This window comes from Phyllobates terribilis, unplaced genomic scaffold (assembly GCF_046119375.1).
Source record: "Phyllobates terribilis strain yellow unplaced genomic scaffold, ASM4611937v1 Scaffold_5__5_contigs__length_657084704, whole genome shotgun sequence".
Classification (NCBI taxonomy): Eukaryota; Metazoa; Chordata; class Amphibia; order Anura; family Dendrobatidae; genus Phyllobates; species Phyllobates terribilis.
In genome coordinates, this window is record NW_027362765.1 from 58,237,046 (window position 1) to 58,309,134 (window position 72,089).

A 72,089-nucleotide genomic window follows, 5' to 3' on the forward strand; every position below is an offset into this window, starting at 1 on the left:
GATAACTCCAAAATGGTGACAAATTCCCTTTAAGAACTTTGTCTAGACCTTCCTGCAAGAAATCCAGTATCTGGGCTTATGAGGGTCTGGATGAGAAGGTGCACACCATGACATAAATGTCTTCCACATCTTGTGATATATGGAGTTTGTCACTGGATTCCTGCTTTTTTGGAGGGTCCTAATGACTCTGTCTGAAAGACACCTGGCTTTTAGTATCGATAATTCAGTAGCCAGGCTGCTAGGTGTAGTCTCTCTGGGTCTGGATAAAAGACTGGTCCTTGGAGAAGAAAATCTCTCATGGGAGGAAGGATTAGGGGACAGTCTATAATTAGGTTGGTCAGACTGCTGAACCAACTTCTTTTTGGCTAGAGGGGAGCCACTAGGATCACTCTGGTACCTTCGGCTCTTATTTTCTGCAGGGTCCTCGGTAGGATAGGTAGAGGAGGGAAGGCATATGCCAACTTGAATTTCCACAGGTGGGCGAATGCATCTACTCCCAGGCACGGATCGCTTGAATCCAGGAAGAAGAACTGAGGTACCTTTGCATTCTGGTGTCCTGCAAAGAGGTCTACCTCCGGATAGCCCCATCTTTTGGTTAGAACCCGGAAGACTTCCGGATTTAGGCTCCACTCTCCAGGATGAATCTTTGTCCTGCTGAGGAAATCGGCCTGGATGTTGATCGAGCCCTTGATGTGAAGAGCTGAGAGGGACCTAGGTGCTCTTCAGCCCAGGAAAATATTCTCTTTGAGATTGATTTTAAGTCCTTGTTTTTTGTACTTCCTTGGTGACAAAAAAAGGGCTACTGTGGTCATGTTGTCTGAGAGAATTTTTACATGGGAATTTTGTATCAGAAATTCTGCAGATTCGAGGACTTCTTCTACAGCCTTCAATTCTCTGAAGTTGGATGATTGACTTATTTCTCTGGACCAGACACCTTGGAACAACTCCTAGGAGACCATTGCTCCCCACCTTTATGGTAATCAATGGGTTCTGGATCCTAGGATCTCTGCTGAGATTTCTTGTGCTTAGCCACCAGGATAGGGAAGACTTGACTCGTGACGGTATAGGAATTCTTCCGTTTAGAGACTGTGGAGACCCGTCCCAATTTGCCAGAATATGAGTCTGGAGTGTTCTGGTGTGTGCTTGAGCCCAAACCACCATCTGAATGCATGACGTCATGGATCCGAGAACTGACACGGCACTTCTTAGCGATACTACCTTCTTGTTTCATAGAACGCTGACCTTTGACTTCAACATGATTTGTTTCTGTTTGGAAAAAAAAGATGTTTGGCTCTGTGAGTCCAACAATACCCCCAGGAATGTTTTCGTCTTGGAGGGAATCATATCTGACTTTTTGTGGTTTATCAACCAGCCTAGTGATGATAGAATCTGGGTGGTCAAGCGTACGTGTTCCTGGAGTAATGGAACTGAGGAGGCAATTATCAGAAGGTCGTCGAGATAAGGTATTATGTAAATATCTTGATTTCTGATATATGCCATGACCTCTGCCATGATTTTTGTTAAGATCTGTGGGGCTGATGATATTCTGAATGGAAGAACATTGAATTGAATCTTAGGAATTTCCGATAAGATGGATGAATCGGGACATGGTAATATGCATCTTGGAGCTCGATCGTAAACATGACAAAGGACAAGATTATCAGAGGAACAGTTGATTTGATCGACTCCATCTTGAACTTTCTGTAAAGTATGTGTTGATTCAGAGGTTTCAGATTGATTATGATCCGATGGGAACCTCCCGTTTTTTTTTATCAGGAAGAGTTTGGAGTAGTGTCCAGGAAGAGTTTGGAGTAGTGTCCTCTGCATCTCTCCTCTGTTGGAACTAGAGAGATCACCTCTGAAGATAGTAGGTCTCTCAGACAGGATATCAGGGTGGTTCGTAGCTCCGGAGAGGAGAGCCGTGTTGTTTTCACTCTCCGTGGGGGGGTAGGAAGAGAGTTCTATTTGTACCCCAGACTCGACCAATCTTAAGATCCATGGGTCTGAGCAGATCTTTCGCCACTGGGGAAGAAAGGTCGAGATACGGCCCCCGACTGTCTCGGCATCATGGTTTGTTTTGACGCAGGTTCTGGGAAAGAAAAAGATTCCTGCCCCTTCCCCCTTTCGGGTAGCTGCACCGACCTGACTTCCCTTTACCTCTATATTGTGGAGTTTGGTCCTGAGAAGGTCGAAAGGGTCTCTTTTTCGAGCTTCTAGGCTCGGGGAGGGATTTATTTTTATCCAAAGCTTTTTCAAGTAGGTCGTCTAGGGCTGGTCCAAACATACACTTTCCCTTAAAGGGAATGGAGCATAGCTTCATCTTTGACGTGACGTCCCCACTCCAAGACTTCAACCACAGGGCGCGTCTTACCGAATTGGATAGCCATGATGATCTTGCTGCCACTCTTACTGACTCTGAAGAAGCATCTGCCAGGAATCCTGTAGCTTTCTGGGGGAGTAGTAATGATGCCAGAATATCTTCTCTGGGAGTGCCTGAGGCCAAGTGTTCGTCCAGCTGACCTAGCCAACGAGACATTGACCGGGCAACACATGTGGAGACGGCATTCATGTTTAATCGAGTTGCAGAGGTTTTCCATGATTTTCTCAATAGCCCTTACATTTTGCGTTCCAATGGGTCTTTTAGTTAGGAGGAATCTTCGAATGGCAAGGTGGTTTTCTTTGGCACCCGCGCAACCTGGATGTCAACCTTTGGGATCTCTGACCAGCATTTTGTTGTTTCGTTATCAATCGGAAATCTAGCCTTTAGATCTGCGGGGATATTCAGCCTCTTTTTCGGGGAATGCCATTCCTCTAACACCAGATCCCGAATGTTTTGGTGAATAGGAAAAACTAATTTTTGCCTAGAGCGTAGACCTCCAAACATTTCCTCCTGCACTGTCTGGGAAACCTTTTCTTCCTCGACTTCCATAGTCTTCCTTACTGCAATAAGTAGTTCTTCCATACTATCTGCTGAAAAATAATATTTCTTCCGATGAGATTCCTCAGGTCCCGGGCTCAGCTCGCCCTCTTCTGGAGTTTCTTCTGGAATAGAAATCTCATCCAGAGGATCCTTGTCCTCTTCTTCTACCAGGCTGATCTTCGTTTTCTTTGCAGCCGGGGAAGTGGGAATTGTGTCTTGGCTGGGTGATGGTGTTGGGTGGGAAAATGAGACTAAGGAGGATTTGATCTCCTGTAGCAATATTCCTTTTCTCCGTGCATTCCTTGCATAATGGTTTCTTATGGGAATCTTTTGGAACAAATTGGACATCTACGAGATGTTTTGGATCTGTCTCCAGAAGCAGGTTTGCAGCCAATGAAGAGAATGCCAAGAGTGTGCAAAGCAGTCATCAAAGCAAAAGGTGGCTACTTTGAAGAACCTAGAATATAATACATATTTTCAGTTGTTTCACACTTTTTTGTTAAGTATATAATTCCATATGTGTTAATTCATAGTTTTGATGCCTTCAGTGTGAATGTACAATTTTCATAGTCATGAAAATTCAGAAAAATCTTTAAATGAGAAGGTGTGTCCAAACTTTTGGTCTGTACTGTACCTATCCATGTACTTTATATTTGAGTTACTGCAAATTATGTACTCCTCCCTCGCTAAAAATTCTCCTCAAAATGTGTAAAAGGAGCAATTTTACCCCTCTGTAAAATATGTAATGTGACCTCTGCCAAAACCTGTCGTATGGAACAGCGGCAGCACCAGCAGTCAGAGTCTCAGCAAAAAGCAACTTATTTCCCTTTACAAAAAAATAAAAAATCTCTAAAAAAAACAACATTTTGCCCCATATATGACCTGGACAACTAATCAGGCTGCATGGACCACATGGAAAGCCAAGTCGCATAAGCGAGTATCGGGAGTATCACTTTTTTTATTTTTCTAAAGATTGCTGCTGAAGGCAAAAGAAATTGTCAGCGACACCTCAACGATTTAGTGCGGGTCTATATATGAGGACTTTGCCGCAGATTGTTTCCCCAACAAATCGCAATGTGTGAACACACCCTGATTTAGATTCAACGTGCAGTTACTCTACACTAATGTCACACCAAGATTTATAATTATAAAAATGAAAATTCAGCCCATAGAATTATTTATGTGTTTTAATAAAATTCTTGAGAACTAACAAAAAGGAGAAAGATATAAACATATTTATACATACAAATGTAGAACAATGAACTTTACAAGTCAATCCATAGAATTAAGCCACGCTGAATATTAGAGCCAATGAAAGCAAAAACCTTTTGTACCCGAGTCCCCAGTGCTTTAGTTGTAAAAATGGTGAAAAATTGGATTTCTGTATTTACCATAAAATTCCTTTCTCGTTGAATACATTTGAGGATACAATAGCGTGAGTGTATACCCTGCCACTAGAGGGCATTTCATCTTATAACCCCGAGATATATCAGGGTCATTGAGGTGGTGTCCACATGAGCCATCCAGATCTCCCTGAAGGAGAGATGTGCCCCCCAAGCTGAAAAGGTGAAAGGACTACAGGAGGCTGGCAACGGGGCTCCCAGCAAGATGACAAGGTGCCTGGATGAAAATAGGCCCAAGAGGCACCTATTGCAAACCAGCAAGGGTGCAGGAGCTGTGAAATCACGCTGTGTCCCCAAATGGCAATGGTGACAGAAGAAACCTGGGTCTTCTATCTGGATGCTTGCTTAGGAAAGGAACAGTGCCAGGACAGGAGAAAAGAGGCAGCAAGGGGGCCTGCAGCACTGCAAACACTGGCTGGAGCCCAGGAAAATAAACACTGTGAAAACTGCTTGCGGGAAGAAAAATCCCACTCACCAACCAGTGTCACGCACCTGCCCAGAGCCTACAGACCAGAGCCTAAAAAAAAAAAAAAAAAGGAGGACACCGGTCAAAAGGAAGGGGACCTGTGTGGGCCCTATACCACAGATAATGCTTCCTAGGATGGCACAGAAAAGCGCCATAGAGAAGCATCAAGTAAGCACAGAAAGGGGCTGTAAAGCAGAAAATGGGATAGGGAGGAAAAAGACTAGCCCAAAGGAAATAAAAGGGTGGGAGACCCCCAGGGAACAGAACCTAGCAAGCCAATAGAAATGGAGAGAGAGAGGGGTGCAGGGGGAGGTTTTGGAGAAATTATACTCATCTATCTGACATCATCGAACGCCTGCAGTGTCATCTCTTTGGTGTTCTCACGTGGACTTTGGGGACACTAGCACTCCACTTGGTGAAGAGGTGACCAGTGATGGAATGGCATCTGCAGGGAGGTGCACTACTGTGGAGGCATGGCATGGTGAGTAGATGATGAGGGAAATCCACAATACCTAGCATAAAACAGAAAAAAAATCATGCAGAAGACTCAATACAAGTTGTGCCTGATTCCTATGGACACTAGGCTAAACTTGAGCAGCATAATGTCTGAGTAGAGAATATAGCCCGTTATGTGGAGACAACATATATATATATATATATATATATATATATATATATATATATATATATATATATATATATATAATATATATTTTTTTATACACAGTTTGGAGCCTCCTGGTGGACGGGCTTAAACCTGAATTCCTGTGTTGCCCAATACTATTAATGGGCGACACAAACAGGCAAATCCCTGCATGTGTCACAGCTATCTGACAGCCGTAACACAAACATAGATACCGAGCATACCGCAAATACTCGGCGAGCACCCGAGCGTGCTTGATTAAAGGGTTAAACGAGCACGCTTGCTCATTACTATATCCCACCCTTCAGATCCCCCAATATCACCCCCTTCCCTGTTCAGCTCCACCCACCACACGCAGACTCACACAAGTAACACTACACTTCCCTGGGCACCCCCCTCATGCAGCCAAACGCAAGTGACATCACACATCATCCTGCGCTGTGCCATGTAACATCACCCTCTTCCCCACATCAGCTTCCAGTCCCACGTGAGTAAAATCACCCCTGTCCCCACGCAGCCCCCCACACAAGACATCACCCCGTTCCCCACATCAGTCCACAAGCAAGCAGACCAACTCCACTAAGGAGAAACTTTTTTTTTTTTTGCAAAGCCGGGGCAGGATGGAGAGACATTAGGGGCAGGAAGGGGAGACATTAGGGGCAGGATGGAGAGACATTAGGGCCAGGATGGAGAGACATTAGGGCCAGAATGGAGAGACATTAGGGCCAGGATGGAGAGACATTAGGGGCAGTATGGAGAGACATTATTACTGTAGGGGCTAATTATGGATATTATTACTGCTGTGATGTATTTTATTTTTGAGGATACGAGGGGGGTCCTGTTACTGTGCAGGGCAGCACGATGTCGCTTTTTTTTCTTCCTCTAGTGTAGTGTAGAAGTTGGGGAAAAAGAGGGGAATGTCCCCTAGAAGCGGTGCTTTAGATAATTGTGTTATTTTATGCAGAGACGAGTTCTGGCTGGAAGAAGTGATGGTGGTCTGCGCTGGATGAAGAAAAGCGAAGATGAAGGACTTCAGCTAGAGACGTCACTGGTGAGTCAGTGTTACCTGTGCACTGACACTACACACTATATGCTATATACAGAGCTCCTATGTATAATGTCACTGGTGATCACTGTATTAACTGTACACTGACACTATATACAGAGCTCCGGTATATAATGTCACTGGTGATCACTGTATTACATGTATACTGAATCTATACACTGTATACTATGTACAGAACTCCTGTGTATAATGGCACTTATGGCAATATTATGTTTTTATTTTAATGATCAGTATTTTAGTATTCGGTCACTATGTGGTGGTAATATGTGACCTGGTCATGGTGTGACTGTATTTGTTCCTTGTATGTGGTATTATTCGGTCACTATGTGGTGGTAATATGTGGTCTGGTCATGGTGTGACGGTATTTGTCCTTTGTATGTGATATTATTGGTCATTTTAAAATATGTATGTGTCACATTCCCTTAAAGAAAAAATATATATATACCTAAAAAGAGTATAGGATATTTTAAGAAATGTTTAATAGGTTAGAGTAGAGTAGAGTGGGGCCCGGCCAGAAGAGTCTACCTTGTCGTGGTGGCAGCTTAAAAAATCTTTTAGCCAAAATAAAAGCTGATGGCCATGTATGTGATCTGGTGTTCAATGGTAACTGCTAATGTGTGATTGGTGAGGATGTGGTACAGAAGTGGAGTTTTTTTTCAAGAGTGGGTGGTGGGACTGTGGAAGGTTCAAGTGGTGGAAGCGGAGCTAGGGTAGAGCCTGGGCGGAGTCTCAAGGGGGCCCGAAAACTTTGCCAGTATGGGGCCCCGAACTTCCTGGTGGCAGCTTTGCTCCCACCTTCCCCACTCAGACCTCCAGCGCGCAGCCCCATGCAAGTAACGGCCCCCCCTCCTTCCTCACGCACACCCACACTCAAGTAACAGGACCTCCTTCCCCACGCAGACCCCCAGCATGCAGCCATACGCAAGTAACAGAAGCACTCATACCCCATGCAGACCCCCAGCATGCAGACCCACGCAAGTAACACCCCCCTCATTCTCCAAGCAAACCCATGCGATTTTTCAGCACCCCTCCTTCCTCATGCTGACCCCCAGAACGCGACCCCACACAAGTAACAGCACCACCTACATTCCCACACAGACCACAGAACGCAGCCCCACGCAAGTAAAAGCACCCCCTCCTTCCCCACGCAGACCCCCAGCCCCACGCAAGTAACAGCACCCCCTCCTTCCCCACGCAGACCGCAAGCCCCACGCAAGTAACAGCACCCCCTCCTTCCCCACGCAGACCCCAAGCCCCACGCAAGTAACAGCACCCCCTCCTTCCCCACGCAGGCCCCAAGCCCCACGCAAGTAACAGCACCCCCTACTTCCCCAAGCAGACCCCCAGCCCCATGCAAGTAACAGCACCCCCTCCTTCCCCACGCAGACCCCCAGCCCCACGCAAGTAACAGCACCCCATTCTTCCCAACGCAGACCGCCAGCATGCAGCATTGCGCAAGTAACAACATCCCCTCCTTCCCCACACAAACCCCCAGTAAGCAGCCCCACACAATAGAACCCTCTCCTTTCCCACATAGACCCCCAGCATGCAGCCCCATGTGAATAACAGCACTCCCTCCTTCCGCACGCACACCTCAAGCCCCACGCAAGTAGCAGCACTTGTTCCTTCCCCACCCAGACCCCCTGCACGCAGCCCCAAGCATGTAACAGCACCCCCTCCTTTCCCAAGCAGACCCCAGCACTCAGCCATACGCAAGTAACAGCACCCCTTCCTTCCTCACGCAGACCTTCAGCATGCAGCCACATGCAAGTAACAGCACCCCCTCGTTCACCACGCAGATCCCCAGCACGCTGCCCCACGCAAGTAACAGGACCCCCTCCTTGCCTATGCAATTCTCCAGAAGGCAGCCCATTGCAAATAATACCACCCCTTCCTTCCCTACACAGGCCCACAGCCCCACACAATTAACACCACCCCCTCTTTCCTCACACAGACCCTCAGCCCTACGCAAATAACAGCACCCCCTTCTTCCCCACGCGGACCCTCAGCACGAAGCCCCATGCAAGTAACAGGACCCCCTCCTTACCCACGCAGACCCCCAGCACAAAGCCCCACACAAGTAACAGCAACCACTCCATCCCCATGCAGACCCCCAGCCCCATGCAAGTAACAGGATGCCCTCCTTCCCCACGCAGCCCCACCCATACAAAATCACCCTGTTCCCTGTGCAGCCCTCTAACATGCAGCCCCCCTGCAGGAACCAGAGCTGTGGAGTCGGTAAGCCAAACTCCGACTCCTCAATTTCCATGACACCGACTCCACGACTCCCTCATACATGGCTCATGTTTAAGTGATAAATTTAATGTAGCACAGATTCATCTCAGCTAAAAGTCTAGACCTGTAGATCAGGAATAGGACAGACATTTATAGGACATTTCATAACTTTCCCAAATTCTTATGAAAAAATATTCCCCACACATATATTTTCGGAGTCAGAGTTGGTCCATTTTATACCGACTACAACTCCGACTCCACAGCCCTGGCAGGAACATCCAATTATCTGCGCCCCCAAAACACCTCAGATCCTCAGTGTCATCTCTCCGCAGCCTCATCAGCAGCCGCAGCACAACACAGCATACAAAAGTAAAAGTCAGCGTCCATATCAGGGTGTTCAGTTGCAAAAGCGGTGTTAATTCCGCCATCTCAAAACACACAACATTTCGACCCTGTGTGGGTCTTTGTCAAGTATAGGTGAACAAACACGGGGCCGTCCTTATGTAGTATGTTTCATATTAGATCACCAATTACTGCAAAGGTACAACCCCCACATCAATAATAATTAGATAATTAGAATGTAATACAAAAAAAAAAAAGATCCATACATTAACACAGAGGTTATTTTAAATACAATATCCATAAAATACAATCTTACTCAAAGCGAATATATTAGACCATTATTTACATATGTACTGTACCTCAGATAGCCTATCAGGCTTGGCATCTTGATATCTAAGCAGCCACCCACCAATCACTTCATATGGGGTCATAAGTATAGAGGTTCTCCAGACCAATGACCATATGTGTGTGGTTAGGCACCATAGGCCTATGTCCACAAGCAAAAGGATCTACCACATTACAGGACAGCGATCGCGTAACCGCACCCATGTGACCTGCGATCCCATCACGTTTGCACAAGCAGAGTACATTATTGGTCAAAATGCACATTTTATTGCTAGAATAACCCCCACATTATGTATATATACCTCTCCTAACCCCACATTATATATATATAGACCTCTCCTAACCCCCACATTATGTATATATAGACCTCTTCTAACCCCACATTATGTATATAGACCTCTCCTAACCCCACATTATGTATATACCTATCCTAACCCCACAATATGTATATAGACCTCTCCTATCCCCCACATTATGTATATAGACCTCTCCTAACCCCACATTATGTGTATATAGACCTCTCCTAACCCCACATTATGTATATAGACCTCTCCTAACCCCCATATTATGTATATACACCTCTCCTAACCCCCATATTATGTATATAGACCTCTCCTAACCCCCACATTATGTATATAGACCGCTCCTAACCCCCACATTATGTATATAGACCTCTCCTAACCCCACATTATGTATATAGACCTCTCCTAACCCCCACATTATGTATATAGACCGCTCCCAACCCCCACGTTATGTATATAGACCTCTCCTAACCCCACATTATGTATATAGACCTCTCCTAACCCCCACATTATATATATAGACCTCTCCTAACCCCCACATTATGTATATATAGACCTCTCCTAACCCCACATTATGTATATAGACCTTTCCTATCCCCCACATTATGTATATAGACCTCTCCTAAACCCACATTATGTATATATAGACCTCTCCTAACCCCCACATTATGTATATATAGACCTCAAAAGTATTGGCACCCTTGCAATTCTGTCAGATAATACTCAGTTTCTTCCTGAAAATGATTGCAATCACAAATTCTTTGGTATTATTATCTTCATTTAATTTGCTTGCAAGGAAAAAACACAAAAGAGAATGAAGCAAAAATCAAATCATTGATCATTTCACACAAAACTCCAAAAATGGGCCAGACAAAAGTATTGGCACCCTCAATCTAATACTTGGTTGCACAACCTTTAGCCAAAATAACTGCGAACAACCGCTTCCGGTAACCATCAATGAGTTTCTTACAATGCTCTGCTTGAATTGTAGACCATTCTTCTTTGGCAAACTGCTCCAGGTCCCTGATATTTGAAGGGTGCCTTCTCCAAACTGCCATTTTGAGATCTCTCCACAGGTGTTCTATGGGATTCAGGTCTGGACTAATTGCTGGCCACCTTAGAAGTCTCCAGTGCTTTCTCTCAAACCATTTTATAGTGCTTTTGGAAGTGTGTTTAGGGTCATTGTCCTGCTGGAAGACCCATGACCTCTGAGGGAGACCGAGCTTTCTCACACTGGGCCCTACATTATGCTGCAAAATTTGTTGGTAGTCTTCAGACTTCATAATGTCATGTACACGGTCAAGCAGTCCAGTGCCAGAGGCTGCAAAGCAACCCCAAAACATCAGGGAACCTCCGCCATGTTTGACTGTAGGGACCGTGTTCTTTTCTTTGAATGCCTCTTTTTTTGTCCTGTACACTCTATGTTGATGCTTTTTCCCAAAAAAGATCTACTTTTGTCTCATCTGACCAGAGAACATTCTTCCAAAACGTTTTAGGCTTTCTCAGGTAAGTTTTGGCAAACTCCAGCCTGGCTTTTTTATGTCTCGGGGTAAGAAGTGGGGTCTTCCTGGGTATCCTACCATACAGTCCCTTTTCATTCAGACGCCGACGGATAGTACGGGTTGACACTGTTGTACCCTCTGACTGCACGGCAGCTTGAACTTGTTTGGATGTTAGTCGAGGTTCTTTATCCACCATCCGCACAATCTTGCGTTGAAATCTCTCGTCAATTTTTCTTTTCCGTCCACATGTAGGGAGGTTAGCCACAGTGCCATGGGCTTTAACCCCTTTACAGCCCATGCCATATTAGTACGCACATTTGCGTACCCCCCGTTCAGTGAGGGCTGCTGCGCTGAGCCCACACTGAACCGGGCACATGTCAGCTGATTCTTACAGCTGACATGTGCCCGCAACAGCCGCGGGTGGAATCGCGATCCACCCGCGGCTGTTAACATGTTAAATGCCGCTGTCAATCTCCGACAGCGGCATTTAACGCACGCTTCCGGGTTGCGCGTCATAAGCCCTGCCCATCGGCGACCTCGTCACGTGATCGCGGGTCACCGATGGGTGGGCATGACAACCCAGGGTCTGCAGCAGACGCCTGTGGTTGTCATGATCTGGTCGCTATGAGCGCCACCTAGTGGTCGGCGCTCATAGCACAGGACCATTTCTGCCGCATGCAGGGGATCTGCTGGTCCCCTGTATGTAGCAGAGCCGATCAGACAACTGCTGCTTCTAGTCTCCCATGGAGACTATTGAAGCATGCAGTAAGTGGGAAAAAAAAAAAGTTTTTAAAAATATATAAAAAATATAAACGTTTAAATCACCCTCCTTTCGCCCCATTCAAAATAAAATATATATAAAAAAAACCTACATAGACATATTTGGTATCGCCGCGTTCAGAATCGCCCCATCTATCAATATAAAAAAAGAATTAATCCGATCGGTAAACGGTGTAACGAGAAAAAAATTGTAAACGCCAGAATTACGTTTTTTGGTCGCCGCAAAATTTCAATAAAATGCAGTAACGGGCGATCAAAACATCGGATCTACCCCAAAATGTTATCAATAAAAACGTCAGCCCGGCGCGCAAAAAATAAGCCCTCACCCAGCCCCAGATCACGAAAAATGGAGACGCTACAGGTCTCGGAAAATGGCGCTATTTTTTTTTTTACCAAATTTTGGAATTTTTTTTCACAACTTAAATATAAAAGAACCTATACATGTTTGGTGTCTACGAACTCGTAATGACCTGGAGAATAATAATGGCTGGTCAGTTTTAGCATTCAGTGAACGTGGTAAAAAAATAAATAAAAAACAACTGTGGTATTGCACTTTTTTTGCAATTTTACCGCACTTGGAATTTTTTTCCCGTTTTCCCGTACACGATATGGTAAAACTAGTAATGGCGTTGAAAAGTACAACTTGTCCCGCAAAAAATAAGCTCTCACATGGCCATATTGTCCAAAAAATAAAATCGCTATGGCTCTGGGAACAAGGGGAGCAAAAAACGAAAAAGCAAAAACGACAAAACCCAAGGTTGTGAAAGGGTTAAACTTCTTGATGACACTGCGCACGGAAGACACAGGAACATTCAGGTCTTTGGAGATGGACTTGTAGGTTTGAGATTGCTCATGCTTCCTCACAATTTGGTTTCTCAAGTCCTCAGACAGTTTTTTGGTCTTCTTTCTTTTCTCCATGCTCAATGTGGTACACACAAGGACACAGGACAGAGGATGAGTCAACTTTAATCCATGTTAACTGGCTGCAAGTGTGATTTAGTTATTGCCAACACCTGTTAGGTGCCACAGGTAAGTTACAGGTGCTGTTAATTACACGAATTAGAGAAGCATCACATGATGCATCAAACAGTGCCAATACTTTTGTCCACCCCCTTTTTTAGGTTTGGTGTGGAATTATATCCAATTTGGCTTTAGGACAATTCTTTTTGTGTTTTTTCATTGAAGACAAATTAAATGAAGATAATAATACCAAAGAATTTGTGATTGCAATCATTTTCAGGAAGAAACTGAGTATTATCTGACAGAATTGCAGGGGTGCCAATACTTTTGGCCACCACTGTATATAGACCTTTCCTAACCCCCACATTATGTATATAGACCTCCCCTAACCCCACATTATGTATATAGACCTCTCCTAACCCCCACATTATGTATATAAACCTCTCCTAACCCCCACATTATGTGTATATACCTCTCCTATCCCCCACATTATGTATATATACCTCTCCTATCCCCCACATTATGTGTATATAGACCTCTCCTAACCACACATTATATATATATAGACCTCTCCTAACCCCCACATTATGTACATAGACCTCTCCTAACCCCCACATTATGTATATATACCTCTCCTATCCCCCACATTATGTATACAGACCTCCCCTATCACCCACATTATGTGTATATAGACCTCTCCTAACCCCCACATTATGTGTATATACCTCTCCTATCCCCCACATTATGTACATATAGATCTCTCCTAACCCCACATTATGTGTATATAGTCCTCTCCTAACCCCACATTATATATATATACCATTCCTAACCCCCACATTATGTATATATACCTCTCCTAACTTCCACATTATGTATATAGACCTCTCCTAACCCCCACATTATGTATATACACCTCTCCTAACCCCCACATTATGTATATAGACCTCCCCTAACCCCACATTATGTATATAGACCTCCCCTAACCCCCATATTATGTATATAGACCTCTCCTAACTCCCACATTATGTATATATACCTCTCCTATCCCCCACATTATGTATACAGACCTCCCCTATCCCCCACATTATGTGTATATATACCTCTCCTAATCCCCACATTATGTGTATATACCTCTCCTATCCCCCACATTATGTATATATAGATCTCTCCTAACCCCACATTGTGTATATAGACCTCTCCTAACCCCACATTATGTATATATACCTCTCCTATCCCCCACATTATGTATATAGACCTCTCCTATCCCCCACATTATGTATATAGACCTCTCCTATCCCCCACATTATGTATATAGACCTCTCCTATCCCCCACATTATGTATATAGACCTCTTCTATCCCCCACATTATGTATATAGACCTCTCCTATCCCCCACATTATGTATATAGACCTCTCCTAACCCCACATTATGTATATAGATCTCTCCTATCCCCCACATTATGTATATATACCATTCCTAACCCCCACATTATGTATATAGACCTCTCCTAACCCCCACATTATGTATATACACCTCTCCTAACCCCTATATTATGTATATAGACCTCCTGTAACCCCACATTATGTATATAGACCTCTCATAACCCCCATATTATGTATATAGACCTCTCCTAACCCCACATTATGCATATACACCTCTCCTAACCCCATTTAACCCCTTTAAACCCCAAGACGTACTAATACGCGTCTGTGCCCTGGGCTTTAAGAGCCTGACCCGTATTAGTACGTCATGGCGATCGCGCGCGCACACAGGCTGTGAGGGTGCTATCACCGCCGGGTGTCAGCTGATTGTTACAGCTGACACCCGGTACTATGTGCAGGGAGCGGTCCCGCACCGCTCCCGGCACATTAACCCCCGCAATGCTGCGATTGAAGTCGATCGCAGCATTGCGGTGGCTAAGGGGAGGTGATCGCAATACTCACCTCCTCTTCCGGCCTCCAGCGCTGTCTGCCGCGGCTTCCCGGATGTTGCCATGACAACCCGATGTCGTCATGACAACATCTGGGTCACCAGACAGCAGGAAATTGTAAAAATATTAAAAAAAAAATAATCCACCAAAAATAAAAATATAATGTATCCATCAATAAATATTATTATGAAAAAACAAAAAACAAAAAATAAAAGTACACATATTTCGTATCGCCGCGTCCGGAACAACCTGACCTATAAAATTGTCAAACTAGTTAACCCCTTCAGTGAACACGGTAAAAAATAAAAATAAAAAACGAAGCAAAAAACAATGCTTTATCATCATACCGCCAAACAAAAAATGGAATAACACGCGATCAAAAAGACGAATATAAATAAAAATGGTACTGCTGAAAACGTCATCTCGTCCCGCAAAAAATAAGCCGCCATACAGCTCCATCAGCCGAAAATGAAAAAGTTATAGCTCTCAGAATAAAGCGATGCAAAAAAATTATTTTTTCTATAAAATAGCTTTTATTGTGTAGAAGCGCCAAAACATAGAAAAACGATATAAATGTGGTACCACTGTAAACGTACTGACCCGAAGAATAAAGCTACCATATAAATTTTACCACACGCGGAGCAGAATAAAAAAATAAAAAAAAAACAATTCCTGAATTGTTGGTTTTTGTTTATTCTGCCTCCCAAAAACCGGAATAGAAAGCGATCAAAAAATGTCAAGTGCTTAAAAATGGCACCAATAAAAACGTCAAGTCATCCCGCAAAAAATAAGCCGTCACATGACTCTGTCGGCCAAAATATGGAAAAATTATAGCTCTCAAAATATGGCGATGCAAAAACTAGATTTTACAAAATATGTGTCTTTTAGTGTGTGACAGCTGTCAATCATAAAAACCCGATATCATTCTGGTATCTCTGTAGTCGCAGAATAAAGTTGTCTAATCACTTATACCACACTAGGAACGGCGTAAAAAATAAACGCTAGGGCTGGGGTTGGTGTTAGGGTTGGGGTTAGGGTTGTTGTTTTTTTTCAAAAGTAAAAAAAAAAAAAAGATGACGATATGGCAACTAGTGTTGAGCGCAAGTGCTCGCTACTTGAGTTTGCATCGGGTTCTCGGGCATGCATTGAGTATCGCGGGTGCTCAAGTGACATGCTCGTGTCTCCGCCCCATATGCTTTGCGGCCAAAAAAAACTCGCGGGGATTGCCAGCCATGCACGAGCGATCCCCGCATGTTTTTTTTGGGGTGTCTAATAACCGTGAAACATGCGGGCGGGGACTCGAGCACCCGCGATACATGGTGCATACCTGAGTACCCGATGCAAACTCAAGTAGTGAGCACTTGCGCTCAAGACTAATGACAACTTATTCAATGTGATAACCTAATGTTATCAAATTCTGTGTCGTACCTCAGGGTTCAAAATGTTCACTATACCCCTTGATAAAATCCTTGAGGGGTGTAGTTTCCAAAATGGGGTCACTTGTGGGGGGTTTCCACTATTTAGGCACATCAGGGGCTCTCCAAACGCGACATGGCGTCCGCTCTCTATTCCAGACGATTTTGCGTTCAAAAAGTCACACAGTGCTCCTTCCCTTCTGAACTCTGCCGTGCACCCAAACACTGTATTTTTCCCACATATGGGGTATTGGCGTACTCAGGAGAAATTGCACAAAAGTTTTTGGGGTCCATTTTCTCCTCTTACCCTTGTGAAAATCAAAAAATTGGGGCTAAAACATCATTTTTGTGGAAAAAGTTAGATTTTTTTATTTTCACGGCTCCATGTTATAAACTTCTGTAAAGGACTTGGGGGTTCAAGGTGCTCACCACACATCTAGATAAGTTCCCTGAGGGGTCTAGTTTCAAAAATGGTGTCACTTGTGGGGGGTTTCCACTGTTTAGGCACATCAGGGGCACATCCGCTAATTATTCAAGCAAATTTTACATTCAAAAAGTCAAATGGCGCTCCTTCCCTTCTGAACCCTGCCGTGCGCCCAAACAGTGGTTTTCCCCCACATATGGGGTATCTGCTTACTCAGGAGAAATTGCACAACAAACTGCATGGTGCAATTTCTCCTGTTACCCTTATGAAAATGCAAAAGTGGGAGATGAAAAACATTTTTGTGGGAAAAATGTGAAAATTTTATTTTTACGGCTCAATGTTATAAACTTCTGTGAAGCACTTGGGGATTCAAGGTGCTCACCACACATCTAGATAAGTTCCCTGAGGGGTCTAGTTTCCAAAGTGGTGTCACTTGTGGGGGGTTTCCACTGTTTAGGCACATCAGGGGCTCTCCAAATGCAACATGGCGTCCGCTAATTATTCAAGCAAATTTTACAAGTCAAATGACGCTCCTTCCCTTCCGAACCCTGCCGTGCGCCCAAACAGTGGTTTTTCCCCACATATGGGGTATCTGCGTGCCCAGGGGAAATTGCACAACAAATTTTGGGGTCCATTTTTTCCTGTTACCCCTGCAGAAATAAAAAAAAACTTGGGTCTAAAGTAACATTTTTGTGAAAAAAGTTAAATGTAAATTTTTTTCTTCCACATTCCAAAAATTCCTGTGAAGCACCTGAAGGGTTAATAAACTTCTTGACTGTGGTTTTGAGCACCTTGATGGGTGCAGTTTTTAGAATGGTGTCACTTTTGGGTATTTTCTGTCATAAAGGCCCCTCAAAATCACTTCAAATGTGATGTGGTCCCTAAAAAAATGGTTTTGTAAATTTTGGTGGAAAAATGAGAAATCGCTGGTCAACTTTTAACCCTTATAGCTCCCTAATAAAAAAACATTTGGTTCCAAAATTGTGCTGATATAAAGTAGACATGTGGGAAATGTTGTTTATTAACTCTTTTGTGTGACATATCTCTCTGATTTAAGGGGATAAAAATTCAAATTTTGAAAATTGCAAAATTTTCTAAATTTTCGCCAAATTTTCATTTTTTTTCACAAATAAACGCAAGTGATATCGAAGAAATTTTACCACAATCATGAAGTACAATATGTCATGAAAAAATAGTCTCAGAATCAGGGGGATCCATTGAAGTGTTCCAGAGTAATTACCTCATAAAGTGACAGTGGTCAGAATTGTAAAAATTGGCCTGGTCATTAACGTGCAAACGACCCTAAGGGGTTAATATAAACATTGTAATGGCATAAATTGCAAGTGCACACTACCTGTCAGTTGCATTTGCAGGACCTGCCACATCACTAGAGGGCGGTCACATGACAGCACAACACATCTTCCTGGTATCAGGTTTGCACTAATGCACTGGAGGAGGGGGCCCCGCCCCTTCCAGTGACATCATATCCTCACTTGATCACATGGGCATGACATAGGCAGAGGTCCTTTAGCCCATTTGGATTCAGTCTCTACCCTATCCTATCTAGCGTGCGGCTCTGCAGGTGGAGGTATGTGAAGATTCTCCATTACTGGGCACAGGGGACATTAACCCCTTCAGTGCTGAGACTATTTTGGCATTTTTGTGTTGTCACATTCAATGACACATAAAAAAATTTACATTATTTCTTTCTCTACTTTTGGTGCTGGATTGGAGATATTCTGTGATAAATCTCTGTATGTGACTATAATGTGATTGTGTGTGGACGGGGCCATGACTGGATGTAGTGATCATGTGAAGCCGGTAACAGCTCCGGAGATTTCTTACCTGGGATCTTTATGATGTTACATCATCATCTTCTCCCCATTCAGATCCCTACAATATCGGATCCGCTCAGTGGAGATCTTCTATATAAGAGAATTCTCCTGATTGACCCGTCATAGATGGATAGGGACAGGGACAAGATGGTGGAGAGGATATTACACCTCACCCTAGAGATCCTCTTCCGGCTTACTGGAGAGGTGAGAGATTCTGATGACGTCACATTACATCATTCTTATCTATGGGAATAACAGATGGATAGAACTGGAGAGGTGAGGACTCTGGAAATGTCTGTAGTGAGATTTATTAATGTGTCTCTACATAACCAGGATTACACAGTAGTGAAGAAGACCTCTAGTGAACGCTGTCAGGACCCTGTGTCTGAGGGATGGGGAAGACCCCTGAGCCCAATCACAGGGCCTCCACCTCACCCCCTGATACATGAGGACATCAATGACCAGAAGATCCTAGAACTCACCTACAAGATGATTGAGCTGCTGACTGGAGAGGTGACACTGCTGGGACATTATACAGTAACGCTATGAAGGGATCGGGGGATGACGGTATCATTGTATGTGTCAGGTTCCTATAAGGTGTCAGGATGTCACCGTCCATTTCTCCATGGAGGAGTGGGAGTATTTAGAAGGACACAAAGATCTGTACAAGGACGTCATGATGGAGGTTCCCCAGCCCCTCACATCACCAGGTAATAGACAGGACTAAATACACACGGCCTATAATTATCTGTATGTAAAAAATGAATTCAGTCCTGTATATGTTTTCTCCAGTTCTATCCAGTAAGAGGACAACACCAGAGAGATGTCCCCGTCCTCTTCTTCCACAGGACTGTAAACAAGAAGATCCCGATGTTTTTCAGGATCATCAGGTAGATGAAGAGGTGTCATGGAATCTACCCTGTTTGAAATTCTGAAGGCCAAAGGAGGTCGAAATTGCTAAAAGATAGGTGTCTCTATTAAATTGGTCATTCAGTGTATGTATTATACTTAGTGGAGATGACAGGACTAACGCTAACCATAGGTGTTAGAATGCTGTCTGGATCTTTTCACATTTTCTGGTTATGGAGACTGTTGGTTAGAATTAGGAGTAGATAGGTTGGATTTACACAGGAGACCTGAAGCTATGTGATAACTACTACTGTAGTTCTTCTATATCATTTCTTACGACTTCTCCATCTGTCCATGACTTTCACAGTCTTTGTTTCAGGGTAAAGATCTGACCCATATTAATACTACAGAGACATATTTGGGGGGTGATGTGCAGTGTAAAGAGGAGATTGCTACAGATAACCGCATAGGTGAGTAAAAACCACTAAATTCAACTCAGTCACTGGCTGGTGTTATTATGTGTTATAGGTTTTATGTTTTCTTTTTTTGTCACAAATTTTACGGAACAAAAATATGATTTATAAACTGTGAAGGATGACACCGGAGAGATCACACATATTTCACCACTGTCACAAATATGTAAAGGACCTGCACCTCGCAACCCCACCTAACGTCACTAATATGTTGAGGGGTCAGCGGTATGGTCTTCCAACTTTCACCAACGTAATGTTCCGCTCCTCCTGGGGATAAGTAAGGTCAGCTTGGCACAGTTTTACACAGACACCCCCTGTCCAAAAGGGGACAGCGAGGTACGGGGAGCGGGAGAAGGTGGCCCACGCAGCCGCTGGCATGGCACGGCACAACACTCGCTCACAACCCTGAAAGGCTTATAGACTCCTTTCACTAGCACCAGTGAAACAGCCTTGCCAGTCCAGTAGGACTGCCACTAGTTCCTTGTTCGATACAAGACCGGTCGGTTAACGGGATTATATGGGGCCAGAAAACAGCCCCGGTAGCATGTGACATTAAACCAAGAACACGGACGTGTGGATTCATGGATCGAGATAAAAGAGCAGCCCAAGGTTAAATTAGATATTTAATCGCCTTAAGGGCACACTAGACAAAACACTATATGCACAATGGATATACATATACAATGGTCAGATATGCAAATATAGGTGGTAATACAATAAGCATAAGCAGACAATATATGTCAGTTACCGGTTTGAAATTCGGCATTGGTGCTGGTAGCCACATGGGAGGTGTGGGGGTGCCAGCTGTTTCCGGTTTCTTCCAACACTATACACAGCGTTACCTCTGTCAGAAGTGAACCAGGGCTTCACATGAGTATTAAACCCCTTGGTTGGTCACTCCCTTTCCTGCCACCGAGTTGGTCCTAGTCCCCCTCACCTGGGCTCTTGGTAGCTGAAATTCCAAAACCTATGATCCATCATAACTTCTCTACAGAAGGTCATAGGATGACGGTTTGGGCACCATCAGACACAGCCGGACCTCTGTTATGCTTGGAGACCAAACACGGCTTTGATACCTGGCTTCTACTAGCTGTTCTACGTATCTCCCCTCCCCACCCCCCCAACCCCACCGACCCAGGGGTGCTAAAACAGATCGAGAGCCCAGTAGGCATTCGGCCCGTTCCCGACATCTCGAAAATGTAACCAGTATACATCTAGAAAGTACAGTAGCTTCATAATCTCCTTATGAAATTACTGCTCCTATCTGATTGGGGAATTTGATGGAAGCAGTTGCAGTGTGGACTCCCGGCAGGGAAGGTCTTGGTACCAGCTAGGCTGCTGAAAGTGTGAGCTTTTTCATTTGGAGCTGTTGAAGCTGGCCAAATTTCCTGTCTCAGCTTCACACGGATATGATATAGTCGATTGGCATGAGATTAAAACCCCCACCCATATTCTTCACATAAACTATGTAAGAAAAACAAATGTAATCTACGTTTTGACGTAAATTGACATAATACTGTTTTTCACACCGACAAACAATTAAAGGGCCGATCTACATACAATTTCTTCTGGCAATATGGACATTTGATCACTGCAGCAATTCTAGCTACTTCAGAAACGTGCCTGTCACAAACTTGGTGGTTAGTGACTAGTGGTCATATGCTTGTCTGGCCAGAAAACTAAGTACGGAGACCAGCATGATATTGATGCAGCATTGGAAAAAGAGTGCAGGGAATTAGGAAGGTACATATGATTTTATAAGGATGCGTACCCAGGACGTCCTTTCAATGGCGGAAGAGCCGCCAAGTTTTACTAAGCGAAGCCGCTTCAGGAAAACACTGGGGCTGTCCATAAAAATAATTGTTATGGACAACCCCTTCAACGTTCTCCACAGGTTCCCAAAACCTGAACCGTGGTATATTGAATCCCAATATAAAATAGCTTTCTAGATCTAATAACATGTAAAAGAAATTTGACCTCTAATTCAGTATCATGACCAGAAAAAGACTATGTGGTAACTGAGGGACTTCTAGAGAAAGGATTTAGAATTAGGCGCTTAGAGACTTTTTCAGCACAGAATGATTGTTCAAACTAAGTCTCGCCATTTGGTGCTTCACGGAGGACCCAGTCATTTATATATACCTTCCCACCTGCTTGGTTTCCCTCAATATTCACCACCCTCTTCTGTGATTGACAGCTCTGGCTTCATAGAGCCAGGGATTGGCGGAGATAGATGGAAACCAAGCAGGTGGGAAAGTATATTTAAATGTGATTGACAGCTCTGGCTTCATAGAGCCAGGGATTGGCGGAGATAGATGGAAACCAAGCAGGTGGGAAAGTATATTTAAATGATTGGCCCTGCCGTGAAACATCGAGTGCCTGTATTTGGTTTCAACAGTCATTCTGTGCTGACAGATTCCCTTTTAAGAAGAGAAACATGAAAAGAATTGGTAATCTGAAAAGATGCTGGTATGTGCAGCTTGTAGCTCACCAGATTGACCTGCCATATAGAGACCAAAAATCATGGAGTCAGTTGAGACCAGCGAACCCAATTCATCATTTGCGATTTATTGAAGTCACTTTTTTATTTTTTGTGTCTTGTATTCTCTGACGTTTTTTGCACCAAAGTTGCAAAAGTGCGCCAGATTGAAAATTCCACTAGAAACTTTACTCCAGGCAGGAATTGGAGTGAAATGCTAATTTTACCAAACGTGTGTTCTTGTTTTTTTTTTTGTAGCATTTCATGAATTTGTCTCAAATATCTGGATAAGCAAAGTTGTGGAGGAAAAAAAAAATTCAAGTTAAAAATAGGAGCAAAATGTATAGAGAATAAAGCGTAAATGTAAACTCCAAACTACTTCATAATGGCTGTTTGAGAAATGTTCTGCCACACTGAATGCACCAAAGTGTTTCAGGAACCAGTTTTCAAAACGAGACCACCGGGCCGCATCATGCTGGTGCATTTGTGAGCAGGCTGCATGGCCTAAACATGCTACCATGGCCTGAAGTATCTCCAGACTTGTCTCTCATCAAGCACATCTAGCACGTCTTCAGTCAGCAATTGCAAAGGCAGTTACCAACACTGGATCTTGATGATTTGTTTGGTCAAGTGCACTCAACATGACACAATTTTCCTCAGATATCTTCACTGATATCATGCCAAACTGTGTAAGTCTCTATATTTCTGAAGGTGGCGCTCATACTCCATACTGAATAATTCAAGATCTGCAAATTTTTCTTTCCATTTTTTCATCATTTGCATACCCATCCTGGTATTTCCAAAATTCCTCGAATTTTCCTTCTTGTTGCTGCAACTTCAATGCTGAGAAATGTAATATGATAATTAATTATATAATTTCAATGTAGTCTTATGGAAAAATAACAAATTAAGTTTTATTCTTGGCAGACGACTGTACCAGGAGCTCAGAGGGATATCTGATATCTTCCAATTTTGAAAAAGATGATCATGGTTTCAGACCGTATACATATGGAGAGCATGCCATTATACCAGATCTACCTCCAGTCCTTGACAGAAACATGTTATCATCTGATCCTTTTCAGCAGATTATATCGTCTGATTCGTCAAAGATTGATGTTCAACATTCAGTCTGTTATTTAATTTTTTCTCAAGAAGGCGCTCAGAGAGTCGAGAATCCATATTCATGTTCAGAATGTGGGAAAAGTTTTACACATAAATTAAATCTTGATATGCATCTTAGAAGTCACACAGCGGCGAAGCCATATAAGTGTTCAGAATGTGGTAAATGTTTTATACAGAAATTACATCTTGTTAGTCATCATAGAACTCACACAGGGGAGAAGCCATATAAATGTTCAGTATGTGGGAAATCTTTTACTAAGAAATCAAATATCGATGCACATCTGAGAATTCATACAGGGGAGAAGCCATTTTCATGTTCAGAATGTGGCAAATGTTTTAATCGGAAAACAAATCTTGTTAGACATCACAAAAGTCACATAGGGGAAAACACATAGTAATCTTCAGAATCTTAAAAATTATTTACAGAGAAATTACACCTTGTTGCATGTCAGTAAAATTAAGTAGACATAATATTTTTATTTTAATCCCTTCTCGTTGTAGGACTTAAAGGGGTAGTAGAGAGAGATAAAAATGTATTTCAATCTCCTAGAGATGAGCAGATCACTTTACGCAACCTTGGTCCACGGTCCAGGTCAATGCACTCTGTGAACAGGAGCAGCGCACTGGTGACTTCTCTCCAGCCTGGCAAATCAAACACCGCCCCAGGGAACGCGGAAGCTCAGGAAATTCACACAGCTCCTGTCCTCAGACAGCACTGACCTAGACCATGGACTGGGGTTGAGCAAAGCGATCCACTCATCTCTACAATCCACTTTCTGTCTAAAACTCTGCCCTTTCTTACATGTAACTTCATGTGATTTTCTTACTTCTCTCTGTGACTTCACATAATACCACTGGTGCTGCTACTAAGTGCTCCTTCTCCTTTCTGGGACTCTATGTTAGATGACTGTACATGGTTGGCATCTTGCTGCACATTACACATGCACCTTCACCAATGCTTACTTGAGTCTGTTTGCAAGATTGATGTCCACCCCTCACTCTCATTGTGCGCTGCCTGCATCTCTTTAGCTTGTATATGACCTATCATTTCCCTTCTCCCTGCTTCTCCAGCTCTCACTCCAGGCTTCTTGACAGGTCATATACAAGCTGTGATGATGCAGACAGGCAGGAAGTGTTGTAAAAGAGTGAAGGGGATGGTGAGCATCACATCAGCACAGATAGTGATAAGCCTTGGTGATAGGGGCATGGCAGTAGGATGCTAGCTATACCCCCTGAGCTCTGACATAACATCCAAAAAGGGAGAGGAAGCACTTAGAAGCAACACCAGTGCTATCATGTGAGGCCATAGTGAGAAGTAGTAAAGTCACATGAAGCTACATCTAAAATCAGGCCTTCATAAGTTTACACAGAATGGAGATTGAAATACATTTGTATCTTCCTAGATTACCACTTTAATAGTACACCCTATGTCAGGTCTTTATGTATAAATCTGGCTCAGGAGTTGAGTCTGCACTATACCGGGCCGATGCCGGTTGTATCAAACAGCTGGCAGATGCCTGTAATAACAATGATTAGCGCTACTCCGATTGCTCCTGTTTAACCATTTATTTGCTGCATTCACTATCAGAAGCTTTTAAATGGCACAATTTCTGGTGCTTTTGATGCAGTCTCCAAGTGCCAATGGGTTGTCATGGTAGCCAAGGGCCTGTTGAAAGCCGCACTGCAGCCATCTTGGTGTAGCTATACAGCCCAGCCCTTAGGATCATGTCAACTATTTTATATACTGCAAGAATACCACAAGCTAGGTGCTAGTAGCACCGCTACCCGCCATTGCCAGCCAGATGCTGGACAAATACCGACTTCCACTTGCTTATCCAAACCAGCACAATTTGGATTAAGAGTTTACCTTCAAAGGGGTCTGACCTTCTTGAGCATACAGCCTAAATCCCACACATACATACCATCCAGTAGAAATAGCGACTGAATTGAATAAGGCCGGTTCGGGCCGAAACGTCTCGCTATTCGCTATACTCGCTATATTGTCGCCACCCATCTCTGGTTTGGTTAAAGTATCTTAATTTTTTTCTGTTCTAATTAAATCACATCTTTCAAAACTATGAGAGTGCGATGAATTAACTCTATTGTACTAGCTTGGGCCTACAAGCCCATTGCATCAGCACCTCGACTCGTGACAGAGTGCACGCCAACCTAACCCCCTTTGTCCTCTGTGAGGCAGTGACCGGGATCGTATACGAGGGACGTTATATATCCCCCAGAATGTGTACAGAGACCTATTAAATCCATTGGAGTGCATTGCAGTCACAGACATAGCTGCGGCTGCAATGCAGGAATGAAGGTGAGCAATAACCTGGTCAGACTACCTGGCTAAGGCAGATTAAGTAAAACCTGGCAGGGCCTTCATTTCTTGGAGGAGGTCACAGGAGGCAGTGGGGCGGCCTCCTCCCTCCAACTCGGGTTTTACAGTGGCTCTTGCCACAGGTCCTTTAAAATCCCTGCAGTAAGGATTAGTGGTGTTCTATGTTGGAACCTGCTAGGAGCATAGCAGGAAAGCTCAGCAGGATTGAGCGTGGCTGAACCCACGCCTGGGAAGGCTCTGAGCGGCCCGGCGCGGCCGTTGCCCACGGCAACCGTTGTTTAAAGACTTGTGTTAACCCGGCTGCGAACCGGAGGACGGTCCTGTTTACCCATGAGTTGCTGAATAAAGCTGTTTATGTTGGACTTGCTTGGGTCACTGCCTCAGTTACTGCACGGTGTGAACACCGCCGCCTTACAGCTTGGTGGAGAATGCGGGCATTGTGACTGAGGCATACCCCACCGGCAGCTGCATGACCACAATCTGGCCTGCCACCTTTCAGTTCCACCCCATGGACAAAATGGACGAACTATTAAAGCAGCTGACACTCGCCCAGCAGCAGCTGCTGCACTCTCAGCGGCAACAGCAAGAGGAGCAACAGCAGGGTAATCAGCAGCAACAACTATTGTACCAGCAGCAGCAAAAAACAAACAAACTGCTGCTGCAACAGATTGCTGCCCTGCGGGAGACCAACGGCATCAGCCCCGGAATGTCTAGAGGCCCGGGACAAGGTTCGCTCAGTGTTGAGGAAGATGGGACCGGAGGACGACGTGGAAGCCTTCCTGACCATTTACCGACCGGCCAGTGGGCAGAAATGGTGGCTCCGTTTCTGGTCGGCGATGCCCAAAAGGCCTACTTCGACCTAAGTCGAGAGAACGCCCAGGACTACCAGAGGCTCAAAGGTGAGATCCTTGCCCGGCTGGGGGTCAATACATACGTGAGGGCTCAGCGTGTGTTTTCGTGGGCCTATGTGGAGACCCTACCCACCCGGTCTCAGGCTTATGACCTCCTGCAGCTGGTAAAGAGGTGGCTCCAGCCTGAGACTTTGTCTCCAGCCCAGATGGTGGAGAGGGTGGTGGTTGACCGGCTGGTGAGGACTCTGCCAGCCACTATCCAACGTTGGGTGGGGCAAGGGGACCCCGGCACACTCGACCAGGTGGTCAGCCTGATCGAGCGCTACTCGGCCACTCAGGACTTTATCCGGGACTCTGCCCCCTCGCAGCTGTCACGCCGATCCCTGCCAACCCAGGAGTCGGGAAAGGGGTCGCGTCCCTCTGCTGGGGACAGTCAGAACCGTACCCGTGCTGAAGGGGAACCTCGGAGTGAGAGTGGCAGGAGACCGATTCCCTCCCAAACTGTCATAAGACCTAACAGTACTCCACCCTTAGGTGCTGGCTGTGTCAGGGGCCGGGACATGTGGTTGCTAATTGTCCCCTGACTATGGAACCCATGGACTGCGGATATATCCGCCGGGTCTCAATGTATGCCCAGACCGTCTGCACAGCGAACGCCGACCCCCGGGACAGTGAACTCCAACTATGCCAAGTACTGGTTAATGGGTACCCCACAGAGGCCCTCCTGGACTCAGGGAGCCTCGTGACTCTGGTACATGGGTCGCTGGTGGCAGGAGATAACCGCAGTGGATGGCCCGTTGGGGTTGTGTGTATCCATGGGGACCTCCGAGAGTACCCAACTGCGGAGGTAGCTTTGTCCACGCCATGTGGAGACATAAAACATGTGGTGGAAGTGGTAAAAACTCTTCCCTACGGGAGTGTGTTGGGAAGAGACTTGCCCCTGTTCTGGACTCTGTGGAAAAACAAAATCCACTCTTCCCCGGTAAAATGTATTTCAGAGGCTGTACCCGACGAACCTGCCATAGAGGTGTCCAACCTAGGGACAGAGTGTGACCCCGATAGGTTTCCCTTAGAGGTGCTGGCAGGAGAGGTCGAGGAGACCCCATCGATCCCCGAGCTGGAAGTGTCCCGGGACACGTTTGGGACGGCTCAGCTACAGGATCCCACCCTGAATCAGGCGCGGCAAAGGGTGGTAGAGGTAAACGGCATAGCCCAACAGCCCAATGCAGATACTGTATTTCCATGCATGGTAGGCAACGGTGAGGTGCTCTATAGGATAGATAAGATCAGGGACGAGGTTGTGGAATAGTTGGTAGTACCTCAGTCGTACCGTCGGGTGGTTCTAGACTTGGCACACACACACTTGCTGGGTGGACACTTAGGGGGAAAAAAAACGCAAGAACGAATCTTGCAGCTGTTCTTTTGGCCTGGGGTTTATGTGGAGGTCAAAAGGTACTGCGAATCTTGTCCCGAATGTCAGTTGACCTCACCCACCGCAAGTTTCCGTAGCCCATTGGTACCCCTGCCAGTGATAGAGGTACCTTTTGAACGGATTGCAATGAATTTGGTAGGGCCCATTGTAAAATCCGTCCGTGGCCACCAACATATACTGGTGGTCGTCGACTATGCCACCCGGTACCTGGAAGCTATACCACTACGCCACACCTCGGCAAAACTGATTGCACGGGAGCTGTTTGCCATGTTCTGTCACCTTGGACTACCTAAGGAGATCCTGACGGATCAGGGGACCCCTTTTATGTCCAAAGTGACAAGAGAACTGTGCAAATTGCTAAAAATTAAACAATTGCGCACCTCGGTGTACCACTCTCAAACCGACGGGCTAGTAGAACGGTTCAATAAAACCCTCAAGTCCATGTTAAAAAAGGTGGTTTCTAAGGACGGAAGAGATTGGGACATGTTGCTACCCTATTTGATGTTCGCCGTCCGGGAGGTACCCCAGGCTTCTACAGGCTTCTCTCCCTTTGAGTTATTGTACGGCAGACACCCTAGGGGTCTGTTGGACTTAGCCAAAGAGACATGGGAACAAGAGCCGACTCCACATAGGAGTATAATTCAACACGTGGCTAGTATGCAGGACCTCATCGCGGCGGTCATGCCCATCGTGAAAAAACATCTGTTAGATGCCCAGGCAGCCCAGAGGCGCACATATAATAAAATAGCCAGAGTCAGGTCTTTTAACAAGGGCGATCGGGTGTTAGTACTGGTACCCACAGCCGAGAGTAAGCTCATGGCCAAGTGGCAAGGGCCATATGAGATTCGAGAAAAAGTGGGGGAGGTAAATTACCAGGTGTATCAGCCCGGAAGGAGGAAACCTGAGCAGCTTTACCATGTAAACCTGCTAAAGCCTTGGAAAGATCGAGAGTGTTTAGTTACAGACGTCACCCCGGGCATATCACCAGAGAGTTCTCTACCTTCAGCCAGGGAAGCATCCGAGGGGGAGGTCAGGATAAGTGATGCCCTCACTAAACAGCAGCGATGGGAAGCTCGCTCGCTGGTGCAGCACAATACCGACGTGTTCTCAGAGCTACCAGGTAGGACTACGGTTATCCAACATGACATTGTCACTGAACCTGGGGTAAGGGTGCGAATAAGACCGTACTGGGTGCACGGAGGCAAGCGATCACGGCTGAGGTAAAACAAATGCTTCAGTTAGGCGTCATAGAGGAATCACGGAGTAAGTGGGCTAGCCCCATCGTTCTGATTCCAAAATCAGACGGGTCGTTACGCTTCTGTAACGATTTCCGGAAATTGAATGAAGTGTCAAAGTTTGACCTTTATCCAATGCCCAGGGTGGACGAGCTGATTGAGAGACTGGGGCAGGCCCAGTACTTTACCATGCTCAATCTCACCAAGGGTTACTGGAAGGTACCTCTCACAGATTCGGCGAAGGAAAAGACCGCCCTTGTAACTCCGGAGGGTCTATACCAATATGTGGTCTTACCTTTTGGGTTACATGGGGCCCCGGCTACATTCCATAGGTTGATGGACATAGTGCTTGTCGTCACTGCATTCTTGGTCTTCTATCCTTTGGATTACGATATCGGAGAGTCAGTTCCACTTGGTGACGGACCACTCACCCTTAGTATGGATGAGGAATGCCAAGGAGAGGAATGCGCGAGTCACCAGGTGGTTCCTGTCACTGCAAAATTTCAGTTTCTCTGTAGAACATCGCCCTGGGAAGTTGCAAGCAAACGCGGATGCCCTGTCCCGGGCACCCTGTATGGTGGCAAATGTTCAACCCCACAAGTTTGAACAGAGGGGGGGGGATATGTGAGGCAGTGACCGGGATCGTATACGAGGGACGTTATATATCCCCCAGAATGTGTACAGAGACCTATTAAATCCATTGGAGTGCATTGCAGTCACAGACACAGCTGCGGCTGCAATGCAGGAATGAAGGTGAGCAATGACCTGGTCAGACTACCTGGCTAAGGTAGATTAAGTAAAACCTGGCAGGGCCTTCATTTCTTGGAGGAGGTCACAGGAGGCAGTGGGGCGGCCTCCTCCCTCCAACCCGGGTCTTCCAGTGGCTCTTGCCACAGGTCCTCTAAAATCCCTGCACTAAGGATTAGTGGTGTTCTATGTTGGAACCTGCTAGGAGCATAGCAGGAAAGCTCAGCAGGATTGAGTGTGGCTGAACCCACGCCTGGGAATCCTCTGCACCTGTCAGGCTCTGAGCGGCCCGGCGCGGCCATTGCCCACGGCAACCGTTGTTTAAAGACTTGTGTTAACCCGGCTGCGAACCGGAGGACGGTCCTGTTTACCCGTGAGTTGCTGAATAAAGCTGTTTATGTTGGACTTGCTTGGGTCACTGCTTCAGTTACTGCATGGTGTGAACACCGCCACCTTACACCTCTTTCCAGTTTTGCCCACCCGTTGCTGTCCTTTGCGCCTTGTTTGCTGCGTCGATTGTTTTGACATCGGCTTATTATAGAGATGAGATTGAAAGCTTACTTTTTATGGTGCCTCCTGATGTCCCTGGTGTGGGGTAGAGACGGCCAGTCTGCATTAGGCCCCCTTCACACGTCCTGATTTTACCGGTACTGGAAAAATCAGTACCAGTGTTGCATGTCCATGTGACATACTTGTGTACGTGTGTGTCATCCATGTGTACATGTGCCATCTGTGTGACATTTACCGGAATAGAATGCAGAATAGAAATTACAGATTTTTAGGTGTTAAACATGTGCAGATATAGATAGATACATAGATAGATATGGAGTAAATAGATGATAGATCAAAATGGCTATTTGGAAAACAAATACAGTACTCAAATGTCATAGCTATAGGTTTTTTAAGTGTTCCAAAATGACGTATTATGCAAATAACTAAAATGCATATTCCACAAGTTAGTGGCGTTCTTCTAATATGGTAGAAGCTACAAGGATTGCAGCAAGTTACCATATCAGGCAACGAAACAGGAAAAATAGTATCCACTGTAAGTCTATGAGTCGAAATAATACTTAAGCTGACCTAGGAAGAAGTGGAGCTCAGATCTCTCATTCTCCGGGAATCTCCAATACAGACCACATCAAGCCTCAAGACCATATGTCAGAACCAATGAATGCTTTGTTTTCTCTTTTATAACCTAATACTTGTTTTTGCGTGCTATGAACTTATATTTTTTTATTTTTCTTCATTTATGTAATCACTTTTAAATTAACATTAAACAAGATTTGTTTTATCCATACAATTCATTATTGATTTCCTTTCTATCCTCACCGTGCTCGACTTAAAAAAGTAAGAAAGTGTTTGAAAAAAATAACACTTACGTGTGTAGCGTACTATACTTGTATTGACCTTATTTATTATATCAACGCATGAATACCCAAAAATAAATAAATGAAAATAAACAACGTGAGGTCCCCCCCCATTTTTGGTAAACAGCAAAGGTAAAGCAGACAGCTGTGAGTTGATTTTATCAGACTGTGAAGGTCCATGGTTATCGGGCCCTTCCCATCCTTCAAATACCAGCCTGCAGCTGCTGTAGCAATGGCACATCACATTAGATGCACCAGTTCTGGCGCTTTGCCTTCGCTCTTCTCAATTGCCCAGGTGCGGTGGCAATCGTGGTAATGGTAGTTGGGGTTGATGTCAGCTCTGAATTGTCCTAAAACACAACTGAAATCAAGCCCTGGTGCTAATAAGGGAAAGGCGTTATTTTTTTTCATTTATTTATTAGGTTAATCCATGTACAGTAAGTTACACACTTGCTGCGCTAATTATATATCTCTATCTTTGCACATCTTTAACACATAAAAATCTTTCATTTCTATTCTGCATTCTATTCCAGTATATGTCAAATGGATGTCATTCGTGTACACGTGTGCGGTATGTATTGTCATCCGTGCTGCCGGAGAAAAACGGATATATCTACGTGTAGGCGCATGGTTTGTGTGAAAACATGGACTTGTGCGCAGCTCCATAGATTATAATGACTGTGCATGAGTACGTGTCTTCGGTACTTGTGAAAAATAAGCCACATGTACCAGGAATACAAACGTATGAAGGAGGCCTTAGTGGCATTTATCTTCATCTGCTATTAGTAATTAATGAGGAAGCCAACCGTGAAGACATTTGGTCTTCCTGAGATTATAGGATCCTAGTTCCTCTAATTACCTTGATGGTGAAATTTACGGCGGTGCAGTGATATCAGATTTATATACACCTAATCCATAACCGAATGAATAGGAGAAGTTGTGCAATTTTTTTTGGGGCATACAAGAAAATCACTGATGAAACATTAATAGTAAAAACTGACCAAACACTGATGAAAAGTGGTCTATTGTTTCACAAATGAAAATCAAAACGAACATCTGAATGAGCCCCTACATGGGTTAAAAGAAAAGAAAAAAAGGCATTTAGGTATTTTTCAATTGAGGGATGACACACGGCTCCACCCCATACACACACAGCTCTGCTCCGTATGCGTCGTAAACACACGGCTCTACTGTGTTGTACATAAGGCTTTGTTCAGCACACATCAGACACAGCTCTGCTCCATACAACTCGTACACACGCGGCTCCGCTCCGTACAACTCGTACACACACGACTCCGCTCCGTACACCTCATACACGCGCGGCTCTGCTCCGTCCACCTCGTAGACACGCGGCTCTGCTCCGTCCACCTCGTAGACACGCGGCTCTGCTCCGTCCACCTCGTACACACGCGGCTCTGCTCCGTCCACCTCGTACACACGCAGCTCTGCTCCGTCCACCTCGTACACACGCGGCTCTGCTCCATACACCTCGTACACACACGGCTCTGCTCCATACACCTCGTACACACACGGCTCTGCTCCATACACCTCGTTCTACTGTGTTGTACACTTCGTACATAGGGCTCCGTTCAGCACACATCAGACACAGCTCTGCTCCGTACAACTCGTACACACACGACTCCGCTCCATACACACGCAGCTCCGCTCTGTACGCCTCGTACACACGTGGCTCCGCTCCGTACACCCACACGTGGCTCCGCTCCGTACACCTCGAACACACACAAGCGCCTCCGCTCCGTACACCTCGTACACACACGCGGCTCCGCTCTGTACACACGCGGCTCCGCTCCGTACACCTCGTACACACACGCGCGTGCTCCGTTCCATACACCTCGTACACATGTGCGTGCTCCGCTCCATACACCTCGTACACATGCGCGGCTCCGCTCCATACACCTCGTACACATGCGCGGCTCCGCTCGGTACACCTCGTACACATGCGCGGCTCCGCTCGGGACACCTCGTACACATGCGCGGCTCCGCTCGGGACACCTCGTACACATGCGCGGCTCCGCTCGGGACACCTCGTACACGCGCGGCTCCGCTCCGTACACCTCGTACACACGCGGCTCCGCTCCGTACACCTCGTACATACGCGGCTCCGCTCCGTACACCTCGTACACACGCGGCTCCGCTCCGTACACCTCGTACACACGCGGCTCCGCTCCGTACACCTCGTACACACGCGGCTCCGCTCCGTACACCTCGTACACACGCGGCTCCGCTCCGTACACCTCGTACACACGCGGCTCCGCTCCGTACACCTCGTACACACGCGGCTCCGCTCCGTACACCTCGTACACACGCGGCTCCGCTCCGTACACCTCGTACACACGCGGCTCCGCTCCGTACACCTCGTACACACGCGGCTCCGCTCCGTACACCTCGTACACACGCGGCTCCGCTCCGTACACCTCGTACACACGCGGCTCCGCTCCGTACACCTCGTACACACGCGGCTCCGCTCCGTACACCTCGTACACACGCGGCTCCGCTCCGTACACCTCGTACACACGCGGCTCCGCTCCGTACACCTCGTACACACGTGGCTCCGCTCCGTACACCTCGTACACACGCGGCTCTGCTACATCCCCCCTGTAAACCCCTCCTGACCCCACACATAACCTTCCCCTCATCCAGCACCATGACAACCAGCACAGCAGAGTCCTGCATCCACTGAGGCCCCTGATCATGTGACCCCCTGACTCCTCCCCTTCTTGTGACCTCATCACAGGTCCTGTAAGCACAGAGCAGCCATATATCTCGACTTGTGACTATTTCCTAGTGGGCAGAGGGACAAGGTCCTTCCCTTATATAAGATGCTAAATCCTAGTGGCTGCATGACACTTAGGCCACATTCACACATTCAGTATTTGGTCAGTATTTTACCTCAGTATTTGTAAGACAAAACCAGCAGTGGGTGATAAATACAGAAGTGATGACGTGTTTCTGTTCTACTTTTCCTCTGATTGTTCCACTTCTCATTTTGGCTTATCAATACTGATGTAAAATACTGACCAAATACTGAACGTGTGAACATGGCCTTATTGTGTAGAAATATATATGAACTAGCTATTGAACCCGTTCTACGCCCAGGTGGCGAGCATTTCTTTTTTGCACACCGTGCTGTCCGGCGCCATATTTTCAAAGACACTGTGTCTGCGAATTTGCATTTACAGTGTTTTCAATAAAATGGTGCCGGAGATCACGGTATGCGCGTCCCACAATATCTGGCGCCATTTTGTTGCAGACACTGTATGCATGAATTCGCATACACATTATCTTCAATAAAACGGTGCGCTGACTCGGGCACCACTTCGCAGGCATGGAGGATTTGGACAGAAGGACGCATCCAGCATTATATTCTAGAATTACATTATAGATACACAGATCTCCACATTTGTGCAGTGATGGTGCCTGGTCCCGGAGAGCAGACATAGCGGCCACCTCTCCCCTGTCTCCTCATGAAGTGAGCCATTTCGGCCTAGCCCCAGACTGCCATCTCATCCCCGCGCTAGTTACTGTTCGGCCGCCGCCATCTTCTCCCTCTCACACACAGCCATGTTTTTTTGGGCTCAGCCATACTGTCTAGCAAACATGGCGACGCCCAGCAGGCGTCGGCAACCGCAGTTGTCCCATTCTCTCTCCCGCTTCCCGACCCGGCACTTCCGTCGGTCAATCACCCAAGGCCCACATGGTGAAAGAGAACTTGCCCTCCAGCGTCTTGATCTGCCCGTGCTTCTGCTCCTATTTGCAGCCCGCGGCCTCGGCGCTGCTCAGGAACCCGCCGCTACTCTTCTGCTGCTGCCCTTCTTCAGCCCCTGGCCGCCATCCCCGGAGCTCTTCCCAGCACCGTCACCAGCGGTTTGGTCGTTGACTTAGCCGCCGTCCGCCTGCAGTTCGAAGTCATCGCCACCCACCAGCTCCTCCCGGGTCTTCATCAGGATCACCTCCTGGTGGTGTTGCACGTCCGGACATACCACGCTATCTGACGACATTTTGTTGAAGACCCTGTGCGAATTCGCATACAGAGTGTCTTCAATAAAATGGCGCCGTAGTGTGCCATGCGCATGCTCTAAAATGACAGCGGAGTGTAGATATGCGTTAAATATTTAAATGCCACCGGAGTCAGCACGTTCGCATACCTTGCTATCCGGCACCATTTTGTTGAAGACACTGTGTGTAAATTTGTCCTTAATAAAATGGCGCCGAAGATCGTGGTATGCGCAGGCGTTGACTTCGACGCCACACTCCTCCTCCAACCTCGTCCGCCGGAGATCAGCTTCGTCCTCAGGGCGCAGGTAATCGCAATATGTGTAGCATCTGACTCTGGGCCACACTTCTCTTCCAGACTCGTCCTCCCTGTCAACTTGAGGCACTGGACCGCTGGTCTATTAATGCTGAATGCGTCCTTCTGACTCGAGCCACACTGCGCAGGAGGAGCCTATACCGGCTTCGGACAGAAGGACGCATCCAGTGTTATATTAACAAAATGGCGCCGGAGATGGCAGTATGCGCAGCAGGGCTGTGGAGTCGGTAAGCAAAACCACCAACTGGGACTCCTCAATTTCCCTGACTTCCGACTCTGACTCCTCGATTCTGACTCCACAGCACTGCCTCACTACTGAGCATGTACATAAAGTGAAGCACAAATTTATCTCAACTAAGAGCCTTGATCCTTAGAGACATCTATAGGACATTTCAGAACGTTCCCAAATTCTTAAGAAAACATTTACAGCACAGACTACATTGTACTAATTCTATATTTTAGGAGTCGGTCCATTTTATGCCGACTCCACAAAAATGGATACCGACTCCGAAGCCCTGATGCGCAGGCACTGACTCCGGTGCCACACTCCTCCTTCAAACTCGTCCTCATGGCACCGGCAATTGCAGCATGCATAAACTCTGACTCCGGTGCCACACTCCTCCTCCAGCCTCTTCCTGCTTCCTGTCACCTCGAGGCACTGGACCGCCGGTCTATTAATGCTGGATGCAGCCTTCTGACTCCTTCCACACTGCGCAAGTGCAGCCTATACCGGCTTCGGACAGAAGGACGCATTCAATGTTATATTATAAATCCTGTCATGTTATTTTTAGCTGTAATAGTGAGCCACGGACTAGATATGAAATCTGATTACCAATATTTATTTTTATCCAACATTTATACACCAGAATTTTCCCCCTGATTTACATCTGTACAATATCCTGCGCCGATCACATCCACGTCCCATTTCATTTACTGGTAATCATTTTTGTGGATCATACGACTGCAGAATTTTTACATGCAGGTCACTAGGAGTGATTTAACCCTTTAACCCTCTGGCGATTTTTTGATTTTGCTTTTTCCTCCCCTTCTTTCAAGAGCCAGAACTTTTTTATTTTTCCGTTAACATCGCCGTATAAGGCTGGGTGCCCACGTAGCGTTTTTCAAGCGTTTATGCTGCGGAATTTCCGCAGCGTAAACGCTTGTTAAACGCTAGGTAATCCGCACCCCATGGTCCCCAATGGGATTCCGCATGTTCTATGCACATGCTGCGGATTTTTCCGCAGCGTTTATGCTGCGTACAAAAATCCGCAGCATGTCATTTAATTTTGCGGAAGCGCAGCAGAACTCCCGCCATTGACTTGCATTGAAACGCATAGAAACCGCGACTGTACATTTCTACAAGCGGCTTCTATGCGTCTCTATGTGCAGATGGTACCCAGTTCTGGAGGAGAGGAGACTCTCATCCAGACCTGGGTACCATTGTACCTGTAAAAAAAAGAATAAAATAACAAATAAAGTTATATTCACCTGTCCGGCGGCTTCTCTCTGAATGCCGGCATCGCTTGAGGACCTGCGGTGACGTCACAGTTATGTGACCGCAGGCCCTTCACCGCTCTGTCTCGCGATATGCCGGCAGCCGGGAACCAGACAGGAAGGAGCGCTGCAGCACATGCCGGGGCATCAGGGGTGAGTATAGCTTTATTTGTTTTAATTTTTACGGTCACACTATATAAATCCATGCCGTTCGCATGGATTTATACAGTGTGACCTAGTTGTCAAGCACTTTCCAAGTGATGCTATCGCCTGGAAAGCGCTTGTCAATCTGCATGTGGAAACGCATGTGGATCCGCATGTATTCTGCAGGAAAAACGCATGCACAATCTGCATGCATTTTTTCTGCCAGGGAGATGCAGAAATGCAGCAGAAATTTTCTGCTTCATTTCTGCATCGTGGGCACATAGCCTAAGTGCTTGTTTGTGGGAGAAGTTGTACTTTTGAATGATACCTTTCGTTCAACCCAATAGAGTACTGGAAAACAGGAAAAATAATTCCAAGTGCAGGGATTTTTCCATGTATACTATATGGTAAAACTGACCTGGGAATATGATTCCAAGTGATTACAAGTAGGCTGATACCAAAGATGTATAATTTTTTCAGGAATTTATGAACACAGTGAGAAGAAATGGCAGCAGAGAGACCCCTTGGAATCCTACCGCTGCCACCAATGTGAAGAATTGGCAGCAGAGAGATGCTGCAGAATCCCACCGCTGCCACCACTTATGACAAATCCACACCCTGCCACCCACCTGACGTCACTATGACATCAGACGGATCACATGATACGGATCTGCCCTTTGCACCAACGTAACGTTCCGCACCCCCTCGAGGACGCGTAAGGTCCAAATGGCACAGTTCTACACAGACACCCCCTGTCCACACAAATATAGGAAGGCACCAGGGAGTGAGAAGAGGTGGCCCACTCAGTCACTGACGTGGCACCACACTCGCTCACACCCCTGACAGGCTGAGAGGCTCCTTCACTAGCTCCTGTGAAGCAGAACCTTGTCGGCCTGGGAGAGCTGCCACCAGTTTCTATTAGATATAATGGAATTATATCGGGCTTGAAACCAGCTCGGTAGCCCGAACAACAAACGTGAGAGTTTGTGGATCGAGATAAAAGAGCAGCCCAAAGTTAAATGATATATTTAATCGCCTTAGGGGCACACTAGACTATACACTATATACATAAAGGTTATACATACACAATGGTTAGAGTTGCAAACACAATAGTAGGGGTACAAAAGATATAAAGCAATTATTAGGAGTCGGTTACCAGTCAGATGGAAGGCCTGGCTTTCGGGGGAAGGGCTGCCACATGGGAGGTTTGTGGGCCCCTCTTTCTTTGTTGCAGGACTTCACCCTCATGATGTATTCTCGTGACCTCCCAGGGACAAAGACAATGGAGCCAGGGCAGCTGGGCTCTTAACCCCTCTGGGTCACTCCCACTCTCTCCCAGCTAAAAACTCCCAAAACCTAAAATGGGCTATACCTCCATAATGGACGGTCCTAGGGAGCCGGTTCTGGTGTCATCGGATCTACCCGGGCCCCTGCTACGCGTGTAGACCAAGCACTGGGGCCCTAGGGGCTCCCGCAAGGCTGTGCTGTGTATCACCCTTTCCCTACGCGCTGGACTGTGCTGAAAGCCAGGGTGACATTCCTCATTCTCTTGGGTTTACAAAAATCTGCTAGGTGTATCACTGGGATGTATCGTATTCCCATAACTCGGTGTTGAATTATAATATATGACACAAAGGATACGCCGCATGGCTGGGGTCAACAGGGGGCCTTCCTGTAGCAGCTCACAGCTAGCTGGTGGGGTATGTCACTTCCTGCCTCTCGGCCCCCTCCCTTGCACTGTACATTGAAGGTTTCTATATTCCCCCGCCAAACAGGGCACAATGATTGACATGGGATTATCTTGAATATTCTTCACACACGGCAATACCAAATATATGTGTAATTTTTTTATTGCTATTTTTAATGGGGCAAAAGGGGGATTTTGTATTATTTTCATATTTTTAGAAAATATTACGTAACTGCATCGTATGTTGGAAAGGGGTTAATACTATAATTAATGGACCAGGTCGTTCTGTCCACTAGGATTTGGCCTGTTTTATATAAGAAAACTAAATCCTAATGAGCTAAAGGACCAGGTCCCTGTGAATGTTTTAATACCAGAACTAGTGGGCTAAACAACCAGGTCATCCCATTAGGATTTAGCCTGCTTTATATAAGAAAGCTAAACTCCAGTGAGCTAAAGGACCAGGTCCTTCTGCCCACTTGGATTTAGCCTGATCTGTATGAGAAAGCTAAATCCCAGTGGGTTAAAGAGCCAGGTCCCTGTGAGTGTTTTAATACTAGACCTTGTAGGCTAACGGACCAGGTCCTTTTGCCCACTAGGATTTAGCCTGCTCTCTATGAGAAAACTAAATCCCAGTGGGCTAAAGCACCAGGTCCTTCTGTCTACTAGGATTTAGGCTGCTCTTAAGGGCTGGGTCCTTCTGCCCACTAGGATTTAGCCTGGTTTTATATAAGAAAGCTAAATCCTAGTAGTGAGCTAAAGGACTTGGTTCCTATTAGTGTTTTAATAATAGATCTGGTGGTCATAAAACCACCATGACTCACGGCAGTGCTGCCACCAGGAATTTCAGGGCCCCATACTGAAAAAAATTTCAGGCCTCCTTGAGACTCCGCCCAGGTTCCACCACAGTTCCGCCTCCACCCCAGCTCCACCTCCACCCCTCAAACCTTCCACAATCCCACTGCCCACTCTTGGAAAAACTCAATTTCTGCACCACGTCTTCATCAATCACACATTAACAGTTCCCATTGAACACTATATCCCACACATAGCCATCACCTTTTGTTTTGGCCAAAGATTTTTTTAAGCCACCACCACGAGAAGGTATACTCTTTTGGCCAGGATCTACTCTATTTTAACCTATTAAACATTTGTTAAAATACCCAATACTCTTTTTAGGTACATTTTTATTTATTTTTATTTATGGGAATATGTCACATACATTTTTTTAAATGACCAATAATACCACATACAACGGACAAATACCGTCACACCATGACCGGATCACATATTACCACCACATAGTGACCGAATAACGCCACATACAAGGAACAAATACCATCACACCATGACCAGACAACATATTACCACCACATAGTGACAGAATAATACCACATACAAGGAACAAATACCGCCATACCATGGCCGAAGTACATATTACCACCACATAGTGACCGAGTAATACCACGTACAAGGAACAAATACCGCCACACCATGACCAGACCACATATCACCTCCACGTAGTGACCGAATAATACCACATACAGGGGATCAGTACCGCCACACCAGGACCAGATCACATATTACCATCACACAGTAACCGAATACTACATTACTGATCATTAATAAAAAAAACAACAACAACATAATACTAATATTACCATAAGTGCCATTGTAAACAGGAGCTCTGTACATAGTATAAAGTGTATAGTGTCAGTGTACAGGTAATACAGTGATCACCAGTGACATTATACACAGGAGCTCTGTATATAGTGTTAGTGTACAGGTAATACAGTGATCACCGATGACATTATGCACAGGAGCACTGTATAGAGTATATAGTGCATAGGTAATGCAGTGATCACCAGTGACATTATACACAGGAGCTCTGTATATAATGTCAGTGTACAGGTAATGCAGTGATCACCAGTGACATTATACACATGAGCTCTGTATATAGTGCCAGTGTACAGGTTATACAGTCATCACCAGTGATATTATACACAGGAGCTCTGTATATAGTGTACAGGTAATACAGAGGTCACCAGTGGCATTATACACAGGATCTTTGTATATAGTGTCAGTGTACAGGTTATACAGTTATCACCAGTGACCTTATACAAAGTAGCTCTGTATATAGTGTACAGGTAATACAGTGATCACCAGTGACCTTATACACAGTAGCTCTGTATATAGTGTACAGGTAATACAGTGGTCACCAGTGACATTATACACAGGATCTCTGTATATGCTATATAGTGTATAGTGTAAGTGAACATGTAATACACTTACTGACCGGTGACGTCTCTAGGTGAAGTCCTTCATCTTCGCTTTTCTTCTTCATCCAGCACAGACCGCCATCACTTTTTCAAGCCAGGACTTGTCCAGAGCACATTCCCCAGTTTTTTCACAACTTCTACACTACACCAGATGTATAAAAAAAGCAATATAGTGTCGCCCTGCACAGTAATAGGACCCCCTCATTAAAAATAGTATCCTCAAAAATAAAATACATAACAGTAGTAATAATATCTCTAAATTAACCCCTACAGTAATAATATCCCCCATCCTGGCCCCCTTGTATCTCATGCCTGGCCCCAGCCATATGTTCTCCCATCTGGGCCCCATATGTTCTCCTATCCTGCCCCCATGTGTCTCCATTCTGCCCCATATGTTCTCCCATCCTGCCCCTATGTGTCTCCAACCTGCTCCCATCCGTCTCTCATAATCCTGCCCCATCTGTGTCCCAGGATCCTGCCTCATCTGTATCCCATGATCCTGCTCCATCTGTGTCCCATGATCCTGCCCCATCTGTGTCCCATGATCCTGCCCCATCTGTGTCCCATGATCCTGCCCAGGGGCGGGCTGGGCCAGGGTGCAGAGGGGCAAATGCCCCCCGGGCCTGTTCCCAAGCAGCTGCTCAGGACCGCCAGGGGACCACACTGTACCTTTAAATATGTTCAACTGCCAGCCCGGCCACATCGCAGAGATGCAGACGCGCCCCCCGCATGCTGTGTGGCTGCGTCTGCTGAAGTGACGTCACACAATGCGCCTGGAACTGATTCAGTCTGCCGGTAGGAGAGGAGCCTGTGGATCGGAGACCTCAGTGGTTTCAGTCAGTATGCGGTCTGGAGGTCTGGAGTGAGGGGGCAGCAGGACTCTGCTCAACTTCTCATAAATTCACCCAGAATTCTATATTGTCTGGTTTGTGGCCGTTGCTGGGGCTCAGTGCGAGTTATTGCAGGAGTCTGAACTTTGATGAAGATTAGGCTCCTCCTGTCAGTGTGGAAAGTTCAGTCTGGTGCAATAAATCACACTGACCCCAGCAGAGGCCACAGACATCACAATAAAGGACCTTGCACTGCCTGATCACACTGGAACCTACAGCACATCACAGATTATACTATACGGCTCCATATATAAATTGTGAGGTACTGTAGGCAGATCCAGGTGTGATCAGTACAGTGTATATCTGTGTACATAATATACCACATCCAGTATACAGATTAGTGTATGATCTACTGTGATACAGACATCAGATGTTTTAAAAAAAGAAAACTGTTAGAAACCGACTCCATGAGGGTGGTATGAGGGCCCGACGTCCACAGATGGGGGTTGTGCTCACAGCCCAACACCATGCAGGATTTGCCACAGAACACCAGGATTGGCAAAGTCGCCACTGGTGCCCTGTGCTCTTCCATGTGCTCGCCAGAGGTAGCCTGACTGCCATTAGGTACCGAGATGACATCCTCAGACCCCTTGTGAGACCATACGCTGGTTTCGGTTGGCCGTGGGTTCCTCCTTATGCAGGACAATGCCAGACCTCATGTGGCTGGAGTGTGTCAGCAGTTCCTACAAGATGAAGGCATTGAAGCTATGGACTGGCCCGCCCGTTCCCCAGACCTGAATCCGATTGAGCACATCTGGGACATCATGTCTCGCTCCATCCACCAACGTCACGTTGCACCACAGACTGTCCAGGAGTTGGCGGATTCTGTAGTCCAGGTCTGGGAGGAGATCCCACAGGAGACCATCCGCAACCTCATCAGGAGCATGCCCAGACGTTGTAGGGAGGTCATACAGGCACATGGAGGCCACACACAATACTGAGCCTCATTCTGACTTGTTTTAAGGACATTATATCAAAGTTGGATCAGCCTGTAGTGTGTTTTTCCACTTTAATTTTGGGGGTGACTCCAAATCCAGGCCTTTATTGGTTAATAAATTTGATTTCCAGTGTTGATTTTTGTGTGATTTTGTTGTCAGCACATTCAACTTTGTACAGAACAAAGTATTCAATGAGAATATTTCATTCATTCAGATCTAGGATGTGTTATTTGAGTGTTCCCTTTATTTTTTTGAGCAGTGTATATATATATACACACACACATATATATTATATATACAAACAGTATATAATATACAGTAAAGACCAAAAGTTTGGACACACCTCATTTAAAGATTTTTCGGTATTTTCATGACTATGAAAATTGTACATTCACACTGAGGGCATCAAAACTATGAATTAACATATGTGGAATTATATACTTAACAAAAAAGTGTGAAACAACTGAAAATATGTCTTATATTCTAGGTTCTTCAAAGTAGGCACCTTTTGCTTTGATGACTGCTTTGCACACTCTTGGCATTCTCTTGATGAGCTTCAAGAGGTAGTCACCAGAAATGGTCTTCCAACAATCTTGAAGGAGTTCCCAGAGATGCTTAGCACTTGTTGGCCCTTTTGCCTTCACTTTGCGGTCCAGCTCACCCCAAACCATCTCGATTGGGTTCAGGTCTGGTGACTGTGGAGGCCAGGTCATCTGGGGTAGCACCCCATCACTCTCCCTCTTGGTCAAGTAGCCCTTACACAGCCTGGAGGTGTGTTTGGGGTCATTGTCCTGTTGAAAAATTAATGATGGCCCAACTAAACGCAAACCGGATGGAATATAAATCCACATGTGTTAATTCATAGTTTTGATGCCTTCAGTGTGAATGTACAATTTTCAAAGTCATGAAAATACAGAAAAATCTTTAAATGAGGTGTGTCCAAACTTTTGGTCTGTACTGTATATATACACCAGCTTTATAAATGTAATAATTTCATATATTTTTAACGCTTTTTTGGAGTAAACAGTTCTTAATGGTGTAAACATCAAAAGTTGTACATTACAACAAGTTGTACAATTTTTTTTACACTTTTATATATTTTTATGCATTTTAATACGGCCAACAAAATCTGCAAAATGTATTTATTTGTGATTAATAAAACTAAATAAATAATTACACATAGCCTTGATTGTTTAGTTTTGCCACCAAGATTTTGAAAAGTGGGAGTAGATTTGCGGAGAGAGGCAGAAAAAAAGTAATTCATTACAGAAATGTACGGGATTACTGGAGTATAACGACGTCTCCCGTACAGCAACTCCATTCTAGCTGTCTCACTACAGAGATGACTAGATTAGAGTTACTGCACAAAAGTTTATGATTTCTGTGCAGCCAGTACTGTCTATTAGGGCTCAATCAGACGTCCATTCACATACAGTGGGTATGGAAAGTATTCAGACCCCTTTAAATTTTTCACTCTGTTTCATTGCAGCCATTTGGTAAATTCTAAAAAGTTCATTTTTTTTTCTCATTAAAGTACACTCTGCACCCCATCTTGACTGAAAAAAAACAGAAATGTAGAAATTTTTGCAAATTTATTAAAAAAGAAAAACTGAAATATCACATGGTCATAAGTGTTCAGACCCTTTGGTCAGACACTCATATTTAAGTCACATGCTGTCCATTTCCTTATGATCCTCCTTGAGATGGTTCTACTCCTTCATTGGAGTCCAGCTGTGTTTAATTAAACTGATAGGACTTGATTTGGAAAGGCACACACCTGTCTATATAAGACCTCACAGCTCACAGTGCATGTCAGACCAAATGAGAATCATGAGCTCAAGGGAACTGCCCAAGGAGCTCAAAGGAACTGCCCAAGAAGCTCAAAGACAGAATTGTGGCAAGGCACAGATCAGGCCAAGGTTAAAAAAGAATTTCTGCATTACACAAGGTTCCTAAGAGAACAGTTGTTACGGATCCGGGTGGAACCTCTGTGCTGCGGTGCAAGGAGGGACCCAGAGGGGCGTGACTAAGTATCAACTCAGACCGACCCTGTTCGTACGGCGGCTAACGACTCCGTGACCAGGGAGGGACCGAGCAGAGGGACCAGGTGCTACTCTGGGGACGACCTTGTAAGAGAGCAGGTGGTTCCTCACGGGTCAGCAGACTGGGACTGACCGGTATAGCGGATGGACACAACAGGCAGGCAGAAGTCTCTGGATAGTTGACAGGTGGTCACGGCACGTGACGGCAGGACAGGTTGAAGTCTCTAGGTAACAGACAGGTGGTCACGGCAAGTGACAGCAGGAGCCTCCAGGTAGGCTACGGCAAGTGACGGCCAAGCAGGCCGAAGTCTCTAGGTTAGCAGGCGGGTGGTCACGGCAAGTGACCGCAGGAGCCTCCAGGTAGGCTATCAGGTAACAGGCAGGTAACAGGCGAGTGCTCCCAGGTGAGCTGGCTAGCAGGCACGGCAGGTAGCAGGCAGGTAACGGGCAGGAACAGGCAGGTAACAGGCGAGTGCTCCCAGATGAGCGGGCTAGCAGGCACGGCAGGTAGCTGGCAGGAACAGGCAGGTAACAGGCGAGTGCTCCCAGGTGAGCGGGCTAGCAGGCACGGCAGGTAGCTGGCAGGTGCTTCCTGGTAAGCAGGCGGACTTGCCCATAGACAGACTGGCGGGTAGAACGGAAGGCAGACTGTCGGGCTGGAGAGTAGTCAGACTGGCGGACTGGAACAGTAGTTAGGCTGGCAACTGGACCTGAGGGCTGAAGCAGAGGTAAGTATACTGTGCAACAACTTTTGCTCGGGCACCTCCATTTTGGAGGAGGTGCCTTATATATGGGAGGACCCTCGGCTATTGGCCGGGGACTCCTTAGGACAGCGCACGCGGCCCCTTTAAGAGAGAGGGAGTGTGCGCGCGCCCTAAGCACGGTGCCCGGGAAGCTGCGCGCGCCGGCAGCAGCAGGAAGAGGAGTGCAGGAGGAGGCCGCGCGGGAAGGTGAGAAGGACGGCGTCTCTGCCTGGTAGGGGGCAGAGACGCCGATGCTACAACAGTGGCCTCTATAATCCTTAAATGGAAGAAGTTTGGGACCACCATAAGTCTTCCTAGACCTGGCCGTCCAGCCAAACTGAGCAATCGTGAGAGAAGAGCCTTGGTGGGAGAGGTAAAGAAGAACCTCAAGATCACTGTGGCTGAGCTCCAGAGATGAAGTAGGGAGACGGGAGAAAGTTCCACAAAGTCAACTCCAGCCCTCCACCAGTCGGGCTTTTATGGCAGAGTGGCCCAACGGAAGCCTCTCTTCAGTGCAAGACATATGAAAGTCCGCATAGAGTTTGCTCAAAAACACATGAAGGACTCCCAGACTATGAGAAATAAGATTCTCTCGTCTGATGAGACGAAGATAGAACTTTTTGGTGATAATTCTGTAACATCCCTGGCGGCGTGCTTGTATAGTGCACCACCTCCCACTATGCAAGAACGCAAACTTACCTGTCAGTCCAGCCTACAAACATTGCTCCAGTTCATGCTGTGTGCATGTCTCTTGACTAACTGCTTAGGGCGGCGGCCTGGTTACTTCCTGATTCTTATAGCTGCTGTGGGCGCACCCCTAATGCGTCTCCAGCCTATTGCTTTGAGTCACTGGATATTTAAACCAGGAGGGGCCTGAGCAACACCTTCACTCAGTTTGTCTTTGCAACTGTATTGCCAGGTCCTGTCCTGTTTCTAGTCTGTTTCCGCCACTCTGGGGGCTGCATACCCAGACCTGTTATCTCTGACTTCTAGTCTGTTTCCACCATTCTGGGGGCTGTATACCCAGGCCTGTTACCTGTGACTTCTAGTCTGTTTAAGCCACTCTGGGGGCTGTATACCCAGGCTCGTTCTTGTATCTCTTTGCAGTAGCAGTTCCTGTCTGAACTGTATCCTAGCCTGTTAATGTTTGTCTCTATGTCCGTACCTTCCCTTCTCATGCAGTATCTGAATCTGTAGCTAACTCCAACTCGTTGTCTCTGTACTTCTGTATGTGAGTTTTGTGTCCACTCGCTACTTCATAGGAAGTACCTTGTGTGTATCTGGTTCTGCTTGTCCCTTTTCCCTTCCTCCGTATCTTCCTCCTGTGTTCTAGCCATCTTCCTGTATTTTCCTGTCTGTTCCATGTGAACAGAGCCCTGTCCTCTCTGCCTTGTCCGCCACACCTGCGGTTTCGCTCCGCTCTGTCTTGCTCACCGCGCCAGCGGTTTCCTTCTGCTCTGACTTGCCCACTGCTCCGGCAGCTTCCCTCTGCTCTGCCTTACCCACCACTCCGGCGGCTTCTCTCTGCTCTGACTTACCCACCACTCCGGTGGCTTCCCTCTGCTCTGCCTTACCCACCGCTCCGGCGGCTTCTCTCTGCTCTGACTTGCCCACCGCTCCGGCGGCTTCTCTCTGCTCTGCCTTGCTCACCGCAGCAGCGGTTTCTCTCTGCTCTGACTTGCCCACCGCTCCGGCGGCTTCTCTCTTCTCTGCCTTGCCCACCGCTCCGGCTGCTTCTCTCTGCTCTGCCTTGCCCACCGCTCCGGCGGTTCCGCTCTGCTCTGCCTTGTCCACCGCACCTGCGGTTTCTCTCTGCTCTGCCTTGTCCACCGCTCCGGCGGTTCCATTCTGCTCTGCCTTGCCCACCGCACCTGCGGTTTTCGCTCCGCTCTGCTTGCTCACCGCACCAGCAGTTCCTCTCTGCTCTGCCTTGTCCTCCGCTCCGGCGGTTTCGCTTTACTCTGCTTGTCTACCGCATCTGCGGCTCTGTACCTGTCTCCCAGTCTGTACTGGACCCTATCCAGCCTGCTCTCCAACCTGCTAGCACCTCCCTGTCTGCACTCCAGCTGTGCTTGCCAGTATCTCCCTGTCTGCACTCCAGCCATGCTTGCCAGTGCCCACCTTTTTGCATACCAGCCGTGCTTGCCAGTGCCCACCTGTCTGCATACCAGCCGTGCTTGCCAGTGCCCACCTATCTGCATACCAGCCGTACTTGCCAGTACCCACCTGTCTGCATACCAGCCATACTTGCCAATACCCACCTGCCTGCATGCCAGTCTAACCTGCCTGTTCCTGCATTCCCCGGTGTGGGTCAACAACTGTGACCGGGGTCTGACCTGGAGTCGCACCTGGTCCCTCTGCTCGGTTCCTCCTTGGTCCACGGAGTCGACTAAGCCGCCGTGCGACCTTGGTCGGATCGAGTTGATACATAGTTACGCCCCTCCAGGCACTCCTCGGTTCATGGTACAGTGGGATCACTAATCACGCTCACGCCAGTCAGACCGGGCGCGAGCGTAACAAATTCTAAGTGGTATGTGTGGAGAAAACCAGACACTGCTCATAAACTGCCCAATACAATCCCAACAGTGAAACATGGTGGTGGCAGCATCATGCTATGGGGGTGTTTTTCAGCTGCAGGGACACGATGACTGGTTGCAATTGAAGGAAATTGACCTTGGTCGGATCGAGTTGATACATAGTTACGCCCCTCCAGGCACTCCTCGGTTCATGGTACAGTGGGATCACTAATCACGCTCACGCCAGTCAGACCGGGCGCGAGTGTAACAAATTCTAAGTGGTATGTGTGGAGAAAACCAGACACTGCTCATAAACTGCCCAATACAATCCCAACAGTGAAACATGGTGGTGGCAGCATCATGCTATGGGGGTGTTTTTCAGCTGCAGGGACAGGATGACTGGTTGCAATTGAAGGAAACATGAATGCGGCCAAGTACAGAGATATCCTGGATGAAAACCTATTCCAGGGTGCTCTGGACCTCAGATTTGACTGGCCCAGCCAGAGCCCTGACCTAAACCCGATTGAACATCTCTGGAGAGACCTGAAAATGGCTGTCCAGCAACGTTCACCATCCAACCTGATGGAACTGGAGAGGATCTGCAAGGAAGAATGGCAGAGGATTCCCAAATCCAGGTGTTGAAAACTTGTTGCATCATTCCCAAGAAGACTCATGGCTGTACTAGCTCAAAAGGGTGCTTCTACTCAATACTGAGCAAAGGTTCTGAATACTTATGACCATGTGATATTTCAGTTTTTCTTTTTTAATAGATTTGCAAAAATTTCTACAATTCTTTTTTTTTTCCCAGTCAAGATGGGTTGCAGAGTGTACTTTAATGAGAAAAAAAATGAACTTTTTAGAATTTACCAAATGGCTGTACCCACTGTAGGTCCAATCTCAGACCACAATTCATGGACTGGCTGCGGATCTCCCAAACAGACCATGCTGTCTTCATATATTTCAATGAGGCTATCACACTCTGGTTGGGAGAGCCTCGGCTAGTCCATGCATTGCATTATGAGATCAGACCGTTGTGCACGGACGTCTGAATGAGCCCTTATACAGATTACACTAAGACTTCCATACACGTAAAGCATGAGTCAACAGGATCAGACAACACTCTGACGTACAGTACAGACCAAAAGTTTGGACACACCGTCTCATTTAAAGATTTTTCTGTATTTTCATGACTATGAAAATTGGACATTCACACTGAAGGCATTAAAACTATGAATAAACACATGTAAAATTATATACTTAACAAAAAAGTGTGAAACAATTGAAAATATGTCTTATATTCTAGGTTCTTCCAAGTAGCCACCTTTTGCTTTGATGACTGCTTTGCACACTCTTGGCATTCTCTTGATGAGCTTCAAGAGGTAGTCACCGGAAATGGTCTTCCAACAATCTTGAAGGAGTTCCCAGAGATGCTTAGCATTTGTTGGCCCTTTTGCCTTCACTCTGCGGTCCAGCTCACCCCAAACCATCTCAAGAGATATAGTCACCGGAAATGGTTTTCACTTCACAGGTGTGCCCTGTCAAGTTTAATAAGTGGGATTTCTTGCCTTATAAATGGGGTTGGGACCATCAGTTGTGTTGTGCAGAAGTCTGGTGGATACACAGCTGATAGTCCTACTGAATAGACTGTTAGAATTTGTATTATGGCAAGAAAAAAGCAGCTAAGTAAAGAAAAACTAGTGGCCATCATTACTTTAAGAAATGAAGGTCAGTCAGTCCGAAAAATTGGGCAAACTTTGAAAGTGTCCCCAAGTGCAGTTGCAAAAACCATCAAGCTCTACAAAGAAACTGGCTCACATGAGGACCGCCCCAGGAAAGGAAGACCAAGAGTCACCTCTGCTTCTGAAGATAAGTTTATCCAAGTCACCAGCCTCAGAAATTGCAGGTTAACAGCAGCTCAGATTAGAGACCAGTTCAATGCCACACAGAGTTCTAGCAGCAGACACATCTCTTCAACAACTGTTAAGAGGAGACTTTGTGCAGCAGGCCTTCATGGTAAAATAGCTGCTAGGAAACCACTGCTAAGGACAGGCAACAAGCAGAAGAGACTTGTTTGGGCTAAAGAACACAAGGAATGGACATTAGACCAGTGGAAATCTGTGCTTTGGTCTGATGAGTCCAAATTTGAGATCTTTGTCACGGGTGTGTTGCCACGAAGATCGTCACGAGTACACAGCCTGACTTCTCGCAGCTGACTTGTTGGTGCTTTGTGTTTTCTCGGCAGTGTAGGAGTTAATTCTCTCTCTCTCTGGGCTAGCTGAGGTCCAGCCTCGCCCAGCTGCAATCAATGCTTCTTTAGTGAGACTCCTTTATATTCCTGCAGGTCTGTTTGGGAGGTGTCGGTGAAAGCTTTTCATTCAGACTTACAGAGCGGATCGTGGTGTTTGGAGTTGCTGAGATAAGTGTATTTGGAAGTGTTTTTTCCCTTTCCTCGCTTTATCATTTATCTCCTTTCCCGTTGGTGTTCCCTCTGTTGTAGTTGTGTAGAAGTTGTATGCAAGGTGGTTTTGGTTTTTCCCTTGTACTGTCTCGTTCGTCTAAATACTGTGTGTGGGCATATTATTTCTGGTTCCCAATTGTTGTGATCGGGGTCCTTCTCAGGACTAGATTACTTAGGTGCAGGGATCCTCAGGAGGTAGGGGTTACGCTGGCGGCCTGGACCTCTGTACCTTTAACAGTACCTCCAGGGTGAGGGATTAGTCAGGGCCCCAGCTTAGGGTCAGCTTAGGCCCCCTACCTCCAGTATTCTGTGACAGTGTGACATTTTCACCGACCAACTTAGTTTTTCTCCAGCTACCATGGATCCAGTAGCCGGTCTAGCTCGGCAGTTGCAGAGTTTGTCCATGGGGCTGGCGGACGTTAGGTCCAAGGTTTTGCATCCCCTGGAGCAAGCCGGACCAGAACCTAAAGTAGCTCTCCCTGACAGGTTCACTGGGGGGCGGGACAAGTTTTTTGTTTTCCGGGAGGCATGCAAATTGTACTTTCGGCTGCGGCCTCGGTCATCGGGCAGTGAAGAACAAAGGGTGGGAATTGTCATCTCGCTCCTACAAGGGGACCCACAATCTTGGGCGTTCTCTCTTCCCCCAAGCTCCCCGGTTCTCCAGTCAGTGGATAGGTTTTTCGCTGCTCTGGGACTCGTATATGATGACCCAGATCGGATCTCCCTTGCTGAGTCTAAGTTACGTAGGATTCAGCAGGGAGATCGTCCGGCGGAGGAATTCTGTTCGGAGTTCCGTAGGTGGGCCACGGACACCCAGTGGAATGACCCGGCTCTTAGGAGCCAGTTTTGTCATGGTTTATCCGACAAATTACAGGATGTGTTGGCACAGTATGACTCTCCCGCGTCACTGGAAGCCGCTATGGCCCTTGCTATTCGCGTTGACAGACGGCTTCGGGAGAGGTGCGGGATAACTCTACCCCCTGTAATGTCTCCACCTCCTACAAGGTCCCCTCATATGGTGGTTCCCCTGGTCAGTCCGGAGGAGCCTATGCAATTAGGAGGGACATCATTTCGGGGAAGGGGACCGGTGGTGCGCCATAAGACAGGAAGGTGTTTCCTCTGCGGGAAAAAGGGACATTTTATTGGGGGGTGTCCATCCCGTCCCTTGCAGAGTAAAGAGTCGTCGAAAAAACTGTTGATCCCAGGTTGTGTGGTGGACGGCAATCTGAGAGTAGGTATTTCGTCCCTAGGTTCGTCTCAGTTTCTCGTACCGGCGGAGGTGGTGGTGGGTACGAGAACTGAGAGGATATCTGTTCTTCTGGATAGTGGGGCCGGGGCTAATCTGGTTGATGCTCGGTTTGCCCGGGTTCAAGGTATGCGATTGAGTGAGTTGGCTAAACCCATCCCCATATTCTCGATCGATGCCAGGCCTCTCGGTCAGGGAAGTTTTTTGCAAGCTGTGCATGGCGTAAAACTTCAAGTGGGGGCAATACATAAAGAACTGTTGTCTTGCTACGTGTTGGAGGGTCTTCCCACTCCTATAGTGTTGGGCCTTCCTTGGTTAGCTAAGCATAACCCGGTTATTAATTGGCAAACCAGAGAGATAAGCCAATGGAGTAAATTCTGTAATAAAAACTGCATGAACACGGTCATCGGTGCGGTTACTCCTTGGGTCTTACCTCCATTTCTGGCGGACTTTGAGGATGTATTCTCGGAGAATGGGTGTCAGGAACTACCTCCTCATCGCGAGTATGACTGTTCTGTAAAACTGCTCCCTGAGGCCAAGTTACCTAAAGCTAGGTTGTATAACCTTTCTGGTCCTGAGAGGCAGGCCATGAAGGATTATATTTCTGAAAGTCTGGCTAAGGGGCATATTAGACCTTCATCTTCACCGGTGGCCGCGGGGTTCTTCTTTGTTAAGAAGAAAGATGGAGGCCTACGCCCTTGCCTGGATTTCCGTGAACTTAATCGGATTACGGTCCGAGATCCGTATCCGCTCCCACTTATTCCCGATCTCTTTAATCAGATCGTGGGCGCCAAATGGTTCTCTAAGTTGGATCTCAGGGGGGCGTACAATCTGATTAGGATGAAGGAGGGGGATGAGTGGAAGACGGCTTTTAACACTCCGGAGGGGCATTATGAGAACCTTGTCATGCCATTCGGTCTGACTAATGCCCCGGCGGTGTTTCAACACTTTGTTAATGATATTTTTCGCCACCTGGTGGGACAGTTTGTTGTCATATATCTGGATGATATCTTAATTTACTCGCCGGATCTGGTGTCTCATCAGGAGCACGTTAGACAGGTGTTACAGATCTTGCGGGATAATAAACTGTATGCCAAGTGGGAAAAGTGTGTGTTCGCCGTACAGGAACTCCAGTTTTTAGGCTTCCTGGTTTCAGCGTCCGGTTTTCGTATGGACCCTGGGAAAGTGCGGGCAGTTCTTGAGTGGGATCGGCCGGAGAATCTTAAGGCACTACAACGTTTCCTGGGGTTTGCTAACTATTACCGGAAGTTCATTCGTAATTTCTCGTCCATGGTTAAGCCTCTCACAGACATGACTAAAAAGGGGACGGATTTTTCTAGGTGGTCTGACAAGGCTTGTCAAGCATTCTCCTCCTTGAAAAAATGTTTTGCCTCGGCACCTATACTCATTCAACCTGATGCGTCTCAGCCATTCTTTGTAGAGGTAGACGCTTCCGAGGTAGGGGTGGGAGCAGTATTGTCACAGGGTTCGTCCCCTGGTAAGTGGCATCCGTGCGCCTTTTTCTCTAAAAAATTGTCGTCCGCTGAGAGGAATTACGATGTCGGCAATAGGGAACTCTTGGCCATTAAGTTAGCTTTTGAGGAGTGGCGCCATTTTTTGGAGGGGGCAGTTCATCCGGTCACCGTCATCACCGATCACAAGAACCTGCTATATCTGGAGTCCGCTAAACGTCTGAATCCCAGACAAGCTAGGTGGTCATTGTTTTTTACCAGGTTTAATTTCGTCGTTACATATCGTCCTGGGTCTAAAAATGTAAAGGCGGATGCCTTATCTCGTAGTTTCCCTGGGGCCGGGAATACGGACGACCCGATTCCTATTCTTCAGGAGGGGGTGGTGGTTTCGGCAGTATGCTCTGAGCTGGAGGAGGAGATATTGGAGGCTCAGGGGGACGCCCCTGTTGGACCTCCGGGGAGACTGTTCGTTCCAGATCAGTTGCGACAAAAGGTGATCGAGGCACACCATAACTCAGTTTTTGCAGGACACCCGGGGAGTAAAGCAACTGTGGATCTCCTCTCGCGTCGGTTTTGGTGGCCTAACTTACATAAAGAGGTGGTAACTTTTGTCGCGTCCTGTGGGGTTTGTGCGCGCTCTAAGACCTCACATACCCGTCCGTCTGGGGCCCTTTTACCTTTGAAGATCCCGGAGCGTCCTTGGACTCATCTGTCTATGGACTTTATTACGGACCTCCCTCCGTCTTCGGGTAAAACGGTCATACTCGTTGTAGTGGACAGGTTCAGCAAGATGGCACATTTCATCGCTCTTCCGGCTCTCCCTAATGCTAAAACTCTTGCGCAGGTGTTCATTGGGGAGATTGTGAGGCTTCACGGGGTACCCTCCGAGGTGGTGTCTGATCGGGGGTCTCAGTTTGTGTCCAAGTTCTGGAGGGCGTTTTGTGCACGGCGGGGGATGCATTTGTCATTCTCGTCGGCTTTTCATCCTCAGACCAATGGTCAGACGGAACGTATGAACCAGAGCTTGGAGACATATCTTCGGTGTTTTGTGTCAGAGAACCAGGAGGACTGGGCTTCTTTCCTACCTCTGGCAGAGTTTGCTCTCAATAATAGGCGGAGCGAGTCCACTGGTAAGTCCCCGTTTTTTGGGGCATATGGTTTTCACCCCCAGTTTTGTACTTTCACTAGGGGGGGCTCTTCGGGGGTTCCGGAGGAGGAACGATTTTCCTCATCTCTCGCTTCAGTATGGAGAGGGGTGCTGAAGAATCTGAATACTATGGGGAACCGATACAAACGTATGGCTGATAGGAGGAGAGTGTCTGGTCCGGACCTAAGTGTGAACGATCAGGTATGGTTGTCTACCAGGAATATTAAACTTAAGGTTCCCTCCTGGAAACTGGGTCCCAGGTTCATCGGGCCGTACAGAATCAGTTCTGTTATTAATCCGGTGGCATTCCGTCTTGACCTCCCCCCTACGTTTAAAATTCACAACGTGTTTCACAGATCATTGCTTAAGAGGTATGTGGCGCCGGTGGTACCGTCACCTTTACCTCCCCCTCCTGTGGTTGTCAATGGTAACTTGGAGTTCCAGGTATCGAGGGTCATTGATTCACGCTTTAATCGCCGGTCCCTTCAGTACTTGGTTCATTGGAAAGGGTATGGTCCTGAGGAGAGGATGTGGGTTCCTGCGTCGGATATTAACGCAGACCGATTAGTTCGGGCCTTCCACACGACTCACCCGGATAAACCTGGCCCTGAGGGTCCGGAGGCCCCTCGTAGAAGGGGGGGTACTGTCACGGGTGTGTTGCCACGAAGATCGTCACGAGTACACAGCCTGACTTCTCGCAGCTGACTTGTTGGTGCTTTGTGTTTTCTCGGCAGTGTAGGAGTTAATTCTCTCTCTCTCTGGGCTAGCTGAGGTCCAGCCTCGCCCAGCTGCAATCAATGCTTCTTTAGTGAGACTCCTTTATATTCCTGCAGGTCTGTTTGGGAGGTGTCGGTGAAAGCTTTTCATTCAGACTTACAGAGCGGATCGTGGTGTTTGGAGTTGCTGAGATAAGTGTATTTGGAAGTGTTTTTTCCCTTTCCTCGCTTTATCATTTATCTCCTTTCCCGTTGGTGTTCCCTCTGTTGTAGTTGTGTAGAAGTTGTATGCAAGGTGGTTTTGGTTTTTCCCTTGTACTGTCTCGTTCGTCTAAATACTGTGTGTGGGCATATTATTTCTGGTTCCCAATTGTTGTGATCGGGGTCCTTCTCAGGACTAGATTACTTAGGTGCAGGGATCCTCAGGAGGTAGGGGTTACGCTGGCGGCCTGGACCTCTGTACCTTTAACAGTACCTCCAGGGTGAGGGATTAGTCAGGGCCCCAGCTTAGGGTCAGCTTAGGCCCCCTACCTCCAGTATTCTGTGACAGTGTGACAATCTTTGGTTCAAACCACCGTGTCTTTGCACGACGCAGAAAAGGTGAACGGATGGACTCTACATGCCTGGTTCCCACCGTGAAGCATGGAGGAGGAGGTGTGATGGTGTGGGGGTGCTTTGCTGGTGACACTGTTGGGGATTTATTCAAAATTGAAGGCATACTGAACCAGCATGGCTACCACAGCATCTTGCAGCAGCATGCTATTCCATCTGGTTTGCGTTTAGTTGGGCCATCATTTATTTTTCAACAGGACAATGACCCCAAACACACCTCCAGGCTGTGTAAGGGCTATTTGACCAAGAAGGAGAGTGATGGGGTGCTACGCCAGATGACCTGGCAAAAGGGCCAACAAGTGCTAAGCATCTCTGGGAACTCCTTCAAGATTGTTGGAAGACCATTTCCGGTGACTACCTCGTGAAGCTCATCAAGAGAATGCCAAGAGTGTGCAAAGCAGTCATAAAAGCAAAAGGTGGCAGCTTTGAAGAACCTAGAACATAAGACATATTTTCAGTTGTTTCACACTTTTTTGTTAAGTATATAATTCCACATGTGTTAATTCATAGTTTTGATGCCTTCAGTGTGAATGTACAATTTTCATAGTCATGAAAATACAGAAAAATCTTTAAATGAGAAGGTGTGTAGAAACTTTTGGTCTGTACTGTATATTGGGGCTTCCTGCCTCTCCCTCGATAATTGATACTCTGAAGATAAGCCGCCAGAGGAGCTTGATATCTGCTCTCTAATAGACAGCACAAGAACGTTTGGCAAAGCTCTCCTATATGTGATAGTCAGGGAAGAGCTGTCAATCAAACGATTGTAGGAATTGGGTGTTTATGGGCCTTAAAAGTTTTGCGTAGTGAAAATAAGTTATCACCGATCCATGAGACAGGTGGTAACTTGCTGACCAGTGAGTGTCCGACCCATACTGATTGTGAAAATGGGGAATTTTTATACCTGTTACAGAATTAAGCAGCAGGTTGGATGTCTGACCATTGCTCCACGCAATCTATGTGGCTGTCGGAAAAAAAACAGCATCGCTTGAGAGCCCCATAAGGCAATAATGGAGGTCAGACAGAGCATGTGCACCGCTGCTCAATTCTACAAGAGTTAAAAGTGCTGGATAGGATAAGTGATATGAGCCGCATTATGCCGAATACGATAGGTGGTAAGTGCCGTATTCTGCTAGATAGGATAGGCGATAAGGGTGTTGTCCAGTGAAAAAAGTTCTTATGCTTGAAAGCATTGTTATAAGATACTATTGATGAGATGAAACAGTATTATGTATACCTATCTATGTACTCTAGATTTGAGTTATTGCAAATTATGTCCTCCTCGGCTAAAAATATTCCCCAAAATTTGTAAGAGGCACACTTTTATCCCTCTATAAAATATGTAATGTGACCTCTGGCAGATTCTGTCCTATGGAACAGCGGTGGCCCCAGCAGTCAGACCCTCAGCAAAAAGCAACTTATGTCTCTTTACAAAAAAATCTGTAAAAAAAAATGTTTTGCCCCATATATAACCTCGACGACTAATTAGGCTGTATGGGCGACATGGTAAGCAAAATCACATAAGCGTTTTTTTTTTTAAAGGTTGCAGCTGAAGACATGAAATAAATTGTCAGCGAGAACCAAAAGATTTAATGCGGGTCTACATGTGAGGACCTTTCTGCAGATTGTTTCCCCAACAAATCGCAATGTGTGAACGTGCCCTGATACAAATCCACCTGCAGTTACTCTTCACTAATGTCACACCAAGATTTACAGTTAGGTCCATATATATTTGGACAGAGAAAACATTTTTCTAATTTTGGTTCTAGACATTACCACAATGAATTTTACACAAAACAATTCAGATGCAGTTGAAGTTCAGACTTTCAGCTTTCATTTGAGGGTATCCACATTAAAATTCGATGAAGGGTTTAGGAGTTTCAGCTTCTTAACATGTGCCACCCTGTTTTTAAAGGGACCAAAAGTAATTGGACAATTGACTCCAAGGCTATTTCATGGACAGGTGTGGGCAATCCCTTCGTTATGTCATTCTCAATTAAGCAGATAAAAGGCCTTGAGTTGATTTGAGGTGTGGTGCTTGCATTTGGAAGGTTTTGCTGTGAAGTAAACATGCGGACAAAGGAGCTCTCCATGCAGGTGAAACAAGCCATCCTTAAGCTGCAAAAACAGCTGCAAAATTGCTTTGTTTAAAATTCATTGTGGTAATGTCTAGAACCAAAATTCGAAAAATGTTGTCTCTGTCCAAATATATATGGACCTAACTGTATAATTCTAGAAATGAAAATTCAGCTGTTTTATTAAAACACATATATAAATTATTCTAACAAAAAGGAGAAAGATAAATATATTTATACATACAAATGTAGAACAATGAACTTCACAAATCAATATGTAGAATTACGCCACATTGGAGATTAGTGCCAATGAAAACTAAAACCTTTTGTACCCGAGTCTCCAGTGGTTTTTTTAAAAATCAAAAACAGTTTATTTAACCATTTGTCATTATCAATATTATACATACAACTTATTATATATCTATGTCATAGAAATGCATTGCAACAAATCATTTACATTTTTCTTTTGTATATAAAAGGAAAATGACAAAGTGGAAAAGAAAAAGAAACCACAAAACTGAACAAAGCATCCACTCTCTCCCCCATCCCAACTAATCTCTCCGCCCTTACCAGTGTGAAACCAAATTCAGTTTCAAACATGTTTTTATTAAGAGAAATAGTAAATTAAAGACCACATCCCTCGCCAACTCCTCAAATACCACCCTAGAATATCTAATCCAGCTTCCCATTACTTACCAAATTTCGTTATTGCTCTCCTTTTAATATAAACCTTCTTTCCCATCAGAATTGTATTGTTTAGACATCAAATTATTTCTTATTTGCTAACCAGTGTTTGGCTATGGATTTTCTATCCTGGTATAATATTTTGGTTATGGCCAACTGGATTGGGTCAGACCCCATCTCATCCCCTACCAAACCCAAAATAAATATCTTGGGGTCAAGTGAAATTTGAAGACCATAAACTTCCATAATTAATTTTGCAGCATTCTTCCACGGTTCAACCAGTTTGGAGCAAGACCAAAACATATGGATTAAATCCGTGCCTTCCTCACTACATCTCGGACAAGCATCCTCTCCTCTAAGGCCCATCTTACACCCTGTGTAGCAGAAATAATTGAGACCTTCTATGTGCTGTATAAATCAAGATCTTTCCTGTCAATTCAAGAAGATCCTCCCTCTCTTCCATAGAAATGTTTCTCACATCCCTCTCCCACCTAGCTTTAACCGGGGCCATGGAATTTACCAACATTTTTCCCAGTACAGTATTATACAATAGTGAGATTAGTCACTTAGTAGTTTTTGCACATAGCTGAGAGTCTAGTACCCCATTAGTTGAGATGGTAAGATCTTTTATGGTCTCCTGATTTCTAATAGCGTGTCTTAATTGTAAGTATTTAAAGAACTCAGTTACTCACGTTAAACTCCTGTTTTAGAAAAGCAAATGAAAAAAAAAACATCTACATATAATTGATACACATATTTCAAGCCCTGTCTTTTCCAATTCCCAAATCCCTCCAGAAGAGAAAGTTACTTCAGACATGGACTATCCCAATATGGGTATATTTAGAAAAGCCTTTCACTCCCAACAAGCTTTACAGGTCGTCCAGATTGTATGTATAAGAAATAGGGTAGGAAACTGCTTAGAATTGCCCCTGAATTTATGCGATTCCAAAAGCTTTACTAGGCGCTCTTCTCCCCCCACATATTTTCAGCACAGATGTACCCGCCTCCTGCGTCCCCTCCAGGGCCCATCCTCTAAAATGTTGAATTTGAGCAGAAAAAAATTCCCCCCTATATGTGGCAGTGCTAATCCTCCCCTGATCCTTAGGTAAATGCAATATTTCCAATTTAATTCGGAGAATACCTCTCTTCCAAACCAGGTCCCTAAAGATCTTATGCATTCTTCTAAACCAATACTTAGGAATCCATACTGGAGAATTATGGAGAATGTATAAAACATAGGGCAAAAGGCACATCTTGATTATGTTCATTCTCCTTACTGCTGACAGCATTAATTTCCCCCAGGCTCTAATTTTATTTTTTCATTTTGGGGTTTTGACGCTCCCATGGTGTCCTGTATAGCAACCTCCATTTCAAAAGATTCATCACTCTCTTCATCCTGCGCTTGGGGGGAATATCTGGATTCTGCAGGAGATATATTCTGGGACACCTTTAAATAAATTACCACTTTCTGTCTCATGGGGGTTGTATTTTGGGTTATGTGGGTAGGGCCAGCTCCAGGTTTTTGTGAGCCCTGGGCGAAAGAGTCTAAGTGGGCCCCTTTAACACATACCACAATTCATGATGCACAGATACCGCAGAGAAATACAGATATAGTACAATGCCCAAGATTTCACTGACTTCTTACGTTACATGAGCGATATCTATTATAAAATCTACAAAAGCTCAGAAACCGGTGAATCCTCGCAGCACACAATGCAGACCGGACAGTATAGTCCTTCATACAGTATTATGGGCACCACTAAGTCCTTCATACAGTATTATGGGCCCCAAATATTGCTCCATACAGAATAATGACCCCACATAGTCCTTAATACAGTATTATGGGCCCCATATATTGCTCCATACAGAATAATGGACCCCATATAATGCTCCATACAGTATACTGGCCCCTATATAACACTCCATAGAGGATACTGGCCCCCATATAACACTCCATAGAGGATACTGGCCCCCATATAACACTCCATAGAGGATACTGGCCCCCATATAACGCTCCATGGAGGATACTGGCCCCCACATAATGCCCCATGCAGGATGTCTTCCCTCCCCCCTTCATATAATGCCCCATGCAGGATGTTATCACCCCCCATATAATGCCCCATGCAGGATGTCACTCCCCCCATATAATGCCCCATGCAGGATGTCACCCCCCCATATAATGACCCATGCAGGATGTCTCCTCTCCCCCCCCATATAATGCCCCATGCAGGATGTCACCACTCCCCCCCATATAGCAGGATGTCATCACCCCCCCATATAATGCCCCATGCCGGATGTCACCACCTCTCCCCCAAATAATGCCCCATGCAAATACCTCACTTCTCACCTGCTGCCGCTGCTCTGGGCTCCAAAGTCGCCGGTGTCTTTCCGCTCTGCGCTGTGACGGCTCAGTAGAGAATGCGGTGTAAAGACGTCACTGAGCCCTCTGACCTGAGATGTCACAGTGCAGCAGCCGCTGAAGACACCAGACCTGCTGCGGAGGCACGGGGAGCGGTAAGTATTGTGTCGCCGGCTGCCGGGGCCCTGAGCAAGCGGGGGTGCCGGGCGCAAGCGCTGGCACCGGCACTGCTCACAGGTCCCATAGCACACCGGGGTGCCCGACGGTGAGTGGGCCCCCCCCGCCTGCTCAGGGCCCTGGCACTTGCCCGGGTGCTGACGCCGGCCCTGTATGTGGGCAAACTGCTCTAGCCTGGCTGCAGTATCCCTTCCAATATCCCTCTGCCTTTTTCCACAGGACATTCTGTCACCATCTTGGGAGCTCCTCTACTGCTCACCATCCTCAGACCCCAGCTTCTTACTGCATGTCACTGCAGATTAGATCTTAGCCTCCTAATTACTCTCAGCCATCAGAGGTGCTAGGTACTATAATAAGAATGAATCACCACCTCAGACTGCAGGGAGGGCTGTGAAGATAGTGATCAGGACTTCTGGATTCTCAATCAGGGCCGCTATCTGTGCATTATTGCCTTTACTGGTGTATGGGGCCCGGTCAGCAGAGGGACCCAGACAGGGGCCCCCTCTCTGCTCACCGGGCCCCAGCGAACTGAACTTGCCGGCAGCTGACTTCAGAGCACATGTTGCTGGCTTATGACGCCACTGCCGGCCTGTGACTGGCTGGCTGACATGGGGGCACCATGGAGACATGGGGGCACCATGGGAGATGACATGGGGGAACAATGGAGACAGAATGGGAGATGACAAGGGGGCACAATGGAATCATGGGGCAGCATGGGAGATGACATGGGGGCAGCATGGGAGATGACATGGGGGCACAATGAGAGACGACATGGGGGCACAATGAGAGATGACATGGGGGCACAATGGAGACAGAATGGGAAATGACAAGGGGGCACAATGGAGACATGGGGCAGCATAGGAGATGACATGGGGACACAATGGGAGATGACATGGGGACACAATGGGATATAACATGGCACAAATGAGAGACATGCGGGCAACATGGAACATGACATGGGGGCACAATGGAGACATGGGGAAGAAAGGGAGATGACAAGGGGGCACAATGGAGACATAGGGCAGCATGGGAGATGACATGGGGCAGCATGGGAAATGACATGGGGGCACAATGGAGACATGGGGGCAGGATGGAAGATAACATGGGGCAGCATGGGAGATAACATGGGTGCACAATATGAGATGACATGGGGGCACAATGGGAGATGACATGGGGCAGAATGGGGAGATCATATGGAGGCGGATTGGGGAAATGACATGGGGGCAGCATGGGAGATGACATGGGGGCACAATGGAAACATGGGGGCAGGATTGAAGATGACATGGGGCAGCATGGGAGATGACATGGGTGCAGAATGGAAGATGCCATTGGGGCACAATGGAGACATGGAGGCAGCATGGGAGATTACATGGGGGCAGCTTGGGAGATGACATGAGGGCTCAATGGGAGATGACATGGGGGCACAAAGGGAAATGACATGGGGGCAGAATGGGAGATGACATGGGGGCAGAATGGAGAGACTATGGAGGAAGTATGGGGGTAGGATGTGGGACATAACTACTGTAGGGGCTATTTAAGGGATATTATTACTGCTGTGATGTATTTTATTTTTGAGGATATTGTTTTCAGTGAGGGGGTGGTCCTATTACTGTGCAGGGTGACACTGTCGCATTTTTTTCTTCATCTGGTGTAGTGTAGAAGTTGGGGAAAAATTGGGGAATGTGCTCTAGATAACTGTGTTATTTTCTGCAGAGACGAGTCCTGGCTGGAAGAAGTGATGGCGGTCTGTGCTGGATGAAGAGGAAAAGCGAAGATGAAGGACCTCAACTAGAGACGTCACCGGTGAGTCAGTGTGTTACCTGTGCACTGACACTATACACTGTTTACTATATACAGAGTTCCTGTGTATAATATCACTAGTGATCACTGTATTACCTGTACACTGACACTATATACAGAGCTCCTATGTACAGGGTGGGCCATTTATATGGATACACCTAAATTAAATGGGAATGGTTGGTGATATCAACTTTCTGTTTGTGGCACATTAGTATATGGGAGGGGGAAAACTTTTCCTGATGGGTAGTGACCACGTTGGCCATTTTGAAGTCGGCCATTTTGGATCCAACTTTATTTTTTTCAACGGGAAGAGGGTCATGTGACACATCAAACTTATTGAGAATTTCATAAGAAAAACAATGGTGTGCTTGGTTTTAACATAACTTTCTTCTTTCATGAGTTTTTTACAAGTTTATGACCACTTATAAATGTGTTCAAAGTGCTGCCCATTGTGTTGGATTGTCAATGCAACCCTCTTCTCCCATTCTTGACACACTGATAGCAACACGGCAGAAGAAATGCAAGCACAGGCTTCCAGTAGCCGTTGTTTCAGATGCTGCACATCTCGTATCTTCACAGCATAGACAATTGCCTTTAGATGACCCCAAAGATAAAGTCTAAGGGGGTCAGATCGGGAGACCTTGGTGGCCATTCAACTGGCCCACGACGACCAATACACTTTCCAGGAAACTGTTCATGTAGGAATGCTCTGACCTGACACCCATAATGTGGTGGTGCACCATCTTGTTGGAAAAACTCAGGAAATGTGCCATCTTCAGTGCATAAAGAGGGCAACACATCATCATGTAGCAATTTCAGATATCCAGTGGCATTGAGGTTTCCATTGATGAACAATGGCCCCACTATCTTTGTACCCCATATTCCACACCATAACATCAAGATACCATGGCCCACCCGTATGATGTCACTGGTGATCCCTGTATTACATGTACACTTACACTATACACTGTATACTATGACAGAGCTTCTGTGTATGATAGCACTTATGGTAATATTAGTATTTGTTTTTTTGTTAATGATCAGTATTGTAGAATTCAATCACTATGTGATGTGGTCCAGCCATGGTGTGATGGTATTTGTCCCTTCTATGTGGTATTATTCGGTCACTATGTGGTGGTAATATGTGGTCCGGCCATGGTGTGATGGTATTTGTCCCTTATATATGGCATTTTTCCCTTATATATGGTATTTTTGTTCATTTTTATAAAAATGTAAGTGACACATTCCCATAAAGAAAAATATATCTAAAAGAGTATTGGGTATTCTAAGAAACGTTTACTAGGTTAGAGTAGAGTAGGGCCCGGCCAGAAGAGTATACCTTGTTGTGGGGGCGGCTTAAAATCTCTTTTGGCCAAAATAAAATCTGATGGCTATGTACAGTTGAAACCAGAAGTTTACATGCACTATATAAAAAGACACATATGCATGTTTTTTTCAATATCTGACATGAAATCAGAATAAACATTTCCTGTTTTAGGTCAATTAGGATTACCATAATTTTTAATATTTGTCAAATGCAAGAATAATGAGAGAGAGATAATGTTTTTTAGGCATTTTTATTACTTACTGCAAAGTCAAAAGTTTACATACACTAAGATTACTATGCCTTTAAACAATTCTGGACTGACCATATGATGATGTCATGTGTTTGGAAACTTCTGATAGTTTTTTTGGCAACATGAGTTAATTAGAGAAACACCTGTGAATGTATTTTAATGCACAATTGAAACACACTGCTTCTTTGCGTCGCATCATGGGAAAGTTTAAAGAAATCAGCTAAGATAGCAAGAAGAGAATTATGCACTTGCACAAGTCTGGCTCATCCTTTCAAGATACCTGAAGGTGCCTCATTCATCTGTACAAACAATTATGTTTCGGGTCCGGGTCTGTGCTTCGGTGCAAGGAGGAACCAGAGGGGCGTGACTAAGTGCCTAGGAGAGGAGAAGCACTAGGTACCAGTTCGATGGGACAATCATATGGCCTATGACTTGGTAGTGTCTCTGCTTCCTTCTTATCGAAGACGTCCACATGGGACCAGTAGGGTGCCGGCAGACCAGGTAGATTAGCCGGAGTTGACGAGGGTCGAGCAGGAAAAACCGGAACCAGACAGGACTCATGGCATTCCTGATCCCAACGGAGCACTTCACCAGATCTCCAATTTAGGACGGGCTCATGTCTTTGTAACCAGGGTAGACCAAGAAAGAGGGGGTGAGAGAGACCGGACAGCACATGAAAGGAGATCTTCTCCGAGTGCAGCATTCCCACCTGAAGGGTTACAGGCTCTGTGACAAGCAAGATGGTCTCCGGAAGAAGCCTCCCATCCACGGAGGCAACCGCCAACAACTCAGCCAGACGTACAGTAGGAATCTGATACCGCTCCACAACAGCCTGTTGAATGAGATTCCCAGCGGCTCAGGAATCCAGATGGGCAATCTCGAAGAAGCGGGTCTCACCACTGGAAATAGAAACAGACAGAGTCAAGGACGGAGAGGATTTACTCTTGCCTAGGACGACCTCTCCGAGTGGTCCTAGACACTGGAGTTTCCCGGCTTCACCGGGCAGGAACAGATCAGATGCTCTTTACTGCCACAGTAGAGGCAACTCCCCTCAGCTCGGCGCATCTCCTGGCGAGACTTGATCATCTTGGTTTGGTCAATTTGCATGGGCTCAGGCGAACATGCCCGGGAAACTGCTGGTTGAGGGTGAGGCTTTTGGAATACAGGAGCGAGACGCGGAAATCTTCTCTCCCGGGTAGTTTCCTTGGCACGTTCCAGAAAACGGATGTCAATCCGGGTAGCTAATGACACCAGGTCGTCCAGGGTGGAAGGGATGTCACGACCGGCTAGCTCATCCTTAATCCGACCGGAAAGACCCTCCCAGAAGGTTGACACCAGGACCTCGTTGTTCCAGGCAAGCTAAGATGCGAGAGTTCGGAAACGTATGGCATACTGGCCCACGGAGAGACTCCCTTGGCGGAGAAGTGAGGAGGCAGTAGAAGATTTTCGTCCGGGCTCATCGAAGACCTTCCGGAAGGCAGCGAGGAAAGCCAGAAGATCAGATACCAGGGGATCTCCTCTTTCCCACAGAGGGTTTAACCATGCCAATGCCTCCCCGGTGAGGTGAGACATGATGAACGCCACCTTGGCCCGGTCAGAGGGGAACAGATGTGCCAGGAGTTCAAAGTGCAGCGTGCACTGATTTAGGCAGCCCCAACATAAGACGGGGTCACCACAAAAACATGGAGCGCAGAGAGCAGGGGTCTAGAGCCGGGTGCCATAGCGCCAGTAGGTTTAGGTGCCGCCGGAGAGGGTGCCGCTCGGCTAGAGACGGACACAGGCGGGGTGGACAGCGTGTCCAGGCGAGAGTTGACAGACCGCAGATAGGACAGGATAGTCTCCTGTTGGGATCTCTGACGTGAGACCTCCTGGTACAGGTCAGAGAGTGAAGGAGCCTGGGGGCCACTGGGTTCCATGGCCTGTGCAAACTGTTACGGGTCCGGGTGGTGGAACCTCTGTGCTTCGGTGCAAGGAGGGACCAGAGGGGCGTGACTAAGTGCCTACTCGGCCTGACCAAGGTCGCACGGCGGCTCAATCGACTCCGTGAACCAGGGAGGGACCGAGTATGGGAACCAGGTGCCACTCTGGGACCGACCTTGTGTGAGAGCAGGTGACTCCCATGGGTCAGATGGCAGGAACTGACAGGTACAGCTGATAAGCACGGCAGGAAGGCTGGCGGGTGGTCCGGGTAGATAAGCAGGCTGGTTCGGCAGATAGCTAGATGGGTGCTCCGGGTAGGCAAGCTGGCAGGCACGACAGGTAACAGGCAGGTGCTCCAGGTAGGCAGGCTGGCGGGCACGGCAGGTAACTGGCAGGTGCTTCCAGGTAAGCAGGCTGGCGGGCAGAACTATAGACAGACTGGCGGGCTGGACTGTAGACAGACTGGCGAGCAGGACTGACAGGCAGCGGGACCTGAGGGCTGAAGCAAGTGTTAGGACACAGAACAACAACCTTGCACAGGCACCTCCATTTTGGAGGAGGTGCCTTATATAGGGGCAGTCCTCCGGCCATTGGCTGGGGACTCTATAGGACGGCGCACGCGGCCCCTTTAAGAGGGAGGGAACGCGCGCCCTAAGCACAGAGCCCGGGACACAGGGCGTGCCACAGCAGCAGGGAAGCGGGAGGACGCCGGACCTGGACCGCGGCGGTGAGGGGAACGGCGTCTCTGCCTGGCAGGAGGCAGAGACACCGATGCTACAAATTATACGCAAGTACAAACAAGATGGGAATGTCCAGCCATCATACTGCTCACGAAGGAGACGGGTTCTGTGTCCCAGAGATGAACATGCTTTGGTCCAACATGTGCATACCATCCCAAGGACAAAAGCAAAAGACCTTGTGAAGAAGATGGTGGAAGCTGGTAAGATTGAGTCAATAACCACAGTGAAACAAGTACTGTATCAACATGGGCTGAAAGGCCATTCTGCCAGGAAGAAGCCATTACTCCAAAAGAAACATAAAAAAGACAGATTAATGTTTGCAAATTCACACAGGAGCAAAGACCTAAATTTTGGGAGACATGTCCTGTGGTCTGATGAAAGTAAAATTTTACTTTTTTGGCATAATGACCATCGTTACTTTTGGAGGAAAAAGGGAGAAGCTTGGAAGCCAAAGAACACCATCCTAACTGTGAAACACGGGGGTGACAGCATCATGTTGTGGGGTTGTTTTGCTGCAGGAGGGACTGGTGCACTTCACAAAATAGATGGCATCATGAGGAAAGAGGATTATGTGGCAATACTGAAGCAACATCTCAAGACATCATCCAGGAAGTTAAAGCATGGACGGAAATGGGTCTTCCAAATGGACAGTGACCTGAAGCATACTGCCAAAATGGTAACAAAGTCAATGTTTTTGGAGTGGCCATCACAAAGCCCTGATCTCAGTCCTATTGAAAATTTATGGGCAAAGCTGAAAAAGCATGTGCGAGCAAGGTGACCTACAAACCTGGATCAGTTACACCAGTTTTGTCAGGAGGAATGTGCCCAAATTTCGACCAAATATTGTGAGAAGCTTGTGGAAGGATATCCCAGAAGTTTACCCAAGTCATTCAGTTTAAGGGCAATGGTACCAAATACTAATGAAATGTATGTAAACTTTTGACTTTGCAGTAAGTAATAAAAATGGCTTAAAACATTCTCTCTCTCTCATTATTCTGGCATTTGGCAAATATTAAAAATTATGGTAATCCTAATTGACCTAAAATGGGAAAGGTTTATTCTGATTTCATGTCAGATATTGAGAAAAATATGCATATGTGTCTTTTTATATAATGTATGTAAAGTTCTGGTTTCAACTGCATGTGATATGGTTCAATGGGAGTTGTTAATGTGTGATTGATGAGGACATGGTGCAGAAGTGGAGTTTTTCCAAGAGTGGGTGGTGGGACTGTGGAAGGTTCGAGGGGTGGAGGCAGAGCTGTGGTGGAGTCTGGGTGGACTCTCAAGGGGGCCCAAAAATTCCTGGTGGCAGCCCTGGTCTCAATGCTGTAAACAGGTATTTATAACTGCCTTAGCCCTTCTGATTTTCTCTCTCCTGCACACTTCTCTTTGTCAGAGTGCTAAGATGGCTGCCTCTCAGATTCTTTAAGGTTATGTTTGGCCAGGAATTGCATGGGATCCCAGAAGGATAATGTTCAGGATGTATGGAGCTCTGCTGAAGCACGTCTTTTCATGCCAAGAGCATAGCCATGCCGCCGTCCCCAGCGCTTCAGTTGGAAAAATTATTGAAAAATTGGATTTCTATATTTATCATAAAATTTCTTTCTTATTGAATACATTGGCAGACCCAATAGCACGAGTACATGCCCTGCCACTAGGGGGCATTCCATCTTATAACCCCAAGACATACCAGGGTCAGGGAGAAGGTGTCCATGTGAGTCATCCAGATCTCCCTGAAGAAGAGATGTCCCCCCCAAGTTAAAAAAGTGAAATGACCACAGGAGGCTGCATGCGGGGCTCCCAGCAAGATGACAGAGTGCCTGGAAAAATGAAAATAGAATCAGGAGGGTGACGACTGCTAACCAGCAAAGGTGCAGGAGCTGTGAATCCAAGCAGTGTCCCCAAATGGAAATGGTGACGGAAGGCACCTCGGTCTTCTATCTGGATGCTTGCTTAGGAAACAAAGAGTGCCAGGACAGGAGAAAAGAGGCAGCAAGGGAGCCGGCAGCAGAGCAAACACCATCTGGAGCCCAGTTAAGAAAACCCATAAAATAAACACCATGAAAACTCACTCTCTAATAACAGTCATCCACCTCCCCCACTGAGCACAAGCTGGGTGGTGGAGGTCGGTGTGGTATCATGCCACCCTATAGGCAGAAGAAAATTTGCAATCTAGTTGCGATAAAAGTCCTATACCACAAATAACGCTTTCAATGATGGCACAGAAACACGTGATAGCCACGGAAAAAAGCCATAGAGAAGCTTCAAGAAAGTATAGAAAGGGGCTGTAAAGCAGAAGATTGGAAAGGAGGGGAAAGACTTGTCCAAAATAAATACAAAGGTGGGAGACCCTAGGGGACACAACCTAGCAAGCCAACAGAAATGGAGAGAGGGAGAGTTTTTTTTTTGAGGAATTATACTCATCTATCTGTCATCATCGGATGCCCGCAGTGTCACTTCGGTGTTCTTACGTGGATTTTGGAGACACCAGCACTCCACTTGGTGAAGAGATGACCAGTGATGTAATGGCATCTGCATGGAGGTGCACTACTGTGGAGGCATGGCATGGTGAAAAAATTATGGGAGAAATCCACAATACCTAGAATGAAACAGAAAAAAAATCATTCAGAAGACTTGATACAAGTCGTGCATGACTCGAATAGACCCACGGCTAAAACTGAACAGCATAATGTCTGAGTAGAGGCAGTAGCTCATTATGTGGAGACAAGATTTCTTTTTATTTTTTTACAGAGTTTCAAGCCTCCCTTGTCGCCCAATACTATTAATAAGAAAAAAACATTTTATGTACAAAATAGGACTCGTCCTCACCGTCCAGCCCCTTCAGGAAGAATCTCATGTAAATAATATCAATTCCTCTCTTCATCCCCCAACATCACCCCCTTTTCAGTACCACCCACCACACGCCGACCCACACAAGTAACAAAACACTCCCTGCATACCCCATTCAAGTAACAACACCCCCCTCCTTCCCTATGCAAACCCCCAGAACGCAGCTCCATGCAATTAACAGCATCCCCCTCCTTCCCTACGCAGACCCCCCGCACGCAGACCCACGCAAGTAACAGCACCCCTCTTTCCTCACCAGACCCCCAGCATGCTGCCGCACACTTCAAAAAATTACCATTCCCTGTGCAGACCTCTGTCATGCAGAAACATCCACTTATCTGTGCCCAAAAAACCCTCAGCTCCTCAGTCCTCTCAGTGTCATCTCTCCACAGCCTCAGCAGCAGCCACCAGCATACAGTCTGCAGTGCACTCAGCACTGGAGGATCAGGCCTCGCCCCTTCTGGGGACATCTCCCCCTCACTTGGTCACATGGGCATGACATCGGCAGAGGTCCCTTAGCCCACTTTGAATGAGCCTGTACCATATATCTAGTGTGCAGCTCTGCAGGTTGGCGTATGTGGAGATTCCCCATTACTGGACGCAGTGGACTACTTAGCACCGAGACTATTTTGGTATTGTCACTTTTAATGACGCATTAATTAAATTTTTTACATTATTTCCTTCTCTAGTTTTGTTGCTGGATTGGAGAGATTCGGTGATAAATCTCTGTATGTGACTATAATGTGATTGTGTGTTATACCGGGGGCAGGACGGGGCCATGACTGGATGTAGTGATCATGTGAAGCTGGTAACAGCTCCGGAGATTTCTTACATGGGATCTTTATGATGTTACATCGTCATCTTCTCCCCATTCAGGTCCCTACAATATCGGATCCTCTCAGTGGAGATCTCCTATATAAGGCCACTGCCCCACTATCAGTATTTGGTCAGTATTCAGTCAGTATTTTTTCTCAGGAGTGGGAGCCAAAACCAGGTGAGGAACAATCAGAGAAAAGGTATAATAGAAACAAGTCACCAATTCTGCATTTATCACCCACTACTGGTTTTGTCTCCCACTCCTGAGAAAAAATACTGACCGAATACTGCCTAAATACTGATAGTGGGGCCGTAGCCTAAGAGCATTTTCCGGATTGACCAATCAAGGATGGATACAGGGACAGGGACAATATGGCAGAGAGGATATTACACCTCACCCTAGAGATCCTCTTCCGGCTTACTGGAGAGGTGAGAGATTCTGATGACGTCACATTACACCATTCTTATCTATGGGAATAACAGATGGACAGAACTGGAGAGGTGAGGACTCTGGAAATGTCTGTAGTGAGATTTATTAATGTGTCTCTCCATAACCAGGATTATACAGTAGTGAAGAAGACTTCTAGTGAGCGCTGTCAGGCCCCTGTGTCTGAGGGATGGGGAAGACCCCTGAGCCCAATCACGGGGCCTCCACCTTACCCACTGATACATGAGAACATCAATGACCAGAAGATCCTAGAACTCACCTACAAGATGATTGAGCTGCTGACTGGAGAGGTGACACTGCTGGGAATGCTGGGACATTATACGGTATCACTATGAAGGGATCGGGGGGATGACTGTACCATTGTATGTGTCAGGTTCCTATAAGGTGTCAGGATGTCACCATCTATTTCTCCATGGAGGAGTGGGAGTATTTAGGACATGAAGATCAGTACAAGGACATCATGATGGAGGTTCCCCA

At 46.5% G+C, this 72,089-nt stretch overlaps 1 protein-coding gene across 3 annotated transcripts; it reads left to right on the plus strand.

The window, feature by feature from the left end:
* The first annotated feature begins 18,198 nt into the window (after positions 1 to 18,198).
* Positions 18,199 to 24,300, plus strand: LOC141272022 (oocyte zinc finger protein XlCOF8.4-like). Of its 3 annotated transcripts, none has more exons than XM_073682305.1 (7): positions 18,199 to 18,321; positions 18,623 to 18,772; positions 18,902 to 19,081; positions 19,155 to 19,278; positions 19,361 to 19,458; positions 19,785 to 19,887; positions 23,297 to 24,300. In XM_073682305.1, the coding sequence occupies exons 2-7, from the start codon at positions 18,695 to 18,697 to the stop codon at positions 23,884 to 23,886; spliced, it is 1,173 nt and encodes a 390-aa protein (XP_073538406.1). In that variant the 5' UTR covers positions 18,199 to 18,321; positions 18,623 to 18,694; the 3' UTR covers positions 23,887 to 24,300. The 3 variants fall into 3 exon arrangements, with proteins under 3 accessions (XP_073538406.1, XP_073538407.1, XP_073538408.1); XM_073682306.1 differs by having other exon boundaries at positions 19,797 to 19,887; XM_073682307.1 differs by lacking the exon at positions 18,623 to 18,772 and having other exon boundaries at positions 18,247 to 18,321.
* Positions 24,301 to 72,089: the final 47,789 nt, after the last annotated feature.

What these genes read in the sequence shown, in the direction of transcription:
- LOC141272022 (XM_073682305.1), top strand. Translation starts at nt 18,695, where the DNA reads ATGGATAGGGACAGGGACAAGATGGTGGAGAGGATATTACACCTCACC. An exon ending in TTGAGCTGCTGACTGGAGAG is followed by an intron (nt 19,082 to 19,154) that starts GTGACACTGCTG and finishes TGTATGTGTCAG; the next exon opens with GTTCCTATAAGGTGTCAGGA. An exon ending in CCAGCCCCTCACATCACCAG is followed by an intron (nt 19,279 to 19,360) that starts GTAATAGACAGG and finishes TGTTTTCTCCAG; the next exon opens with TTCTATCCAGTAAGAGGACA.